Source organism: Nicotiana sylvestris, chromosome 2 (assembly GCF_000393655.2).
Source record: "Nicotiana sylvestris chromosome 2, ASM39365v2, whole genome shotgun sequence".
In the NCBI taxonomy this organism is placed as follows: Eukaryota; Viridiplantae; Streptophyta; class Magnoliopsida; order Solanales; family Solanaceae; genus Nicotiana; species Nicotiana sylvestris.
This window is the reverse complement of record NC_091058.1, coordinates 186771954-186844042: the sequence shown is the minus strand read 5'-3', so window position 1 is coordinate 186844042 and position 72089 is coordinate 186771954. Positions and strand designations below refer to the sequence as shown.

The window sequence follows — 72089 nt, the reverse complement described above, 5'->3', positions numbered from 1 at the left end:
CATGTTCTAACTGATCCCGGGGGAAAGCTTTGAAGCTAATGCTTTGCATCATCTTCGAGTGTGAAAGGGGATGACCTTATTTAAACTACATCTTGTGACACCCCATTATATTGAAAGGTGTTCATTATCTCCTTGAAGTCTATCAGATGATTGTTTGGATCTTCGTTCATCTTTCCTCTGAACACACAGCTATTCTAGAGGGTTTGGGGCAACCCTTGCTCCAGCTCAAAATTATTAGCTGAAACTGGAGGTGGTCTCACAATTTATAAGCCTTGGCTGTAGACCGGTCTAGCATAATTGCCAAGTGGTCTCCCGACATCGGGAGCTATGTTTCCGAACTGGTCTAGAACCAAAGGCAGATTTTGAGCAATTCTCCAAGCCTTCTCCTCTTCATATATAATCTGAGCATCTCTAATAGTTGCTTGCTCAGCATCCCTCGCAGCTTTCTCTCTGAGTTGGGCTGCCTCTCTCGCAGCCAAATCCACATTATCATCATCATCTCCAGCCATATTTTCTTTGGTTAAGGATTGCCCAACCTACTCTATATTCTCGGGGATATTTATTTCCTTCCTCAACTATTGCAGTTGTCTCTCAATTTCTGGCTCGTATGGTTGCACTTCTTTCCCAGAAGATCGAGTCTTACACTAATCTAACTTGTAGCCTGCGCACAGTCAAAGAACACCAAACATAAAAAAGGAAAATAATAAAAATAAAAAGAAAATTCCTGAATTAGCACTATAAACTATTTCAAACTCTATTGATTGCCAATGCCCGACAACGGTGCCAAAATTACCGAGCGCAAAACACACACTTAAATATGCTCGATAGTCCAATATAGTAAAATAAAATATCGTATCCACGTAGATTGGAGTTAAACAGTAATTTCGTAGTTTATAGCTTGATTGCTATCCAAGATGATCAACAATTGAGAATTATGTGATTAAAACTAAAATTAACTAAGAGACTAATTTATTGACTAATGACACTCAACGTAGGTAACGAGTAAGGAAAGATATCAATAGAGGAAAATAGGGTTGATAGCATAGGTGCAAGACAAATGTTTGAGATCTAACTATAGATAATTCACTTCTAATATTAAGTGAGTCTCTCGAATTCACTCAATTATTTATTCACACATTCAGCAGAAACCATTCTTTTATTAAGTTGCAACCTCACAATATGACATAAATTAAGTTAGGTGAAGATATGCAAGAATTCGTAATGGATTGGTCTTTAGGAAAATCTCTTTCGATTATTCTCCTAACTAGGTTAATCAACAATTCAACTAGTCTTTTTCAATAACTAAGAAGAATTAATGAATTTACCCAACAAAATATAACAGAAAAATATCACAAATGTTGATACCCAATTTTTTCCTATATATTTTCAATATGCAAAATAACTTCAAAACAGCATATATATGCATATGTAAGCATATCCAAGTCTTTTACTATTTTTCCATAATTTTTAAAGTTTTTAAAATCAATTTATTTCCCTCTTTTATCCACAAAAAACCAATAATTATTTCCAAAATTATTATTTTTGGTAATTAATTTATTGGACTTTTATATTTATGCTAAGATATAGATAATATAATTTTTTGCATATTTTTTCAAATTTATTTAGTATTTTTAAATTAAATTGCATATAATTGCAATACTAGCCCTTTTAAGATTCAATTATTTTTTATATTCATAAAATTAAGTCGTGGACTTTTAAATTGTTAATAATATGTTATAAATCATTTTAGTGCTTTCAATTTATTTTCAAAAATTAATTTACTATTTTATATAATTTTAAAAGGGAAATTGGTTATTTAAATAATAGCCCAATTACATTTCAATTTTAGCCTAAATCTGACCCCAAATTAACTCAATTTCCCCGGCCTAATTCACATTCAAACCCGACCCCTAACCCAATTAAACGACCCAACCCGGATTCCCCTACCTACCCTCTTTAATCCAAGTCGTTGATCATTCATATCAACGGTCAATATTCGCCCTTACCATTTTTAACCTTAAACAACCCCTTACCCTAACTAATGCTTCACCAAACGCCGCCCTTGAATCCCTCTTCTCTCTATTCTCTCTGAAACCTCACATGAACCCTAACCGCCGCCATCTAACTCCACCCTAATCTACCTCAACCCCTGCATAATCCATGGCCTCTCATATCCATTAGAGATGTGTATTGGCCTCCTATGGCTCCTGGGTGTTTGTTTCCGTAGTTTCATGGCCAAACCTCAAGGGAATCTGTCCAGTCCTTGCTCGACTTCTGTTCATGGCCTTTCTCCGGCCATCCATGACCTTTCTCCAGCCATTCATGGCCTTTCAAGGCAGATCCTTGACTTTCCTGGTTAGATCGGTAACTTTCAAGGTCTTTCTCACCTTTTCTGGATTTTCCGAAACCCTAATCTTTAAGATCTTTCATTTTTCTTCAGATCTACCTTAGATTTGTGCTTACTATGAACTTCTTAAGTGTTTTTTCTCAAAGATTCTCCGATATTCTTTCAAAGTGACTCTTCACTTTTCAATGATTAGGGTTTTCCTTTAAGTTTTTAAAAAATAGATCTCTTCTCTAATTTTAGTGTCGTTTTTTATTTTGTTATTTTTGAAACGATTTGCTCATGTTGTTCCTCTATCTATTTCAGCATGTTAAAAAAACCCTAGTTTCTCTTAGTTCTGAAATTGTTTCCCTAAATGTGTTCTTGTTCTTTGTTTCTAACTCTCTTTTCCTTGTCTGACTTGTTTGATTTTGGGTTCGTACCATCTCTTAAACTCGACTAATGTCAAAGGCCTAATTTCTTAAAAGGGGTTTTCTCACCTATTACTACGGTGAGACATTTACCATTTTCTGACCCTCTTTACCTGTTATTATGATCTTCTTCACTGTTGATTCTATGTGACTACTTGACCTACTTGACTATTGTATTTCGAATATTTTCCTTACTACTGAATCCTAACTTATTTCTACGTCTGTTGTATGTTTGTGTTATCTCTTTTGCCAATGTGTTTGGCCTCGTATGTCTGATGCTTCTGTTCACTATATTTTTATACTTAAGTGCAGAATCATGTTTCTTCCTTGATGGATCTTGATCTTGTGACTGATTGTAAAAAGCTTTTCTTTTAGGAACCCTAATTTCACTCGCTTGTTTAAATTAATTGATTTCTTTCCTTTACTCTGATGTTTTACCTTGCTGAATCATTTCCCAAAATAAGCCTATTTTGTACTACGACTTGATTGTTTATTTCATACTATTATTGCCCCCTTATATGGCAATAATCAATTTGTCCCCAAATTAATTTCTTTCCTTAATTAAACCTGCTACTACCCGTTGAACAATGATTCCTTAATTAAAGGGAATCACTTATGGTAATTGATTTTGACTTGTGATTGTTTCCATGTTTGTGTTTAAGACTTTAATTATTACCTTATTCTTCACTCATTTTCAAAAATCTATAAATACCCTGGACCCCCTCTTATTTCAAGGACACGAACAATTAAGTTCAAGAACACACACTTACACTCAAAACTTTCTCTCTTTTCTCTGCTACTACTTGTGCTACTGCTTTGTCTAGCCGGCTGAAAGCCAAAGCTAGACTGTGGAATCTCGCTTATTTCTTTCTTTCTGCACTTTGCTTCTCTACTGGTATGTCCTAGTTAATCTTCAAGCATCAATAGCAACATGTTTCTTTAGCTATTTAAGTTCCGTTCACTCTTGCTTGCTTCTACTTATGTTTATACAATCAAATTACATTACTAAGCATGTTGTAATCTGCTCCCTCCCCTTCCAAATTAATGTTTTCCCTTATGTATGTACTCTATCAGTCGCTTGTTATGTAATTTGCTGACTTATGAATCCCAAACCCCTATATTCCCTTATGTGTTTGTGTTCTCTGGCTGGTTTGTGGGCATGCCAACATCATCTATTGTTGTACATGACCAAACCTGACCCTTTCTGGGGTCATATGCTTCATGCAATGTAATCCCAAAACCCCTTACCCCTTTGTGTAACTGTTGATTCTATGTAGTTTGAGTTTTATTACTACTGTTTTCAAATCACCCTTACCACTTACTATTTTCAACTCAGTTTTAAATAAATCTCTGTATTGTGCACTTCCACTATATTCTTAGAACCTAGGTTCTGCCCCTCTTGTGTGGGCATTGTCTTGGGACCCTTGAGCTCCCTCTGAACTTGGACACATAAGGGTTGACCCTTCCACACTATACTCATCTCTATCTGGTTATGCAAACCTGGGTGTAAGTACTGCCCGGGGTTCCTTGAGACCCTTAGGGAACTTTGACACACTCAGGTCTGAGAAAGGCTTTGAAACAAGTGGCATTTGAGGTGGTTTATTCCATACCTCATAGATGAAGTCAGAACCAGGCTTCCTATGGTTGTAACTTCTTATTTTACACTTTTCTGATGTAATTCAATATTTAGTCTGTAATAATTTGTAATAAATATTGGGGGTTGGCCAGTGAAAAGGGATGGGGTAATTATGCATGTTTTAGCTATTTAAGGATAGAGAACATGCCTATAGGATCTGTTTTGTTTTAATTCAAGTTCTCCATGCTTTATATTCACATAGATAGAGATCATGCCTATAGGATAAAAAAATAATTTTAATAGAGATCATGCCTATAGGATCTAAAACCAGTATAGTTAAAATCAGTTTGACTTGTACTGTTCTGAATCATTTTAAACAACCTACTCCTTTTATTAATACGGTATAGAAAGCATACCTATAGGATCCAAATCGCCTGTTTAAATTAACCACTGCTCTACTGCATTCTTAATTAGTGATAGATATCATGCTTATAGGACATCACCAATACACACTTAGGCAAGTCTTAGGTAATTGCTTAATAAAACTGGATTCGCCTTTGTTTAATTAGCAACTGTTACAACCAGCAAGCAGGCCTGATTCGGACTTCTTATCTGAGTTATGTAATAAATATGGTCTGCTTCAACAATTAAAATACACTTCCTTAGAACTTTAAATTCTAACCCTAACTGTGTTTAAGTCATGCCACATATGTGCATTGTCTACGGAGGCATATATGAGCCTCTTATTTATTTATATGTTTCCCCTAATATGTGGTCCTACGTGTTTGTATGTCGCCTTAGCCTTTTTACCTTTAAAACCCAAGATCAGCCTAAAACCCTCCCTCTTATAGGAATAATAGTCCTAAATTCCTCAAGAGACTGATAGGAATGGGACGAATAATAGCATACAATAGAGGCCGAGAACAATCTGCGCTTTAATACATTAACGGGGTGTGAAGGGTAGATATGGATATGATGATTGGTGCGTTAATACCATGTGTATCCCCTCTTATAAGAAGTGTCATACTGGGTATTGCATTGATGTGATCCATATTGTAAATAAACCTAGGACCCCCTCCTCCCTTTTATATTCTCAAGTGTTTGTAGAGTTGTAACTCCTTTTCAAAATTCGCCTTTTAATAATTGGTTTCAAACTCTTATGTGTTCAAACTTAAATCCCCTATTATTTGAGTCTATATTTGTCTATCTGCTAATTGTACAAAATTCAAAAAAAAACTGTCTAGATGGGAACCACACTAGTGGATCCTGAGGGGTGTCTAACACCTCCTCCTTAGGATAATTTCAAGCCTTTACCCTGTCTCTGGTTAACAAACAAACTTAGAAATGAACCCTATAGGTGTCTTAATGCACCTGAAATCATTAGGTGGCAACTCTCCAAATGCAAACCCAGTTCCCAAAAGGAATGAGTTTTCCCACACCTAAAGAATGTCATAAACCCGATTTTCCTATGCGAAGAGGGAAAAAGTGGGTGCGACAGCGTGGCGACTCTACTGGGGATTTTAGGCTTTTACCATTTCAGATTATTTTGTGAATTTGTACCCCATTTATGTGTAATTACCTGTTTAAATTTCCTTAACCTTTAATTCCTTCTTCAGTTACGAAACTGACATGCCTTCTTTGTTTCTTTCCTTTATTGCCGCTTTAAATTATGGAACTGTTGTATTTATTGCTTTCTTAACGTGAAAATACATTCTAACATGCTTTTAATTATTGCATAATGCTCAAAATCATACTCCACTCGTGCCAAACAAATACTATAGTAATGCTTATAATGAGTGGTTGCGATCTTCCTATATTATTACCCCCTAAATTCGGAAAGGCATATTTACGGTAAAACCAGTCAATCAGTGGTGTAGTTGACGGTCCCGTGCCTTCCCCCCTTAAGTTGTCCGCTCAAGGGTACCCGTCTAAAACCCCATAGAAACCTTACTCTGTTCAAATTGTGCATGCATCATGGTCAAACCTAGCCAGGTCAGTTATGTTGTCCACATAATGATCCTTTAAGATAGCCTTGTCCAAAGTCCATTGGGTTTCCCTAAACCCAAACAGACATCATCACATTCTGTGCATTTATTTGGAGAACTAAATGTTTCATGCAAATTGTTGGTATTAAATAGTCGAGTCTGTTTGGGATAAGGGCCTAACCTTATTTGTCTTGCAGAAATATGAGGCACGAAGTCCCCAGATTCGGCATGGTCACCAACGTCCACCCAAGATTGCTATGCTGGTGGAGAGATCTACCCTCTAATGACCAAACTCTCGTCCAAAAATATCTAGGAAATCTACCATCCCTCCTGGAGATCCAACCCAATAACATGATCGTAGAAGCTGCCATACTGTTTTGAGATTGTGAAAAGGCCATGTTTCGCTTTGGGGACATTGAAATGACACCCTTACTAGAGGAGATAGAAGGATTGGCTGGTCTAGTGTGGGAAACTCCGGGTGTGTTAATGCCTGAGAACCACAAGGGTAGGGGCTTCCTCAAAATGATGGCTCTGAAGAAAAATCTAGAATTAACATGCCTGAAGGAATCCTACATCCTTTTGACTATTTATTTGAAAGGTACAGTCACAGCAAATCCTACCATACCTACCCTGACAAGTTTGCCATCACATCCTTGGGGCACATCTATCGAAGTGTTTTCGTCTTCATGTTTTATTTCCTAAGGCTGATCGTGTTTCCAATGAAGAAAGGGAGAATCCATACTAGGCTGGCTATGGTAACTAAGACCCTAATAGAGGGGATTGGTGGGCAGCCATTCAGCATCGTGCCCATGATCATTGAAGACATATATCGAGCCTTGGAGAAGTGTCAACAACGAGCTAAACACTTCGAAGGCTGCAATTTATTACACCAACTCTGGCTTATGGAACATATCCAAAAGGGCGAATACCGACAAGATATTCAGCGAATGGACTGGGATGATCACATCGCTTTCCATCATCCAAAGCGAATGAATTACATCCCCGATATGTTCGCTTAGCCTGAGGATACCAAAGGATGGTTGGAGCTATTTGATAATCTGACTGAAGAACAGGTTCAGTGGATGTTCAAGTGGTTTCCGACCAAGGAGTTCATCGCCCGATCCAGAGAGTCACCATTCCTGATATTAATTGGTCTGAGAGGAACATACCCTTACGTCCCTCTTCGAGTTATGAGGCAAACTGGTAGGAAGCTAGTTATACCCAGGGTCGACAAGATGAGTCACTTCCGGGCTGACTTCCAGAATGATGATAGTTCTTACAAGTGTCAAACTCAGCATATGTGGCACTGCAAGATCATAATGGGGAGGGATACCATCGAACCAAACATGTATCATGCTGGTTGTGCCCCTTTCTACTCCGGTTGGTTAGAAGACAATCATGATGGTCTGGGCCAGCCAGGGTTTGCTCGAGGTCACAGGATTATAGATGAAAGGGCCGAGGCACATGTCAAATACAATCAACTGCACAAAAGGGTCCGGGAGTACAAAAGCGAACACCGCGAGATACAAGAGTTCAACCAGAAGCTGATTGAGGAATGGAAGGACATGGTTGTCAGTGCCAACAAGCGATTAGGATACTCAGAGCGAGGCATAGTGGAATTGGAGAGAGAGTTTATCAAAAGTGGAACTGTTGCAAGGACTTCCCGAGTTGGGAAAGCTATTCGACGGAGCCAAGGATGCCGAATCCGGGGAAGGTCCTTCTGGGACCAAATATATAGGAGTTTATCTTTTCGCTTTATAAATGTAATAAGGCTCATGGCTATTAGTGACTTTTATTTCCTGTTTATTTAATATCGATGCGTGATTCGTCTACTTTTTATCAATAAAATGAGGCATTTAGTATCCTAAGTTCTCCAAATTAATTTATCGCTAGACCTATCTCGGGCATAAAGAGGTTCCCAAATTAGGACACGATTTACATTCCCGCACTATGCGTTTAAATGTTGCAATACTTCTTATGATCCTCACTAACTTGGTTACCTTTTGTTTTTGTTTTTATTATTCCCCTCCTCAAAGGTTAGTTCATGCACTTTGGCAACATCATCTTATTCTACGAGATCCAGGGGCCCTCCACCCACTCCTCCTCTTAGTCCAATAAAAAACAAGAACATAGGCAAGATGGAAGATTTGAACAACATCAGAAAGGAGAATCCAACTGAACGGGTAGAGGCCACTAATGGCCATGGTACTCAGGTCCCTAAGGAGAATGTATCCCAACTTGAACAGAAACTGCTGAAATTCCAAGAAGAGCTCGATCAGGTTCGGAATCTGGCAAGCGTGTCATTTTCCCTCAGCACCTCAGATATCAGTTTCCCCAATACTCAAAACCCTACACCTCCTCAAAATATCCCAAAGCAACAGAATCATCACGTTCCTCACCATCACACTATTCCACTAAAAACTCAATGCACCACCTACCATATCCCAAACAACACTCCACTACTCATCCCAGAACCTTAAAACCCCACAAATGACCATTTCCACACCCACACACCAGGCCACCATAACATACCTATCTACGTGGAGACCATGCCACACTACACCCAACTTCTCTCAAACATACTTGAGTCTGACGAAAAGGATTTGCTTATCAGAAACCTGGTTGATGAACTTAAGAAACTGACCAGCTGGATTCAAGGCGTTGAAAGAAGCAAGGGAATTGAAGGGCTGAACTATGAGGATCTTTGCATACAGCCCGATGTCGAACTGCCCGAGGGGTACAAACCTCCCAAGTTCGAAATGCTTGATGGTACAGGTAATCCAAGGGTCCTCTTGAGGACATACTGCAACAAGCTAGTTGGAGTAGGGAAAGACGAGAGAATCCGCATGAAGCTGTTCATGAGGAGTTTGAAAGGAGATGTGTTGTCTTGGTACATTAGCCACGATCCAAAGAAGTGGTTAAGCTGGGTAGGTATGGCGTCCGACTTTATGGACAGGTTCAGGTTTAACACAGAGAATGCACCGGATGTGTTCTATATTCAGAATCTAAAGAAGAAGCCTACAAAAACATTTCGTGAGTATGCTACTCGCTGGAGGTCCGAAGCTGCTAAAGTCAGACCTGCCTTAGAAGAGGAACAAATGAACAAGTTCTTTCTCCGGGCCTAAGACCAACAATACTAGGAGAGATTAATGATGATTGAAAGCCACAAATTTTCCGACATTATCAATCTGGGTGAAAGAATTGAAGATGGTATCAAAAGCAGTATGGTTACAAACTTTGAGGCCTTGCAAGCTACAAATAAGGCTTTACAGTCCGGTGGTGTGTCTAAGAAAAGGGACGTGGGAGCTGTAATGGTTGCACAGAGGATCAAATCTCCCATCAAATACCAAACTTATCCAACACCTCCAATCACATACCAGCCAACCCCAAATTACCTAGCACCCTCACCTTCATACCAAGCTCCACCACTAACTTATCAGTCACCTCTACCTCTTACATATCAACCTACTTCACCTACATACTCCTAACCCGCTCATGTCTACCAAACCTATAATGCTCAACCATCCCATTATCAATCACCCCCTGCACAACAAAACTTCCCTAGACCTCGACCAAAGTTTGATCGCAGACCTCCAAACCAATATATAGCCATCACCGAACCCATTGATCAGCTGTATAAGAGACTCAAAGCTACTGGTTATGTCACCCTCATCCCTGATATAACCCCTGAGAACCCTTATCAGTAGGTTAACCCAAATGAATCCTGTGCATACCACTCTGGCATGAAAGGGCATACCATCGATGATTGTCGTTCTTTGAAAGACAAGTTACAGTCTTTGATTAATAACAAGATAATTATGGCAAAAGAACCTGCTCCAAATGTCCGCAACAACCCCCTGCCAGACCATAAGGGTGGAGGTATCCACATGATTGAAATAGAGGATGATTGGGATCCTGAGGGATCAATCAGGTTGATCGCCGAAGGTGATGACCCAAAGAAGCCAATAGTTACTCTCAAACCAATCATAGTCTAGATACAACTGTCTGAGGATGCTGAGGTGAACTTGTCTGTACCACTTGAATTTGAAGCAACATCGTCCGCAAAGACACCAGCATCAATTGAGGTTGAATTCCTATCTCCGGCAAACGCACCCGCACCATTTGAGGTTGCACTTTTACCACCCAACACACATGCTCCATTCGGAGTAAGGTTAGCCACGCCAATCCCAGTGGCAATGTTGACCATGACACCATTCTATACAAAGGTTGTACCTTGGGATTATACAGCCGAGGCAAGGAGGAAAGGCAAGGTCAGGTTCGAAGAGACAGGTTGTGGCACAGGTATGACAAGAACGGGTAAAGTCTATACCCCCGAACATCTAGCTGAGTCTAGCAAGCAGGCCTCTAACTGGCCGACCATCATTGAGACAGGACCAGACGACCTTTGGAGGAAAATATAGGCCAAGGAATATTCGGTCATCGACCAGTTAAACAAGACGCCAGCACAAATATCCATTCTCTCTTTGCTGCAAAATTCTGAGACGCACAAGAATGCTCTGTTAAAGGTGCTAAGTGAAGCATACATATTAAGCAACATCACTGGCAGGGAAATGGCTAACATGGTAGGACAAGTGTTGGAGAACCATAAGATCACCTTTCATGAGGACGAGCTGCCACCTGAAGGGTTGGGGCACAACAAGGCGTTGCACATCACCGTGCAATGTGAAGACTATTTTATCACTAGGATCCTGATCGATGGAGGTTCTAGTCTCAACATTTGTCCACTGGTAACACTCAAAAGGTTGGGTAAGGGACTACACGAGATAAAATATGGAGCAATCAATGTGAAAGCTTTCGATGATTCTCAAAGGTCCACCATTGGTGAGATTAGTCTATGCTTGTAGATGGGGCCAACATGGTTCGATGTTGATTTCCAGGTGATAGACGTGCCAGCATATTACAACCTGCTGTTGGGATAGCCATGGATTCATGTTGCTGGGGTCGTAGCATCAACACTGCATCACGCAATAAAATTCAAATGGAATCACCAGGAAGTGATCATTCAACGCGATGGTAGCAACCCTATATACAGCCGCCAAACCATTCCGGCAATCAAAGGAAGACGTAAGCTAGGTGGAGAGACTTACCACCACATTGAACGGGTAAATGTTGTTGACAAAGACAAATGGTGGGATAACAAAATCGAGAGTATACTGAATTGGATTGGGTACGAACCTGGCAATGGGCTGTCGACGCCCCCTTTTCCCCTCCTAAAAGAAGGCGAAATCGGGTTTACGACATTATGGACAAAACACTCCTATTCCCTTTCGAGGAATCGGGTTATGGAATTTGAAGAGTCGCCACCTAATGATTATAGTGCATTAGGACACTTTTAAAGAAGATAAGATTTTTTTTGAAAGATAAACCAGAGTTCGGTTAAGGGCTTGAGATTATCTCGAGGGGAAGGTGTTAGGCACCCCTCAAGATCCACTAGTGTGGTTCCCGACCGTGCTTAGTTATGACATTAAGAATATGAATAAACAAGCAAATTTGCACATAGGAAGTGTAAACAAGTTGAAAAATTCTGTAAGAAGAAAGACACAAGTGATTTTGAAAAGAGAAAAGCTTAGTTGAAGAAAACATTAATTTAAGAAAACATTGATAACTACAGAAGGAGAAAAGGGGTCCTAGGTTTAAATATAATATGAATCAGTTTGGTGCAATACCCAGCAATCATTCTCGCACGAGATATTAGCGCACCGTCATCATCTCCATATTCTACCCTTCCCGTCCCGTAAAGGTTAATTAAACATGTGGATTGGTCGCGAGTGCTTATTGCGTGCTATTACCCGTCCCGTCCTATAAGTCCTAGAGGGTATTTAGGACCATTATTCCTATAAGGTAAGGACTAGGTTGAACCCTTAGGTTTAAAGGTCAAAATACTAGGCGACATACAAAACAAATAAGGCTTCATGTAAGGGATCACATAAAGGCATGTAAGAGGCTCAAATGTCCCTCCACGGATAGACATATAATTAGCACGTCTCAATCACATTTAAGGTCTAAAGAAATGAGAGTTAAAAGCAGGAATATTAAAGATAGGTTTTGGCAGAAATCAAAAAGTTTGATCGAAATTTTCAGAAGTATAACTAAAAATGGCAGTAGGTATATAATAGTTCAGGAATTAATAAAAGACATATTGAAATACTTTCAAAATATAGTAATGATGTAGTAAAATAGCACGATTCTGGACAAGCAAACAACCCAGTAGAAGACATGATAAAACATATGCATGATTCTGAGAGTATGTCAAAATGGGACTGGAGTTTTAACAGAAATCAGAGTAATCCTCAGCGAGGCAAACAAGGAATGGAGTTCAGTAGTTTAAGAAAGAGACGGAGTAGTCTGAAAACTGGCAAAACAAAATCAATCAATTTTATTAGGCCTAAAGCTTACCTAGGCGTCGTATGTATTGCCTACTTGAAAGGTGAGCATGCATATTAATCCAGTTTTAAGGAGAGGAGGCATAGTTCATCAGACTTATGTTGTTAAATTAGACAAATTAGTGAGGCGTTCAGCAATTGCAACTCAAACGAAGATCCTAAGTAACATGATGTCTAATGCACATAAAGCTCCTAAAACATGGTCCCTAAATGCAGTAGCAATTTGTATAATAGGTTGTTAATTAATCGTGATTACAAAGTGAGTATAATAACGAGCTGAAAGTAAAAGAGCCTAAAACAGGATTTCTAATCGTGTGAGATGCATGTCCTATGCAGGATATCTATTGCACAAATAAGTAAGTAAAACCCTATAGACATGTTCTCTACCCATTAACCAAGCATGCATAATCCTACCCAATTTCACTATAGCCCCAATTATTCATTACAAGTTATTACAGACGAAGTAATCAGATTACAGTAGCGAAAAGTAGAAAAATAAGAAGCTATTCTATAGGGAGCCTTCAACCAGGCCCAAGTCTCCAATACTCACTTCTTTCGAGTTTCACAACCTTTACCAAGGTTTGGGTGCGGCAAAGCTCCCTAAAGGCCCATTGGGACCCTTGGCCAATACCAGGAACCCAAAACAAAATAACAAGACAAGTGCAAGTGTGGAATTACCAGCCTTGTGCATCAAAGTTCAGTGGGTACTCAAGGTACCCAAAGCAATGCTTACACTAAGGTGGCTGACCCTAAACTTCTAAAAGTAGTGAGATAGTGATGGAGTTTCAAAAGATTGAATTGAAAAGCAGTTTGAAACAGAAGATAGAATGTCAGGTAAGCACAAGCAGGGGCAGAGGAGAAGGGGACAAGTAATTCACGAGTGAGAACACAGTTACACAAACATCAAAGAGAAGCACTTCAGCACTTAAACAATCAGGCAGGTTTCAACCAAAGAGGTCAGAACTTCATGCTGATAACTACACTGGGGTTAGGGGATAATCAAAGACATGCATGAGACATATAAGGGGAGTAAGGGGCATGCCAGATTAAGATAGTCATGTTAATCAACATAGAAGCATGCTAATTGCAGCAAGAACAACAAAAGCATAAGTAGAAACATATGAGAAACAAAAGGAAGTGCAATACCCATAGAAAACATATTGCTTTGAAGCTGTAAATCAAATAGGAGACATACCAGTTGAAGGCAAAGTAATGCAGGACAATAGTGAGTTATAATATGCAAAGTGGTGAAGTGAGCAGCAATATAGAGAGTGTGCAGCGATAGTAGTGAAGTGAGCAGTAATATAGATAGCAATGGAACAATGAAGCAGCTTGAAACTCAGCCTGAGTTTCAAGCTAGTTGAGCAGCCAGTAGTCACAAGGGGAAAGAGATTGTGTGAAACAAAGAGAGAGTACTGAATTACTTCTTTTGTGTAAGAGAGAGTTCAGAAAATGATTCCGTCCTCTGCTAAAGAGAGGGTAGAGTATATATAGTCTTCAAATAAGTGAAAAATAAGGTGACACATATAGACTGATTATAATTATAGAAAGAAAACCTATTAGAATCAATTAAAACTCAAATTGCCTTCAATTAGGGAGTCACAGCTCAAACGGTAAAGAAAAATGCATCAAATAAGGAAGGTACAACATAATTACAAGTAAGGAAAGTAAATAAGCATATAGTGTGCATATAAACAGACTGATTTTGAAAGCAATTAGTTAAGGAAAATCACGGGTGAGATGGAAAATCACAGGGAATCATCCTTAAGTAAGGAAAGCATCTCACAATCAAGGAAACAATTCAAATCAGTGGAGCATCTCCAAGGAAATCATATACGGATAATCAGGGATTCAAAGAGATGCACAGAATTATTTAGAATAACAATTAGACCTATAAACACAATAGGTGTGAAAATCAGAGAACACTAAGCGAGAAGATCACAGTTTCAACACAAGACAGGAGCCCTAATAGAAACTTAAAGCATGGAACTCAGATTAACCAGAAAACCACACAAACAATCTCATAACACAAACACAAACAAATAATACAGGCATAAGCACATAATACTCAAAAAGAAGCAGAAGGTATAGTGATTTTTGTAAGGGGTTCGGAAACCCTAGCTTTTGAGAAAAGAACAAAACGTTTAAAATTTGAGAATCAGGCAGAAGGTAGTGTAAAACACAAAAGGATAAGTTAAAAATGCTTTAAAAAGATAGAGATCGAGAGACTTAGGCGTAAATTAGGGTTTTTTGCAATAAATCGGTGAGGTAAGGAACCTGGCTGTGAAACTCGTTAATAATGGCGTTCATAGTGCCATCGGACTGAAAACCATTGGAGAAAAGTACGGAGATAAGCCAAGCAAGGCTTCTAGTGACCATCTTGCATGGTGGAAGTCTCTGGAGCCTCAAAACTTAGAGAAGATCAGCGAGACACAGCTCCATGGCGACTGATGGTCGAGAGAAGTGAGGACGGAGCATGGCCGGAGAGACGATGAAGCTCGTCGGAGAAGGAGGAGGGAACCAGAGGGTTCTAGAGAGAAGGAGGAGACCAAGAGACCAAGAGAGAGACCGGTCTCTATGAGAAATGAGGGGTCAAAGGGGGGGTCGTTTGATTTAATTTGGGAAATAGAATCTGGGCCGTTGATCTCATTTGATCAATGGCTCAGATCAGATCAAGGCTGGATTGGGTAAATTAATTGGGTATGGGTCGGGTAATCTAGGAATACGGGTTGGGGTTGAAATTGAGGGTGCAATTTGGGCTATAATTGAAATAAATAGGGACTGCAATTTAAATAGCCAATTTTCCCCGTTTTAATTTTATAAAAATAGTAATTATGTTTAAAAAATCAAATTAAAAATACAGAGTTAATAAGCAATGCATAAGTATTAATTTAAAAATATTAGAAATGATTTTGTGATTACGAATGCTATTAAATCGAGAAATAGACTAAAATTGCAATTTCATGCAATTTTAGTTTAAAAATACCAAATGGACTTGTAAAATTATGCAAAAATCATGTAAATTATATTTTGTGTAAATGCGAGAATAAAATAAATTATTCGCCAAAATGACAAGTTTTTGGGAATAATTATTGGTTTTTATAGTGCAAAATAGGCCATAAATTGGTTTTAAAAATCTTTAAAAATTTGGGAAAATACAAAGCCTTTGGGCATGCTTGTATATGCATACATATGCTATTTTGAAAGTATTTTGAGTATAAAAATATATAGGGATAAATTGGGTATCAACAGGGGCTCGGCAAGAACCTACAAGGAATCGCTAAGCCTATAAAACTCAAGAAGCATGACACTACCTTCGGTTTGGGATATGACTACACCTGGGAAGAATTCAACAACTGGTCGCCATCATGGCGTGGTCCTTACTATCCCCTGGAGCAGCCAATACCGTGTCTGGAGCAGACTTTCAACAGGCCGACAATGTTTATGGGTCAGACGAAGAAGAAGCACTTGCAGTGGTGAAGAATTTGTTCCTAGAAGACAATGACATGGACTGTTGTGCTGTTCTCGAAGAGTAGGGGGAGGAAGGCCCTTCCATACAGGCTGTAAGCAGAGGGGCACACCTCAATAACTAGACCATCAGGACAAACAGAGCCCGACGAGCCTCGGGGTAGCAAGGCTGAAACAAGCATCATGCACTGTTTTTATTTACTAAATGATTTTCTTTTCGCATTTTTCAATTCCCGCAATAAGATCTCCAATGTTTAAAATGGTTATGCAATTTATTAAAGCATTTTGACTTTTCTTATGAATCACCACTCATTATTATTTTTCTCTCATTACTTTACATATATAGCATTACTATTACTTATCTTGATGAACCAATAACTGTGACATGCAATGAGACAACGTAACAAACGGACATTGATTCAGAGGAAGATGAAATACCTGACGAGATTGTCAAAGAAGTTGAGAATTTTGAGAACAGACCTAAGTCCAACCTGGACGAGACCAAAATTGTTAACTTGGGAGATGCAGAAAACATCAAGGAAATATGAATCAGCGTTCACCTATCACCATCAGAAAAGAAATAATACACGAAATTTCTAAAGGAATATGAGGACATATTCGCCTGGTCAGATGATGACATGGCTGGTCTGAGTACATCCATTGTGGCGCATAAACTACCAACCGATCTGACATGTCCGCCGGTAAAGCAAAAGCTCAGAAAGTTCAAACCTGACATGAGTTTGAAAATCAAGGAAGAAGTCACTAAGCAGGTCAAAGCTAAGGTTCTTAGGGTAGTAGAATACCCGACATAGTTAGCCAACATCGTTCCAGTGCCAAAGAAGGATGGGAAGGTCAGAGTCTATGTCGACTACCTGGATCTCCACCGGTCCAGTCCGAAAGACGACTTCCCTTTGCCGAACATACACATCTTAATTGATAATTGCGCCAAGCATGAGATGCAGTCATTTGTAGATTGCTTCGCTGGTTATCATCAGATCTGGATGGACAAAGAAGATGTAGAGAAAATGGCTTTTATTATGCCATGGGGAATGTACTGTTACAAGATGATGTCGTAGCCTAAAGAATGCAGGGGCCATCTATATGAGGGCAATGACTACCACAAGGAGATAGAGGTATATGTAGATGATGTTATCATCAAGTCCAAGAAGGCCATTGACCACATGAAATATTTGAGGATGTTCTTCAATAGATTATGGATGTACAGCCTGAAACTGAACCCCGTGAAGTGCGCATTTGGGGTTCTTGCTGGGAAATTGCTTGGGTTTATTGTTAGCCGCCAAGGGATAGAACTGGATCCATCAAAAGTCAAAACCATTCAAGAACTTCCACCGCCAAAGAACAAGAAGGATGTGATGAGCTTCTTGGGGAGACTTAACTACATCAGCCAGTTCATAGCACAGTCTACAATTATCTGTGAGCCAATCTTTAAGATGTGGAATAAGCACGATGCTACCAAATGGACCGATGACTACCAAAAGGCCTTCGATAGAATCAAAGAGTACATGTCAACACCACCAGTTTTAGTCCCGCCCGAGCCAGGTAGACCCCTATTACTCTACCTTGCAGTATTGGATGGAGCTTTTGGTTTCATACTAATGTAGCATGATGGAACAGGGAGGAAAGAACAAGTCATTTATTACCTCAGTAAGAAGTTCACCCTGTACGAGGCCCGGTATTCTCTATTAGAACGCACCTGTTGTGCTTTGACCTAGGTAGCTCAGAAGCTGAGGCATTACTTCTGTTCCTATACTACATATCTCCTATCAAGGATGGACCCCTTTAAGTACATCTTTCAGAAGCCCACGCCCACTAGCAAGCTAGCCAAATGGAAAATCATGTTAAGTGAGTTCGATATTGTTTACGTAACTCAGAAAGCTGTCAAGGGACAAGCACTGGCAGACCACCTTGCTGAGAATCCCGTGGATGGAGAATATGAACCACTGAAAACGTATTTTCTTGACGAAGAGGTATCATTCATAGGAGAAGATATTGCAGAATCCTATGACGGTTGGAGTGTTCTTCGATGGAGCAGCAAATTTCAAAGGAGTTGGCATAGGAGCAGTCCTAGTATCAGAAACCGGTCAGCATTATCCAGTGTCCGCCAAACTCAGGTTCCCGTGCACCAACAATATGGCCGAGTACGAAGCCTACATCTTAGGGCTCAAGATGGCCATTGACATGAACATTCAAGAATTCCTAGTGATTGGAGATTCAGACCTACTCATACATCAGGTACATGAAGAATGGGCAACCAAGAACTCTAAGATACTCCCGTATCTACATCATGTACAGGAACTGAGGAAAAAGTTCACGAAGATGGAGTTCCAACATGTTCCCAGAGTCCAGAATGAGTTCGCCGATGCATTGGCTACCCTGTCATCTATGATACTACATCCAGACAAAAATTTCATTGACCCCATTCTAGTAAAGATCCATGATCAGCCACCTTACTATGCCCATGTTAAAGAAGAAGCAGACGGAAAGCCTTGGTTTCATGATATCAAGGAATATTTGGCAAAAGGAGAGTACCCAGAGCATGCAAATCCTGCTCAGAAATGCACACTTCGGAGATTGTCCAACAACTTCTTTCACAGCGGAGGAATCCTGTATAGGAGGACTCCTGATTTGGGACTATTAAGGTGTGTCGACGAACACTACTAAAAAACCAGGGTTTAGCGACGAACAAAATCTGTAGCTAAACAGAAAAATCCGTCGCTAATCTCATTTAGAGACGGATTAGCGACGGATTATCAAAAGATTCTTCTAGCAACGAGCATTTTAGCGACAGATTAGCGACGACGTTCGTAGCTAAATCCAGTTTTTTTTGTAGTGGAAAAGGAAGCATCCATGCTACTAGAGGAAATTCATGCTGGGACCTGAAGTCCACGTATGAATGGTTTTGTCTTAGCAAAGAAGATACTCCGAGCCGGTTACTTTTGGATGACTATGGAGACGGATAGCATCCAGTATGTCCGAAAATGCCATATGCTGCTAGATACATGCAGACATGATAAAGGTACCTCCAAATGAGCTCAATGCAATGAGCTCGCCATGGCCGTTCGCTGCCTTGGGAATGGATGTTATCGGACCAATCGAGCTGCCGCTTCAAACGGGCACAGGTTTATCCTATTAGCAATCGACTATTTCACTAAATGGATTGAAGCAGCATCTTACAGAGTAGTAACTACGAAAGTCGTGGTAGAATTTGTCCGCGACCGCATTGTTTGTCGATTTGGGATTCCATAGTCGATCATTACTGATAATGGCTCCAACCTTAATAGTGACTTGATGAAAGCTATGTGTGAAACCTTCAGGATCAAACACAAGAATTCAACAGCCTATAGGCCTCAGATGAATGGAGCTATAGAGGATGCCAACAAGAATATCAAGAAGATATTGAGGAAAATGATAGAGAAGCATAAACAGTGGCACGAGAAGTTATCATTTTCTCTATTAGGGTATCGCACCATAGTCTGCACATCAACCGGGGAAACCCCCTATATGCTAGTTTACGGTTCAGAGGTTGTCATTCCCACAGAAGTAGAAATTCCTTCTCTAAGGATCATAGAAGAAGCTGGGCATGATGACACAGAGTGGGTAAAAAGTTGTTATGAACAACTAGTCCTCATAGACGGAAAGAGTATGAATGCAGTTTGCCATGGTCAACTCTATTAGAACAGAATGTCCAGAGCCTTCAACAAAAGAGTCAAGCTAAGATAGTTCACACTGGGGCAGCTGGTGTTAAAGAAAATTTTTCCGCATCAAGATGAAGCCAAGGGGAAATTCTCTCCCAACTAGGAGGGTCCATACATGGTTCACCGGGTTCTGACAGGATGAGCCCTCATACTTGCAGAAATGGATGGTGAAGTCTGGCCAAGGCCAATTAACTCAGATGCAGTCAAGCGTTACTATGTGTAATCTTTATGCTTCCCTTATATGATGTAAATTGAACTATGCCTAACCTGATTCCCGTTTAAGAGGGGATACATAGGCAGCCCTGTGGGTTCGGTCACAATGCAACAAAAAAATTCATTTCCCCCACAATTGGAAACTAGGGCAGAATTTTGAGGAGGACCCTTAAAATTCCGAAGTAATTTCATCCAATCGCCATGAGCAGCAGTCAGAAACTTCAACTCATCAAACTGGGGCAGAATTTTCAGGGGGACCCCCAAAATTCCATAGCTAGAGAGCTTGCAATGTCCCGAGCCACGTCACAATCGTCGGTTCATCTAAAAGCAATTTCTTAATTATACATTTATGTCATATATTTACGAAACCATGCCTGTTTATTACTGAAATTGCTTTGTTTAGCAACACTACCCCAATGATACGTACAGTATCACCAGATCAAAGCCGAGCAGGACAAGTAAAGCCAGCGAGGATACGAGCTAACCTCCCCCTCTACAAAACTCACAATTTTTCTTTGGATACAGGCACCAGGATTGCAAAATCAGTAAACATACTATACACTCATGGACAAACATTATTCAGGAACATGACTCTCCAAACCGTTACACTCGCAAACATTTGATATCAACATACACCAGTGACGTTCCGTCTATCATAATGCTCTCAGTAATCAAGACATTGCAATCTACTATCAGCTAAGAAAACTCTACTATCATTCGTTATTTCACTTTTGCATAAGGCTACCATTCTGCCTTCCGAGACTAAATTTGTCTCCATCTGCACTCTTGCATAAGGCTACCATTCTGCCTTCCGAGGTTGAGCTCTACCTCCATCTACATTTGCATTGCATAAGGCTACTATTTTGCCTTCTAACTTGCATAAGGCTACTATTCTTCCTTCCGGGACTAAACATTATCTCCATCTGCACTCCTGCATAAGGCTACCATTCTGCCTTCTGAGGTTAAGCTCTACCTCCATCTGCATTGGCATTGCATAAGGCTTTTGTTCTGCCTTCCAACTTGCATAAGGCTACCATTCTGCCTTCTGAGGTTAAGCTCTACCTCTCTCCGCATTTGCATCTTTGCATAAGGCTAGCATTCTGCCTTCTGAGGCTAAGCTCTGCCTCCAATTTTCTTCGGAACTAAGCACTATTTCAAGCATCGTTTATTTCATTTCTATTACGGGCTAAGCTCTGCCCTTCAATGCGCAAGACTAAGCTCTGTCTTGTCCACATCATGGTACTCCATCTCAGGGGCTGAAAAGATAGCCTCATACTGCATCTCATGTGCTGAAAGATCGCCTCATACTACATCTCATGGGCTGAAAGATTGCCTCATACTGCATCTCATAGGCTGAAAGATCGCCAAATTATCCAAAGGCGTCATCGTTCGGAGGCACCATCTTCATAGCCCGAGAAAAACATGTCATGGCCTAAGGATCCTTTTCAATATTTTGCTTATAATTATTCAAAGGCACCATAGTTCGGAGGCACCATCCTCATAGCCCGAGAGCATCATTTCATGGCCTGCGAATCCTTTATCATACGCTTCATGGACCAGGACGTCATGGTCTAAGGACGCCATCCTAACCATCCAAAGATAACATTCATGGTCCGACGGGAATTTGCATCATGTTTAAATTTATCGCGATATAAGCTTGTTCAAATTTATTTAGTATTTTTAAGCTAAATTGCATATAATTGCACTACTAGCCCTTTTAAGATTTAATTGTGTTTTATATTCATAAAATTAAGTCCTGTATTTTTAAATTATTAATAATATGTTATAAATCATTTTAGGAATTTCAATTTATTTTCAAAAATTAATTTACTATTTTTTATAATTTTAAAAGGGGAAAATTGTTTATTTAAATAATAGCGCAATTACATTTCAATTTTAGCCTAAATCTGACCCCAAATTAACTCAATTTCCCACCCAATTCTCATTCAAACCCGACCCCTAACCCAATTAAACGACCCAACCTTGATTCCCCTACCTACCCTCTTTAATCCAGGTCGTTGATCATTCATATCAACGGCCAATATTCGCCCTTACCATTTTTAACCTTAAACAACCCCTTACCCTAACTAATTCTTCACCAAACGCCGCCCTTAAATCCCTCTTCTCTCTATTCTCTCTGAAACCTCACATGAACCCTAACCGCCGCCATCTAACTCCACCCTAATCTACCTCAACCCCTGCATAATCCATGGCCTCTCATATCCATTGGAGATGTGTATTGGCCTCCTATGGCTCCTGGGTGTTTGTTTCCGTAGTTTCATGGCCAAACCTCAAGGGAATCTGTCCAGTCCTTGCTCGACTTCTGTTCATGGCCTTTCTCCGGCCATCCATGACCTTTCTCCAGCCATTCATGGCCTTTCAAGGAAGATCCTTGACTTTCCTGATTAGATCGGTAACTTTCAAGGTCTTTCTCACCTTTTCTGCATTTTCTGAAACCCTAATCTTTAAGATCTTTCATTTTTCTTCAGATATACCTTAGATCTGTGCTTACTATGAACTTCTTAAGTGTTTTTTCTCAAAGATTCTCTGATTTTCTTTCAAAGCTACTCTTCACTTTTCAACGATTAGGGTTTTCCTTTAAGTTTTTTTTTAAAAAAGATCTCTTCTCTGATTTTAGCGTCGTTTGTGATTTTGCTATGTTTGAAATGATTTGCTCATGTTGTTCCTCTATCTATTTCAGCATGTTAAAAAACCAAGTTCCTCTTAGTTCTGAAATTGTTTGCCTAAATGTGTACTTGTTCTTTGTTTCTGACTCTCTTTTCCTTGTCTGACATGTTTGATTTTGGGTTCGTACCATCTCTTAAACTTGACTACTATCGAAGCCCTAATTTCTTAGAAGGGGTTTTCACACCTATTACTATTGTGAGACCTTTACCTTTTTCTGACCCTCTTTACCTGTTATTATGATCTTCTTCACTGTTAATTCTATGTGACTACTTGACCTACTTGACTACTGTGCTTCGAATATTTTCCTTACTACTGAATCCTATGTTATTTCTGCCACTGTTGTATGTTTGTGTAATCTCTTTTGTCATTGTGTTTGGCCTCGCATGTCTGATGCTTCTGTTCACTCTATTTATATACTGAAGTGCAGAATCATATTTCTTCCTTGATTGATCTTGATCTTGTTACTGATTGCAAAAAGCTTTTCTTTTAGGAACCCTAATTTTACTCGCCCGTTTAAATTAATTGATTCCTTTCCTTTGCTCTGATCTTTTACCTTGCTGAATTCTTTGCCAAAATAAGCTTATTTTGTACTTAGACTTGATTGTTTATTTCATACTTTTACTGCCCCCTTATATGGCAATAATCATTTTGTCCCCAAATTGATTTTTTCTTTAATTAAACCTGCTACTACCCTTTGAATAGTGATTCCTTAATTAAAGGGAATCATTTGTGGTAATTGATTCTGACTTGTGATTGTTTCCATGTTTGTGTTAAGACTTTACTTATTACCTTATTCTTCACTCATTTTCAAAAATTTATAAATACCCTGTACCCCCTATTCTTTTAAGGATACGAACAATTGAGTTCAAGAACACACACTTACACTCAAAACATTCTTTCTTTTCTCTACTACTACTTGTGTTACTGCTTTGTCTAGACGGCTGAAAGCCAAAGCTAGACCATGGAATCTTGCTTATTTCTTTCTTTCTGCACTTTCCTTCTCTACTGGTATGTCCTAGTTAATCTTCAAGCATCAACAACAACATGTTTCTTTAGTTGTTTCAGTTTCCTTCACTCTTGCCTGCTTCTGGTTATGTTTATGCAATCAAGTTACATTACTAAGCATGCTGTAATCTGCTCCCTCCCCTTCTAAATTAATGTTTTCCCTTATGTATGTACTCTGTTAGTCGCTTGTTATGTGATTTGCTGACTTATGAATCCCAAACCCCCATATTCCCCTATGTGTTTGTGTTCTCTGGATGGTTTGTAGGCATGCCAGTATCATCTATTGTTATACATGACCAAACCTGACCCTTTCTGGGGTCATATGCTTCATGCATTGTAATCCCAAAACCCCTGACCCCTTTGTGTAACTGTTGATTCTGTGTAGCTTGAGTTTTATTACTACTATTTTCAAATCGTCCTTACAACTTACTATTTTCAACCCAGTTTTAAATAAATCTCTGTATTTTGCACATCCACTATATTCTTAGAACCTAGGTTCTGCCTCTCTTGTATAGGCCTTGCATTGGGACCCTTGAGCTCCCTCTGAACTTGGACACATAAGGGTTGACTCTTCCACACTGCATTCATCTCTATCTAGTTATGCAAACCTGGGTGTAAGCGCTGCCTGGGGTCCCTTGGGACCCTTAGGGAACTTTGACACACTCAGGTCTGAGAAAGGCTTTGAAACAAGTGGCATTTGAGGTGGTTTATTCCATAACTCAGAGATGAAGTCAGAATAAAGCTTCCTATGGTTGTAACTTCCTATTTTACACTTTTCTGATGTAATTCAGTATTTGGTATGTAATAATTTGTAACAAATATTGGGGGCTGGCTAGTGAAAAGGGATGGGGTAATTATGTATGTTTTAGCTATTTAGAAGGGTAGAGAACATGACTATAGGATCTGTTCTGTTTTAATTCAAGTTCTGCATGCTTTATTTTCATACATATAGAGATCATGCCTATATGATCTAAAACCAGTATAGTTAAAATCAGTTTGACTCATACTGTTCTGAATCAGTTTAAACAACCTACTGCTTTTATTAATACGGTCAAGAAAACATGCCTATAGGATCTAAATCGCCTGTTTAAATTAACCACTGCTCTGCTACATTCTTAATCAGTGATAGATATCATGCTTTTAGGACATTACCAATACACACTTAGGCAAGTCTTAGGTAATTGCTTAATATAACTAGATTCGCCTTTGTTTAATTAGCAACTGCTACAACCAGCAAGCAGGTCTAATTCGGACTTCTTATCTGAGTTATGTAATAAATATGGTCTGCTTCAACAATTAAAACACGTTGCCTTAGTACTTTAAATTCTGACCCTAACTGTGTTTAAGTCATGCCATTTATGTGCATTGTCTGCGAAGGTATATATGATTCTCTTATTTGTTCATATGTTTTCCCTAATATGCAGTCCTATGTATTTGTATGTCTCCTTAGCCTTTTTACCTTTAAAACCCAAGAGTCAGCCTAAAACCCTCCCTCTTATAGGAATAGTAGTTCTAATTTCCTCCGAGACTGATAGGAATGGGACGGGTAATAGCATGCAATAGAGGCCGAGACCAATCCATGCTTTAATACCTTAACAGGGTGGAAAGGGTAGATATGGATATGATGACCGGTGCGCTAATAGGTGGCCTCCAATCGATTCTTCGTTTCTTTCTTTAAATGCACTATCATCCGTTGATCCCCGAACACGATCTCGGCTTGATCCCTTGGGCTTTTACTCAGACTTCAAAGCTCTAAAATGGCTCGAATTCATTCCATAACATCTACATAACTCCAAATTAATCCTACAAGGCATAAATACACAATTAGTGCAAAACACTAGCGATTAAAGCTCAAACTCAATTAAAGTACGGTAAATTAGAGTTCAATGAGCGAGTAAAACACAAGATTATAGCCTACCATCACCTGGCCTCCCCTTTAGGGAGACATCTACCCGCCTAATCCCCACCCCTGACTAGATGTGCAGGTGGAGCAGTAACTGGAGCGACAACTATGGCCTGCAAAGTCTGTGGACCTAGCAAAATCCATGGAGCCTGAGTAGACTGTGGAGGTACACCCCTCCTAAGTCTAGCACATCCCCTTACCATATGATAGGTAATACCACACTTAAAGCAAGATCTTGGTGGGTATGGCTACTGAAACTGACCCTGGCCTGGTCGGCTAGACTGATAGCTGAAAGCACTCCGTGTAGGAGGTGCACTAGAAAGTGGCAGAGCAAAGTGTGCAACTTGAGGCCTCGAGATAGTAAGAGCACTACTAGAAGCTGGAAGTGCTGAATGAACTGGACAACTCACATAGCATCTACCACGATGGGTTGTTGTTGCAGCATTGCCACCACTAAATCCTCTAGTACCTTGAGGCCTTTTGGCCTCACTGTCCTCTCTCTCACAGCCCCGCAAACTCTCCAACCTCTGTTCAATCTCTACCACCTATTGATATGGAGTATCTATCTCTAACTCTAGAGCTAATCTAAATCCAATACCATTGTTGAGCCCCTCGATGAATCGGGGGACTCGCTCTCTGACTGTAGAAACCAAGGTAGGTGCATGTCTGGACAACTCACTGAATTTGATGGCATACTCTGACACTATCAAAGTACCCGGGCGCAACTGCTCAAAATTTGTGTGCCATTCAGCTCGAAGGGTCTGGGAACAAACTCCCTCAAGAACATCTCTGAAAACTGAGTCCATATAAGTGAAGCTGCATCAGTTGGGATACGCTCCTTGTAAGCCCACCACTACTAATACACTGCTCCTAATAGCTGAAATATAGTAAAAACAACTCTGCTTGTCTGTAGAATACCGATGGTGTAGAGAATATGATGGCATTTCTCTAGAAAACCTTGTGCATCCTCAGAAGCTAAGCCACTATAAGTAGGAGGATGATACTTCTTGAACCTCTCTAGTCTAAGCTGCTCCTCCTCAGATGCCACTGCCATAACTTCGGGAAAAACTGGAATAATATGTTGCACTGGCATTACTTCTAGGACTTGATCAACATGGAATAGCTGCTCTAAAGTATAGGCCGCGGGAGTCCGAGCTCCTCCCCCATCTGAGATGTGGCTGGTGCAAGTGGAATCAACTATGCATGAGCTAAAGAATCGAACATGCTCAAAAACTGAGCGAGGGTCTCCTGAAGTGCAGAGTTGGCAACAAGCGCCTCGGGCGCCTGCCCTCAACTGAAGCTACTAGTGGTCCTTTGTCACATCTCGGGCAGGTGCTCTAGCTGCACCGTATGCCCCTTATCGGCCTCCACCCCGGCCCCGACCTCTCATGGCTCTAGCAAGGGTGTCTTATCATCGGATCCAGCAGTACGTGTTTTCATCATCTGCGAGATAATAGAAAGTCAAAGATTTAGATTTTGAAGTCAACCTATTCGCATGATAAGGAATCAAAGAAGTGGAAGTTTCCTAATAGTTCCCTAGCCTCTCAAAGATAAGTACAAATGTCTATGTACTGATCTGCATGACTCTACTAAACTTGCTTAAGACTCGTAGCACCTATGAACCTAGTGCTCTGACACCAACTTTTCACGACTCAAATTTCCCACCTTAGGATGTCGTGATGATACCTAGTCTCTAAGCCTAACATTTAATAATAACTTAGCAGAAATAATCAAACAGGAATACTAAAGTAAAACTGATAAACTCATATAACCTCTGAAAATAGGATCTCAACAACACTTCTCCCAAAACCGGTGGAACTGAGTCATAAACTCTATAGAATAATATAGAATGTCTACTACGATACTATCTGAATAAGAAAACAACAAATGAAAAGATATAGAACGTGACTCCAAGGCATGCAGACGCCAAGCAGGTAACCTTGAAGTCTCCAATAGACAGCTAGCAAGTCAATCACTAACCTCCAGCATGGGAAAACATACCTGAATCTGCACAAAAAGATGTGTAAAAGCATAGTATGAGTATACCACAATAGTACCCAGTAAGTATCAAGCCTAACCTTAGTAGAGTAGTGACGAGGCCAGGTCAAGACACCGACTAGGACATAATAAACACATCAAAAATATAAAAATGAGAAGTAATGGAAAGTGGAAAAATAAATGATAACGAAGCAGGTTAATAACGTAGACTAATGATAAAATTCTAAGAATAGAGATAACAAGAAGGAAGCAAATAAAAAGAACCACAATAGTCAAATACAGACTAAACTGATAAGACAAGGAAGAATGAAGGCAACAAAAACTATTCCACCAATAACTCTTTTCAACTTGAGATGCACAACAAGAATCACAACTGAGGTACCGCCTCATATACAACAAGAATTACAACTGAGGTACCACCTCGTATGCAACAAGAATCATAACCGAGGTACTGCCTCGTATACAACAAGAATCACAACCGAGGTACTACCTCGTATTCACATTTCTCAATTTAAATCACAATCTTTCCTTATACCGCCGCGTGAGCCTAACATTTAGATAGTTTTGAAAATACTTTTCCAGAAATAGCTACAGCACTTTTGCCCACCTTATGACACTGCGTGGCTTCTAGTAATTACCTTACTAGAAACACGCACATAAATCCCACCTTATGCCATTGCATGCATATTAAGCCTTATCCTTGTGTTGCCGCATGTGCATCAATATCACAACACAATAACAACTCGCATTACAGGGGCCCATGTACCACAACTTACCAAAATCAACAATATCAATATTTTCACAGCAAATAGCCAATGGCTCAACTATAATATGTACAAGAATATCAACAATAACAATGAATGTGAATTGCTTAACAAGGTAGATAACTCAACAATTGACAACTTTGCATCAATGTTAGAACGGCTTTCACAACTTCACACCAATAACTCAACAAGAAGATAATTCATGAAATAATGACTTCAAGTAAGAGTAATTCAACAATTAAGGATGTAACATGATAATAAAGAAAGCAATAACTTCAACTAAAGCATAAGAGCAAAGTATCAAGTAAGAAGTGGAATGAGTATTAACAAAGTCAATTAAGGCATGTAAGGATAGACTAACACAAGTAAGTGTAGATTGATAGTGAGAATTAAAACATGATATGAAAATTCAATTAAAGGCATGGAAAGAGTCTAAATAACCTAAACCGGTCAAATTCTACATATAACCCGTGTACCCACAAGTCACCCTGCGTACACGGCTTTCACATAACACATATAGTACAATTAATCCCAAATCCTAAGGGGTAGTTCCCCCCCCCCACAAAGTTAGGCAAGGTAGTTACCTCAACTAGGCCAACTCAACCCTCGAAAATAGCTTTTACCCTAAAATCTCCCTCCACACGGCTCAAATCTAACAAAACTTTACTTAATATTATCAAGCAATGCAAGGGAAAACAATTACAATAGATAAAGCTATGATTTTCACACTTTTCCCAAAAAGTCAACAAAAGTCAATCCCGGGCATGCCCATTCAAAACCCAGGTCCAAGGGTAGATTCCAACTATCATAAACCAACGAGTCCAAATATATGATTGCTTTCAAAATCTGAGTCCAAATCGGCTCTCAAAACTCAAATACTTATTTTTAAAAAACTTGAAAAAATTTCACAAATTTTTGCTTTGATTCACATGATTTTGATGTTATATCTAAGATATATTAATGAAATATAGTTGAAAGTTAATTAGAATTGCTTTCCCAATATTTGTAGATGAAAATCTCCTCCAAATCGCCTCCTACCGAGTCTCGCGCTCTAAAATGTGAGAAATAAGACTAAATCCCAACTTTTCTAACTTTTTATTCAGTTGAATTTGTCACAATTGCGGCATGGGTTCGCAATTGTGAACTCTCTCAATCGCGAAGAAATCCTCGCAAATGCGACCACTGGCAACCTAAGAGGAGGTGGCAAATGTGACATTGGCTTCACATTTGCGAAGCATGTTCTCATCGCAAAAGCGACTCTTTTGTTGCAAATTCGAACTACCCAACCTCTTGTCACTATTTGCAATTGCGACCCAAGTATCTCAATTGCGACACCTGAGGCCCCATACTAAGGTTGCAATTGCAACCCTGGTGTTCGCAAATGCGACATGAGAGGCATCAGAACACTAGATTCTATTTTTCAGTCCAAAACATTCTTAAACATGTTTGAAACTCATCCGAGCCCTTGGAGCTCCAAACCAAACATCCAAAAAAGTATAAGAACATCATACAAACTTTCTCTCATGATCAAAACACAAAAATAATGTATGGAACTATGAACCGGACACCAAAACGCATGAATTTCGAAGTAAAGTTCAAGAACTTCTAGAATTGCAACTAAGCATCTGAATCCAATAAAATCACCTCCAAATGACACCAAATTTTGTAGACAAGTTCTAAATATCATAAAGGATGTATTCCAAGTCTCAAAACTAAATTCAAAACCCGATAGCTAAAAGTAAATCTATGGTCAAACTTCTAAACTTCAAATTGCCAATTTTCAGCAAAACAACACAAATCAGCCTACGGACTTCCGAATTCAATTCGGGCATATGCCCATGTCCAAAATCATGATACAAAGATAATAGAACCCTCAAAATACCATTTTGGGGTGGTGTTCACAAAAGTCAACCATTGGTCAACATAAACAACTTAGGCTTCTAAGCCAAGAATCAAAGGGTCCAATTCAATCCGAAATATTCATAGAGCAAAACTAATCAATCCCATAAGTCATAAAAACATAAACACACATGTGTGAATAACCAAAAGTGTAAATGAAGCATAATTACACAAAATTACCAATCGGGTCATTACATTTATACTAGTCCAAGAGTAAGAAATTTGATGTTCATTGATCATGTACATGTATTCTTGCATGTCTACTTTTTGTGTGATATAGATTGTCCTGGTAGCCTGTGATCATGCTGGGTAGATTATGATATTTATATTGTGACTACGCTAGGTGGATTGTAATATTGAGACTATGACCAGTCGAGTGGTTGATATTATTAACATGTGAGTTGTTTATGCGATTGATATTATTAGCACGTGAGTTTTCTGTGTAGCATGTGAGTTGTCCATGATGGTCCAAGATATTGTTATTATTTACATGTGAGTTGTCCGTGCATTGTGTGCTTATGGATCCATCCCCCTAGGGTCACCATCTCATGTTCCTTCTTGATGGTATACACGCGGATTGTGAGAAACCAACGGGTTTCTGGTTGATGTGAGCCTTGGGAAGGTTAATCAGTGGTTTGCTTTGGTTATTAAGATTCTGATGTGGGCCTTAGAGCAGTATTGTGATTTTTATTTGGATCGGGTTGTGCATCGTAACAGATTGGTATTTGATTATTTTATTTCATCTTTACTTGCAATTTTCCTTGGTTGTCTACCTTATTTATTTGCATATCTTCTTTATATGCTAGATTGTTCACTGGGAAAAGTACGCTAAGTTATTGTTTACACTAAGGTAATTTTTTCTGTGATTCATGACTTGATCATATTATTCTTCTGTACTTGTATTAGCAAGTATAATTTATAATTCTTTCCACTATTACCTCACCGATATCAATTATGATACTTGCTCTGTACATGGGGTCAATTGTACTCATATTACACTTCTGAACCTTGTGTGTAGATCTTGGAGATGAGATATTGTGGATGACGGGAGCTAACACTAAAGATGCATCTGCTTCCCAAATATAGCTACCACTTGTCTTGGTAGTTTTAGATTTGTAATTTGTTTATGTATATTCCAAACAAATGATGTATTTATTCTCATACCATCTTTGTAAGTCTAAGTCTTAGTGGCTCATGACTTGTACTACCAATCCTTGGGTTACAACAACAACAAAATACCCAGTATTATCCCATACCGTGGGGTCTAGGGGGGGTAGTGTGTACGCAGATCTCACCCCTACCTTGTGAGGATAGAGAGGTTGTTTCCAATATACCCTCGGCTCAGGAAAGCATAAGCACCATATTAATAAAAATATAGACAAGAAGGGATAGTACCAAAAAGCCATATAAAAGCATAATAAAACAACTACCAATCCTTGGGGTATTGTATGGAAATTCAGTTATTTCTCTTATTGTTTCCTTATTATTTTGTTTATTAGAATTGTGTTGACAGTTATTTGGTTTACCTAGCGGGTTGGGTTAGGTGTCATCACGACTAGATGGATTTTGAGTCGTGACATGAATATTGAGCTTTATACTTATTTAGGTATTAACAAATAATGTAGGTACATTGATGAGGGGTTATGGAGCAAAAATAACAAAATTGGAGAAAAATGTTTATTGGGCCATTCAAAAGCGTTCATCTTGTCTTACTAATTGGAATATGAGTCGTCTTCTTTTAATGGGTTAAATAATGATCAATTAGGATGCAATGAGATGAGATGCATGAAGTGAAAATAAAGAAAGAGATACAAAGACATTACTTGAAAAGGAAAAGTTAGGCAAAAGCAACTTAGGAAAAGTAAATTTGCAGCAACAAGTTGTAGAAATGACATCAGGTAGCCACTCTAAGGGGATGCTATTTAGGAATTAGTTAGTGCGTTCTGAATTTAAGTTTTTCAGTTTAATTTTTTAGGACAAATGTTCTGAATTGTCCTGAAGTTAAGATATTTAACTTAAAATTTTAGGAAAAAATAAATACTTATTAATATCTAAATAGTATTCGTGAGAACGACTATCTGTGCACTTGCCCCTAACAAGTATTGATCTCACTTGAAGGATGTCTCATTTTGCTGCATTCATAGCAAATGAATTTCTTTTCGAGGTGTTATATATCACAAGAAAAGCAGCCGTGTTTCACGCTATGAGACAGCCCAATTTCGGCACCACATGTGTCGCGACGCACCGATGGTCTGGGTCCGAGGCTATCTTGTCTCCTTTTTGGTCTTTGACTTAGTTATTTTGCCTACGTGGACTTAGTTATTTCATCTACGCTTTTTCATACACCTACAAATTGTCATTAGACACAATTTTCACTTAATTTTTGAAGTAGGGAGAGCATAGAGCCGCCATGGAGGCCAGAACTCATCAGATTCCATCTTTCTTCTGCAAGCTTAGTAATTTTTATGTTTTCCTAGATGATTTGTTATTTTTCTATCATGTCTATTGTAGACATGTGATTTTTGACCCTCCCAAAGATTTTTCATATTTTAGCACGTAAATATTTAGTTTAGGTCTAATATAGCTATTTCAACTAGTTTTGACTCTTCTACTTTATTTTATCACAAAAAATAAAAATTACAAAAAAAAAAAAAGGTTTCACTAATGTTTTGTAGTCATTTTTAATCTTGAAAAAATACCAAAAAGAAAACAGTTTCATTTTAGGTTTATCTTTAATAGTTTATTTTAATTAATTAGGAGTAGTCTTACATTTTTATAAATGCTTTATACTTTTTAAATAAGGAAAACTTAGGCCCTTAGTTAATGAAACCCAGATTTTCTAAGAACCCCAATTGTTAGTTAATTCAAGATAATTTTAGCTCAATTTTGGGCAAGAAGATGGCCCAATTTCGGACTAGCCCTTGAGCCAAACCTCCCATTGCCCCAAAATTAACCCTTAGCCCAACACCCCTTTCCTTTAATTGAACCCTAGACATATACACATAAAGGGTATGAGCTGAAAATACATGCTAGATTCTAAACCCCTAGGGAAAAAGGCAGCCTAAACCTAAGACCTAGAGAGAGCTGCAATCCGCCGTTACAGGGACCCCCCTCCCCCGATCGTTCTTCATCTCCAAAAAGAATACAAGCTTCATCCCTAAGACATCAGCCGCTAGAACACTAAGGAAGCCCCTCCCCCTACCGGCGTTTCTCTTATTCTTCAATAAAAACAACACCACATCTCTAACCAAACAACCCTAGATCCCAATGATGTACCCCTCCCCCCACCCCACGCTCTTCTTCTTCAACCGGCGGAAATACAAGGAGGACCCCTGCCCTTCATCTTCTAACCTAGCCGCACCACCACAACGCCAACCACTCATCAGCCGTTTTCCAAAAGAAGGGCTTATTCTTCTTCGTTAACAAAAATCCAAGAGAAGCATCGACCCCTGCTCCCTTCAACCAACCAGCCCAAACATGAAGCTGTCGGTTCATCTTATACCAAGGTGCTAATATGACAGACAACGAGCACGCCGTATCATTGTCCATAATTTTCTTCCTTTAGATCTCTGCAAGGAATTAGAGTTTACACACAAGAGTTGTTGTACGGTAGGGTACAGGCCCAATGTGTTATCTACAACACTATCTCATCTTATTTCCACTAACTCTGTCCATTTCATCTTGACCATCATTCCCATTCGAGAGAGGCTAAGGGAGAAAGCAGGGGAGTATTTTGGATGCTAATATGAGTTGTTTGTTGAATTCACTGGTCTAATCAGCTGGTGTAGAGTAGCAAGCATTGGTTGGCACAGTGACTGTAGTACACCTTACCTTAAACAACGGGATTTCACGGTAGTGTGTTATTTTAATAGTTATGATACAGATTTCAAGGGTGGTATCTTTCACTTCAAGGATGGAGAGCCTGCAGACATTGTGCCTATGGCTGGGGCTGTTATCATGTACACGGCTGATGACCGAAATATTCGTTCTATTGATGAGCTTTCCGGTGCTAATTCGAGTTTCGTCCTCAGTTCATCACATTTTTTAGTTCAAAATAGTGAAACAATAAATTCTCCATCTATATTGAGGTCCAATTCTTTCATCTTCTACTTGTTTATTCGAGCATGATGTTAATTATTTGTTTGGTGATGCGATCCCGTTATTTATGTAATTATTCCCCGTGGTTTTGAATTTGCTTGCTCGGTTATCTGCTCGTGTTTGCTCGAATTGGTTATAGTTTAACATGATTTTGTCATAGTATAGAAATTGGGTTACTATTCATCAACTGAACTACGTCAAATTAGATTAAAGGGGCTCGGGTGTACATTTCATGTGATCTTGCCATAATTTTGATAATAATAATGAAATAAACATGTTATAAATTCGGGTGTACATTTCATGTGACCCGGCTCTCATTTCCAACAAGGTTAAATAGAATGTGTCGTGAACCATGGGTGCATTTCACATAGCGTGGCTTACGATTTGTTTTAAATAACCTTAAAATTTTTTTGAAATATTAAAAACGGCTAAAAGGTTAAAAAGTGCACGTATGTTTTATATGTGTAATTAAATCAGATAATTGAGCCAATAATAACAGTTGAGAGACCGTGCTAAAACCACGGAACCGAAAATGCCTAACACCTTCTCTTAGGTTAACAAAATTTCTTACCCGGATTTCTGTGTTTGCCGGCTATAAAACATAGTCAATCTTTCCTCGATTCAAGATTTGAACCGGTGACTTGGATCACCATAAACTAACCCAAGTGGCGACTCTAAATTTTAAAAAAAATAATCTCGTTTCGATTGTCACTTAAATTGGAAAAACTCTCTATACCCTTTTGGGGTGGTAAAAAGGAGGTGTGACAGCTCTGGCGACTCTACTAGTGAGAAGAACCCAGAACTTCTGGTTCAGGGTTCAGAATTTAAGCGTAGAATAACTGTTATAGTTGGCTTTTATTGATTATCTGATTTTTATATGTTTGAGCCTAATGTGCTAATTGCCGCTTTGATATGGTTTGAACTGTATATAAACTGTTACGAAACCCTCCTCTCTTTTAGTCTTCTAAATCATCTGGGAAGTGTGCACTTTGTGTGACTTCTCTTCTGTCATATCCCAATTTTAGAACAAGGTTCGGACAAGTTGCAAAGCCGCTGTTCTGTATTCCCGGTACGCTGCCCCCCCCCCCTCGAGTTGTCCGCTCGGGTAAGCCAAGTCTAAAGCAATACACCCAGATTTTAAACCTAGAATAACATAGCCTCATGTTGGATCCCTAGTAGGAATGTTTGTTTGCATCACGTGCATTTGACTTTGGGGACTCAGCACAGGGGTTGGGTCCGTCTAGGACAGGTGTACCCAAAAATAAAAGACCATCCTGATGCATCCTATGTGCTACATGTTGCATTTCTTCAAGGGTAAAAAGGTTATTTGGCGGACCAATGATGGCTGAGGGTAAATGAGAAAGAAAAGAGGGTGAATTGTGAAAATAAAGCAAGTAGGGCCCAGTTATAATTTTCTTTCAAGCTTTTTCAAGAAAAGACCAAAAATTGAAAATGAAAAAAAAATCCAAAAGAGTTTGCACTTTTCCATCATTTTTTTTCAAACAAAAAAAATCAACAAAAATGAAAAGAAAAATACAAAAAGAGTTTACATGTTTCATCATTTTTAAAAACAAAAGACAAAAAAATATATTTTTCTATAAATTAGTTGTTTTTTTTATTCTCGCCTGTATCCAATCTGCCCGAACTAAGGATACCTGATTCTCGTCTTACGAGGCATGATACGTAGGCAACCCACATAGGGTCTGGTCTTCCTAGTGAATCTTAGGTTCTTGGCTTTGAGGGTCGTAGCCAAATCTTGCATATTTAGCCACTTTTGGCAACATTGGCCATTTTGCAAAATAGGGTTATTTTCGAAAAGTGACTTGTTTAATTGTGTCTGGAGAGTCTTCAATCCATAATTAGGTGTCTCTTTACTCTAAGGTCCGTCCTTGTCGAATTTGCATGTCTAGCCACTTTTGGCCACAATCGGCCATTGTTGCAAAATGGGGTCATTTTCGCAAAAGTGGTTCAGTGACCCGTGTCTTAGAGTTTTGAGTCCACACCAAGATGTTCTCTTTGTTTAAGGTCCATTGTGTTGAATTTTCAGGTTTAGCCATTTTTTGGCCGCATAGGCCATTTCTACAAATAATTTTTCCATGTCTTAAAGGTCTTTTGTTGAGTTTGCACTTCTAGCCACCTTTTGGCCACATAAGTCATTTTTTGCAAAATAGTCTCAATCATGTCTTGCATGTGTCCAATAGGGAGTATTATTGTCTCACATAGTATTCTAAATCCTTAACTCTATTTGGTTTGAGTTTTCTTATACAAGTGTGGATCTACTTACCGGGGTTTGAGCATGACAGACACCCCAGGACCATCTGGTCAGGACCGCTACATCCAGGAGTTGCTTAAGGAGATTTTTTTTTTATGTTTTGAGTCTGTTTCTTTTTTATGTTGTATTGTATTTTATAGTCATGTCCAGTAATGATTCTTTAGTTGGTGCCGGAATTTGTCGTAGTATAGTTGAGTTGAGTCTCTCGTTATCATATTTCCTGTTTTATATTTGAAAATGAAAAAGAAATAAGTTTTGTAATAAATAATCCAAAAAGATTTTTTTAGTTCAATTTATCCATTACTTTTCCCGAACTATGCAAAAATCTGATTCATGTGGCGTCATGATACGTAGGCAACCTACATAGGATTTAATCGAATTTTTTTATTATTATTAAAATAAAAAGAAAAAAAAGAGAAAGAAAAAAAAGAGATGAAATTATGGGATGTGAGAAATGAGAGGAAAGAAAAGAGTGATAATTAGGAAAAAGAGGGAAGGAAAATGAGTAAGCCAAAAAGTGCTAGAAAAGAAAGAAAAGAGAAGATTGAAATGAACAAAATTGGGATGATGCCAAGTGACCTTGTGACCCTCGAAGTCATTCTAGAACCGTTAATTGTTGCAAGGTGCATTGCATGCAATGTGATATTTTTAGCTGTTAAATGCCGTAATGTTAACAGGATGACCACATTTTGTTCCTTTTGTTATCTTCATTGAGCAGAAGGGTGGTTGGTTTGTGGTTTTTAAGTAACTCATCCATACAATACAAGGTCAAAGAGCAAGGTAGCCATGGCTGGCAAAGACTTGGACACATGGGTTGTTGATCCGTCTAGGAGAATTGTTAAATCAGAATCTGAGTTGAAAGAAAAGGTCTTAAGGTTTAAAGGACAGATGGCCGAAATATACAAAGCCTGGATTAGTGGGCGTCCTCTACCATCATGTAAGGCCCTGTGAATTTCCTACTCAAAACCCTGAATCCCGTGGTGCCAAGTTAGGAGCATGTGTTAGAGATGCGTAAATAATTTCGCGGCGAGAGTGCTCGCCACGGTTCGAACCTTTTTGGACTGATCTATGCTATAAAAAGTCAAGAAATAATATTTTCCAGAATATGCGGTCGCATATCAGGTATGCGAACCGCATAATCGCCGCAAAGTGAGTCAGTGTGTTGGTAAAATTTGAGGTCAACTATGCGATCGTGTAAACGAAATGCGGACCGCATAGTCGTCACACATTTCCCTTGGGACTTTATGAGGGGCAGTTCTGCGGTGCATTATGCGACCGCAGAACGGGTATGCGGACTACATTTCTCCACATACCCAGGCAGTGTGTTCAGATTTTGGGAGCACTTTTGCGGTCCATTCTGCGGGCCGCATTTCCACGTTGCAATCACAAATGCGATCGCAAACCTGACTCGGGGCTCCAATTTTCTAAATTTTAAACCTGACCCCTCATTGATATATTTAGTATTATAGCTCATTTTGAACATATTTCCTAATGCTTTTAGAGAGAGAGAGAGAGAGGGTCTTAGAGAGTGAAGTGCTTCCCATCAAATTACTCCATGAAACCTTGCCAAATCTTTGAAGATAATCAAGTGAGAGCACCTAAATCTTCATCCCAAGAGGTAAGACTTCATTACCTCAGCTCTTATTCCTATGCTTAGCAATAAGGGAGCACAAGTGAAGTAATTCATAGGTATAAAAATGAATTTCTTGCATGCATATCACACCATAGAATATTGGGAGGTAGTGAACTAAAAAGGAAAGCAATTGGGGTATAAAATGATAGAAACTTCTCTCAAAAGGGCCTATGATCACAATGCACCTTTAGTGTTTGATAGTATGCTCAAAACAAGCTAGAATCTCAATCTCGTCTCTAATTCTCGATTTAATTTGTAGTTCTTACACAATAGATCGAAGTGCTAAAAGTTTTGAAATTTTGTAAGGAATAAGGAAATCTTTATTGAGGTATATATGGCTAAAACCCTGTCTTTTAGAAATTGAGCTTCATCGGTGATTGTATGAACATGGTAAGATTAAAGTTGAATTGTTGCATTACTTGTTATTTTACATGAATTGGTGTTGTAACCTTATGTGTGAAAAATGTGTCTCAACATGATCAACGTGCTATCTTGACAACTTGAAAAAGGGTAAAGGTATGAATTATGTATTAAAATGTTTAGACCCTAAATCGAGATTGTGGATGAATATATTGTGCGATCTACATGAAATCTTATCTATTTTTACAATTTAAATTGTTCTTGTGTGCACCCATTGTCCTACTGGCAAAGCTAATATTGAAAATTGGGAACGGTGTACAATGCGGCCTAGTGCCAAGAATGATTTGATAAGTCGTGGCCCCAAGTGCCTATGAAATGATATATGAGAAATGAATTGATTTATGAGAAGGGAACAATGCCTTGATGAGGTGACCTAGCCGACCGGGTCGAGATCGGACTCCACTCAAGATAGCGGTGGTATTGGAAAGGTATTGTGAATGAAATCCGGGAAATAAGGCAAATGAGATTGTGATTGAAGCATATGTCTCAAATGAGGCAACCTATCCGATCTGGTCGAGATCGTACTCCGCTCAAGATAGCGGTGGTATTGTGCACAAATAATGAATAGTGTGAAATGCCCCAAACTAAAAGCTATAGGAAAATGATGTGAAAGTTGTATGATTCTTTTATTTGATAATGTGGTGATCGTTTAAAGTTTTGAGTTATACTTGTGATTTATTATTCTTGTATGAAAGTTCTTTCTAATTTGATGGTGCTTAGTTATACATACTAGTGCTATTCGATGGCACTAACATCCCTTTTGCCCGGGGCGCTACATTTTTTTAAGTGAATGTAGGTAGCTCCATAGCGGCTAGTGCCGAACGTGTGTAGCGGAGCATCCTCTTCTCAAACTCTTGGTGAGCCCCTTCCTCCTTCAATGGGTTCTGTGACATGCCTTTTGTTATAGATGTCTATTTTGAGGTATATCCAGGGCCTTGCCACCGGCGTTGTTATCGCTGTCTTGGATTTCCTTAGAGGCTCTGTAGACATATGTGTGGGTTATGTACGGGCGTCGAATGGGTCTACAAACTATGATGTAATTCAAATTCTCGTTTTGCTAAGGTGTAATTGTATGTAATCTTGGGAACTTAATTACGGATATATGTTGTGATTTAAAATGAACTAACTTTGTAGAATGCACTATCTTTCCTCCTCTAAGCAAATGAATGAAAGCATGATTTCCTTATTCGTATCGAGTTAGGTAGGAAGTGTTTGATAAGGCTTGCTCAGTTGGGTTTACTCGATTGAGTGCATGTCGCGCCTCCTGAGGTTGGGGCGTAAAATGAGTCAAGGGAAAATCAGTATGAGTGTTGGAAATTAGGAGCCCACCTGGAGAACAAAGGGAAAGCAGCAATGTTCAATGGAAGACGGTTCAAGTTCAGCAATCAGGAGCCCACCTGGAAAACAAAGGGAAAACAATTCATGTTTCAGAGGAGAGGAAGACAATTCAAATGTTGGTAATCAGGCGCCCACATAGAGAACAAAGTGAAGCAGCTCAAGTTTCGAGGAAAAACAGTTCAAGTGTTGGAAATCAAGTGCCTACCTGGAGAACAAAGGGAAAACAATTCAAGTTTCAGAGGAAAGGAAGACAATTCAAATATTGGTAATAAGGTGCGTACCTGGAGAACAAAGGGAAGTAGTTCAAGTTTCGAGGAAAAATAGTTCAAGTGTTGGAAATCAGGTTCCCACCTGGAGAACAAAGGGAAAACAATTCAAGTTTCAGAGGGAAGGAATACAATTCAAATGTTGGTAATCAGGCGCCCACCTGGAGAACAAAGGAAAAGCAGCAATGTTCAAAGGAAGACGATTCAAGTTCAGCAATCAGACGCCCACCTAGAGAACAAGGGAAAACAGTTCAAGTTTCGAGGAAAAACAGTGCAAGTATTGGCATTCAAGCGCCCACCTGGAGAACAAGGAGAAGGCAGTCCAAGTCTCAAAACAAGATTGTTCGAATGTTGGCAATCAGGCTCCCGCCTGGAGAATAAAGGAATTCAATTCAGAATGCAATTCAAGTTAGCAACAAAAGAAGCTCGCAACAAGAATGCAAATCAACAGTCCGAGATGATCAACAGAAGTTAGTCACAATCCAGAATAATAAAAAAAAAAGAAAAAGAAAGAAGTGAATCCAAAATACAGAAGTAGAGAAAGATGTGGGCTGCTCAAGACATGACTGAAGTCACAAGCATGGTATGTCCGGTTTTTTATCTGAAAAGCTGAAGAAGAATGAACTAGCACCTACAACTAGCAAGCGTCAAGGTTCAAATCCAAAGTTTGCATGAAGAACCATTTAAGACTCAAGATCAAGCTTCATAAGACTTAGAGATAGGAATCTTGTAACTCATAGTTTACAGGCTTAGTTAGTCTTTTTCATTTTTTTGATTTTGATGTAATAACAAGACCACGGACCAGAACCTCGACGGAACGGTACCTTGATTGGCTCTCCACCTCGTTATACTCCAGCATCTCACTCACTTCTGAACTACACGTGGCATGATTCCTTTATAGCCAAGGATATGTAGGCAGCTCAGATACCAGGGCTCGGTCACATTCTCCTTTCTTTTAGCTTTTGGTCTCTTTAAATAAGGGTCGGGTCAAAAAACCTATCTAGTCGTTCTTTGTCTGAAAATACTTCGTATTTCCAGTCAAAGAGGGGCAGCTATAGACCTGTGATTTTTGACCCTCCCCAAGATTTTTCATATTTTAGCATGTAAATATTTAGTTTAGGTCTAATATAGCTATTTCAACTAGTTTTGACTCTTCTACTTTATTTTATCACAAAAAATGAAAATTACAAAAAAAAATAGTTTCACTAATGTTTTGTAGTCATTTTTAATCTTTAAAAAATACCAAAAAGAAAATAGTTTAATTTAGGTTTATCTTTAATAGTTTATTTTAATTAATTAGGAGTAGTCTTACATTTTTATAAATGCTTTATACTATTTTAAATAAGTAAAACTTAGGCCCTTAGTTAATGAAACCCATATTTTCAAAGAAGCCCAATTGTTAGTTAATTCAAGATAATTTTAGCTCAATTTTGGGCAAGAAGATGGCCCAATTTCGGAATAGCCCTTGAGCCCAAAACCCCCCATTGCCCCAAAATTAACCCTTAGCCCAACACCTCTTCCCTTTAGTTGAATCCTATACATATACACATAAATGGAATGAGCTGAAAATACATGCTAGACTTTAGACCCCTAGGGAAAAAGGCAGCCTAAACCTAAGACCTAGAGAGAGATATAATCCGCCGTTACAGGGACCCCCCTCCCCCGATCGTTCTTCATTTCGAAAAAGAAGACAAGCTTCTTTCCATGACACCCCAAATTCTTCATCTCTAAGACATCAGCCACTAGAACACTAAGGAAACCCCCCACCGCATTTCTCTTCATCTTCAATAAAAACAACACCCCATATCTAACCAAACACCCCTGGATCCCAATATTGTACCCCCCCTCTTCTTATTCAACCGGCGGAAATACAACGAGGACCCCTGCCCTTCATATTTTAACCTAGTCGCACCACCACACCGCCGACGACTCATCAGCCGTTTTCCAAAAGAAGGGATTATTCTTCTTCGTTAACAAAAATCCTAGAGAAGCATCGACCCCTGCTCCCTTCAACCAACCAGCCCAAACATGAAGCTGCCAATTTATCTTATATCAAGGCGCTAACATCGAGCTACAGTTCAAAAAATGACAGACAGCGAGCACCACCATCTCATTCTCTATAATTTTCTTCCTTTAGATCTCTACAAGGAGTTAGAGTTTATACACAAGAGTTGTTGTGCGGTAGGGTACAAGCCCAATGTGTTGTCTACAATACTATCTCACCCTATTACCACTAACTCTGCCCGTTTCATCTTGCCCATCATTCCTATTCAAGAGAGACTAAGGGAGAAAGCATAGGAGTATTTTGGATGCCAGTATGAGTTGTTCGTTGAATTCATAGGTCTAATCAGCTGGTGTAGAGGAGCAAGCATTGGTTGGCACAGTGACGATAGTAGACCTTACCTTAAACAACGGGATTTCGCGGCAGTGTGTTATTTTAATAGTTATGATACGAATTTCAAGGGTGGTATCTTTCACTTCAAGGAAGGAGAGCCTGCAGACATTGTGCCTATGGTTGGGGATGTTATCATGTACACAGCTGATGACCAAAATATACGTTCTGTTGATGAGCTTTCTAGTGCTAATTCTAGTTCTGTCCGCAGTTTGTCACATTTTTAGTTCAAAATAGTGAAACAATAAATTCTCTGGCTATATTGAGGTCCAATTCTTTCATGCTCTACTTGTTTATTCGAGCTTAATGTTAATTATTTGTTTGGTGATGCGATCTCGTTGTTTCTGTAATTATTCCTCGTGGTTTTGAATTTGCTTACTTGGTTATCTGCTCGTGTTTGCTCGAATTGTTTATAGCTGAACATGATTTTGTAACAGTAAAGAAATTGCGTTACTATTCATCAATTGAACTACGTCAAATTAGATTAAAGGGGCTCGGGTGTACATTTCATGTGACCCTACCATAATTTTGATAATAATAAAGAAATAAACATGTTATAAATCCGGGTGTACATTTCATGTGACCCGATTCTCATTTCCAACAAGGTTAAATAGAACGTGTCGTGAAACACGGGTGCATTTCATATAGCGTGGCTTACAATGTGTTTTAAATAACCTTGAAATTTCTTGAAATTTTAAAAGAGGCTAAAAGGTTAAAAAAGGCACGTAGGTTTTAAATGTGTAATTAAATCAGATAATTGAGCCACAAATAACAGTTGAGCGACCGTGCTAAAACCACGAAACCCGAAAATGCCTAAAACCTTCTCTCGGGTTAACAAAATTCCTTACCCGGATTTCTATGTTTGCGGACGGTAAAACAGAGTCAATCTTTCCTCGATTCGGGATTTGAATAGGTGACTTGGGACACCATAAACTAACCCAAGAGATGACTCTAAATTTTAAATAAAATAATCCTGTTTCGATTGTCACTTAAATTGGAAAATCTCCCTTATACCCTTCCGGGGTGATAAAAAGGAGGTGTGACATCTATGTTGAGCTACACTTTAGTTTCTAGGATGGCGGTCGACATGAATATTGACGTTAATTAATTATTGATGGTAGGCTATAATCTCGCGCTTTAGTTGCTTATTGCACTCTAATATATTGAACTTTAATTGAGTTTGAGCTTTAATCTATAGTGTTTTGCACTAATTGTATGTTTTATGCCTTGTAGGAGTGATTCCAAGTGATGTAGATGTTATGGAGCTAATTAGAGTGATTTTGAGCTTTGAAGTTTAAATAAAAGCCCAAGGTATTAAGTCGGGATCGCGTTCGGGGCTCGAGAACCACATCTACAACAACAACAATAATAACCTAGTGGAATCCCACAACTGGGATCTGAGGAGGGTAATGTGTACGTAGACCATACCCTACTCCGAAGGAGTAGGGTGGTTGTTTCCGATAGACCCTCGGCTAAAGAAGATGAAAAGAGAAAGTGGTGCAGTAATATCAGAGTAAGCAAGAAAGAAAGAGAGATAACCTCAGCAATGTAATAACCAAAAAATATAGAGAAAGCAATAACAATAAGCAGTAACAATGGTACAATACTATAGACACAATAGAGTAATATGGATACAACAAGAGCCACTAGCACCCTAAGACACTACACTATCGGACTAGTCTCCTACGGTCTAACCTGCAGTCCTAATGAAGTAATATAGACACAATCGAATCCACTAGCAGTCTAAGACAAACATACGCTAGCCTCATACTTTCCAACCCACAACCTTAATGCTCACCCTCCACAACTTCCTATCAAGGGCTATGCCATCGTAAATCTGAAGTCGCACCAGGCCCTACTTGATCACCTCTCCCCAATATTTCTTTGGCCGCCCTCTACCTTTTCTCACACCCGTCAAGGCTAGCCGTTCAAACCTCCTAATTGGGGAATCCATGCTTCTCCTCCGCACGTGCCCAAACCATCTAAGACTAGCTTCCTGCATCTTGTCTTCTATGGGATCCACGCCCACCTTCCCCCAGATATCTTCATTCCTAATCTTATCCATCCTATTGTGCCCACACATCTATCTCAACATCCTCATTTCTACAACTTTCATCTTCTGGATATGAGAATTCTTGACTAGCCAACACTCAGCACCATACATCATGGTCGGTCTAACAACCACTCTATAGAACTTACCTTTCAGTTTCAGGGGCACCTTCCTGTCATACAAGACACTATATGCTAGCCTCCATTTCATCCAACCCACCCCTATACGGTTCGTAACATCCTCATCAATATCCCCATCCTCTTGGATAACCGACCGCAGGTACTTGAAGCTCTCTTTCTTGGGAATGACTTGAGATTCAAGCCTCACATCCATGTCCGCTTCTCTCGAAATGTCGTTGAACCTGCACTCCATGCATTCTATCTTAGTCCTACACAACTTGAAACCTTTAGACTCAAGATTCTGTCTCCAAATCTCTAACCTCTCGTTAACACCGTCTTGTGTCTCATCGATTAGAACATTATCATCAGCGAATAAGATGCACCATGGAACCTCACCTTATATATGGTGTGTCAGTGCATCCATCGCCAAGAAAAATAAGAACAGGCTGAGTGCCGAGCCTTTGTGTAAACCTATAACAACCAAAAAATGCACAAAGTCGCCCCCACTGTCCTAACCCGAGTTTTAGCTCTATCATACATGCCCTTAGTTACCCTAATATAAGCAACCGAAACACCTTTCACCTCCAGGCATCTCCAAAGAACTTCCCTAGGGACCTTGTCATATGCTTTTTCTAGGTCAATAAATACTATGTGAAAATCCTTCTTCTTATCCCTGTATAGTTCAACCAACCTCCTTATAAGATGAATAGCTTCTGTAGTAGAACGTCCAAGCATAAACCCAAACTAGTTATCGAATATCGACACCGACCTCCTCACCCACACTTCAACTACCCTCTCCCAAACCTTCATGGTATGACTTAGTACTTGATACCCCTATAGTTGTTACAATTCTTGATATCGACTTTGTTCTTGTATAACGGTATCATCGTACTCCACCTCCATTCTTCTGGCATCATTTTTGTCCTGAAAATAATATTAAACAGTCTAGTTAGCCACTCCAATCCCACCCTACCCACCGACTTTTAGAATTTTACCGGAATCTCGTCGGGCCCGGTTGCTCTTCTGCTGCACATCTTACGCATAGCCCTCACGACCTCCTCGACCTTAATGCATATACAGTAGCGAAAATCTTGATGACTCTCAGAGTGTTACGATTCCCCTAGCACAATATCTCTATCCTCTTCGTCATTCAGCAATTTATAAAAGTAAGTATGTCATTTTTGCTTGATTGGAGCATCTTCTACCAACTCTCTGCCCTCCTCGTCCTTGATGCACCTCACTTGATCTAGATCACGAGTTGTTCTCTCTCTCGCCTTGGTCAGCCGGAATAACTTCTTGTCTCCGCTTTTTTCCCCCAGTTCTTCGTACAGGTGACCAAACGTTGTAGTCTTGCCCTCCATAACCACTAACTTCACCACTTTCCTAGTTGTCTTATATCTTTCTCTGCTCATTTTCCTTTCCTCTTTGTCTGTACTCTCCACTAACCTCCGATATGCCACTTTCTTTTCTTCCACCTTTCCCTGGACCTTGGCGTTCCACCACCAGTTTCCCCTATGACTGCTTGAGTAACCCTTCAAGACCCTTAATATCTCTCTCGTAACCACCTCCCTCATATAGTTCGCCGTCATTTTCCACATACTGCTCGCGTCGCCGCTACTCCTCTAGTCCCCCATATCTAATAATCTCCCCTCTAACTCCTGTTATTTATCCTTCGTCAAGGCACCCCACTCGGATGACCCCGAACCACGTTCTTCTTCCTCCTTATCATGATTCCAATGTCCATCACCAATAGTCTATGCTGAGTCGAGAGTGTCTCACTTGGGATAACCTTGAAATCCTTGCACAACCCTCGATCGTCCCTCCTTAGGAGTAGATAGTAAATCTAGGTCTTGCCATCGAATTTTGAAAAGTAACTAAGTGCTCCCCCCTCTTTGGAAAACTAGAGTTCGCAATCACTAACTTAAAAGCCATAGCGAAATCCAATAGAGAGGTTCCACCTCTATTCTTATCTCCAAAACCAAAGTCGCCATGAACCTCGCCATAGCCACCAGTAGACATCCCGATATGCCCTGCTGAAATCTCCTCTTACAAATAACTTCTCCGTGGGCGAAATACCACGCACAACTTCATCCAAACCCTTCCAGAAATGCCTCTTTACCTCCTCATACAAAGCCCGCTTGAGAAGCATGAGCGCTAATAACATTCAAAGTGAGCCCACCAACCACAAACTGAATAGCCATTAGTCTAATGCTCACCCACCTAGCCTCTACCACCATCTCTCTAAGTTCCCTATCTACCAAGATACCCACTCCGTTCCTATCCTTTGAGCCTCCAAAATACCATAATTTAATCCGTATTTTTCGCCTTCGATCCTGCCCACCTAGTTTCCAGAACACATGCTATATTGACGTTTCTCTTCTAGAGAATCTTTGCCAACTCGATAGACTTACCTGTTAGCGTCCCTATGTTCCACGAACCAATCCTCAACTTATAGGCTCCATTTCTGCCTTATCTCTCTTGCCTCCTGCCCCACCCCATGTCCCCTACCCCGATTCACACACCACCCGAGAACATGACCTTATTCTACCATCATAGACCACAGCCACAGAACCTACGGTAAACTAATAAAATTGCTAAGAAAACAAGTTGTAGCTACTAGCATGCTAATACTATGACTAGACTAGGCTAAAATCAACTAATATGGCAAAAATAGGGTAGCACAAGAGGGAGGGGCTCCAGAAAACGGGAGGTACCAACTCCCGAGAATAGAACCTGGAAATTCGACTAGGTGTACACCCAAGATTGCGAGGCTTGACGCTCACCTTCCAAACTCCCACTGTCTTTTGCTAATTCCAATCGGAGGCGAACACACTGCTTGCCTGTACGCTAGAGGTGAACCCGCTGCTTGCCCGTACGCCGAGGTTGATAACCTGAAAATCACAAAAACTATGAAACCAATGAGGAGGGGGGTTGTTACCACTGTACCTATTGACCCTCTAATTGGTAGCTATGGCTTCCTACTCACATGATGCTTGAGGAGGCAGACGTTACTAGTGAAGGTAGCCGAAGATCGAACCCAAAGAATTAGCAAGAAGAGAGGGAGAAAAAAAGGAAAAAGAGGGGGGGGGGGGAAGAACAGAGCGGAAGCAAGAAAACAGAGGAAAGAAAATGGGGGTTGGCAGGGGGAGGCAAAGAAGAAGGTAGGGGTTGCCTGACAGAGCTGTCGCCGGTAAGAGAGCCTAGGGTTTTCAGAAATGAGGAAGAATGAGAAGGGGGAAGAGAGAACAGAGGTGAGAGAGAAATAGGGAAAGAAGAGAGATAGAGGAGAGAGAGAGAAGGGACCTACCTGCCTGGATTGCTGGATAGCTAATGCCGACACCGGCTGCTCGCCGGAGGTGGCTGTTTGTCGACAATGGAGAGAGAGATACAAGAGATGACTGTTGGGAGGAGTTACAGTAAAGATCATTGTGGAGAGAGGAATACACAGTCGAGAACCACGTCTAGATATCAAAAAGTCAAGAAAATCTGTACTCTGAGGAATCTTCACATCCGCAGTGCGTGGGCCATCGCGATTGTCCTTTTTTGCTGCCTTGACAAATTGCTAGTTCTTTACCAAACTCCACTGCTTCCCCACGTGGTGCGTCGCCCCATGCACCGCACTAATGCAATTTTACAGAGTCACAAGCTAATTTTGGCTAGGAGAAGGTAGTTTCGTATGGGCTCGACACTTCTATCACGACCCAAACCGAAGGGCCGCGACAGGCACCCGGTGCCTTACTCAACCGAGTACCAATGTAACATATCTTTCTTATCATGTTATCATGAGTAAATGAGCTAGAAAACTCGTCCTGAGATAACAAGAATAAAACATAAGGGAATAGTCAACATATGAAGACCCAACATGATATACAAACTAATATATGTGACATACGGGCCTATAAGGCCGACATGACCATTAGTAAACTCGAAACATAGGCCGACAAGGCCATACAATTATCCATACACCTGACATATGTCTACAAGCCTCTAAGAGTACATAAAATCATAAAGGTCGGGACAGGGCCCCGCCATATCAATCAATACATATCCAAAGCATACTGACCAAATAGGCAACTCCGGAGCAAGTGGAGTGCACCAACACCTTCGCTGAGCTGATAGCCTACTAGGAGGACTGTCAACCTATCAATCGGGACCTGCAGGCATGAAATGCAGCGTCCCCAGGCAAAAGGGACGTCAGTACGAATAAAGTACCGAGTATGTTAGGCAGGAAAGCATAAACAAGAACAGTAATGTAAAGAGAGAGATAGAGGAGATACAACCTGTAACATCAGAGTGCCTCTGGGGGTTACTGATATGAAATGCATAATACATATATATACATAAACTTTTTAAAACATTCGCCTCTGTGGGCATCATCATCATCATATCGTACCCGGCCTCAAAGAGGACTCGGTAAAAGCGTACCCGACCATCATAAGGTTCGGTAGAATCGTACCCGGCCACGTGGAGCTCGGTAAACCCAACTGATCAGTGGTTGCACAATAGGTGCCGTACCCGGCCGACTATAGCGCGGCTCGGTAGAGTAAAATAGATACTATATATAATGCATGCTAGACTCATGGAATCATCTTCTAAACCTTTTGGAGTGACTTAAGAACATTATGGACATCCCTACCATCAATATGAACCTTAGTAGGATTTAAGGATCATACACACTTGTTTAGAATAATTTTATAAGGAAAGAACAACATGGACAACCTTAGTTGCTAGGAGTAGAGTCATTATGAAATAGCGTATCGTTTATGTTCATTTCATTTTAGACCATGCCAAAAGAAAGAAGAAAGTGCCTTAACATACCTTAAACCCGTTGAGTCCTTAATCCCTTCCAAGCAACTCTTCAAACAAGTCAACTCAATCTATCATAGTATAAGGAGATTCAAAATCAGTGCTGAGCAAAGGCTAAGTCTATAACTTAAGCTAGTAGCTCGTTTACGTAAATTTGGGCAGCATCTCCATTGTAACAAGGGCCTCCTCCAATACCATATACCAACAACAATGACCAGAGCAATCCATCAATACATAATTATCAATATCAAGACACCATATAACCACAACAAGTCACAACTACATTACGACGAGCGGCAAACTCCGATTGGAATCCGTATACCCCTTATCAATCCTTATAGACTTCTTACTTCAACATAAAAGTATCATTAACTTGATAATGAAGTCATTAATCAATGATTCCAGCCTTATACCATATATTTATAACAACGAAAATAATCCACAACTTCAACTATCTCCAACTAGCAACTTTATTCACTAGTTCAGGTCTAGCCCATCCATTTAACTTAATCAATATCAAGATAACCTTAGGCACAAGCAAGAACACAATATACATACCTCCTACAGTAACTTCAAGTCAAAATCCAAGTTATATTCATTTTACAACAACCCTTAATAGCAATACAACACCATAGAAGTGACTTAAGCTAGTCCAAGTATTATCTTATAGTTTATCATCCTAACAACTTAACCAACATACAAGCAAGCTTAAGCACAATTAGTAGGTTGTTATACTCACCTTAGACAGCAGCAACAACTTGGAATTTCATCCAAATACAGCCCACAACAATCCTCAATGACAACACAACCTCAAAGAGGTGTTGTTCTTCACTAGAACTAAGTTTTGATGTTGAAATATGGTGTAATCACTTTGGAATCACTTCAAACCCTTGTGATATATGTTTAGGAGGGTTAGGAGAAGTTTGGAGACGAACTTTAGTTGAAAAATGAGCAAAAATAGGCGTCCAAATCGTTTATAAATTGAAGTAGGTCAACCACCGCCTAAGTGGGTCCCATTGGGAGCTGCTTGCGCGGTCTCGCGAAAATGCGAATATCTCTCTACTCCTATGTCGTATTGACAAACGGTTTAATGATTTAGAAACTAGACTCATAGACCTTCAAGTTGGTAGGTAGAAAACCCCATTATTCCTAGTATAGTTGGAGAAATTCTCAGATATATTTGACCTAAATTTCAGCAAATTTATGAATGTAACTTGTGATGACCTTTGCCAACTCTTGTTCCACAACTTGCTTGCCTTCAAAATGTAGAAAATGAATATCATACGACTAAAATAACTCATAGAATAACCTCCTTATCATGTTAATAACCCTAGTCTCACCCCAAAGTACATGTTATAACATTCGAAACTTGTCAACTTTCGACGAAACTTATTTTCTTCAATTGGTTTAGCTTCTAAGATTTCCAACCCTCTTGGTAATCGTTATTCATGATCTTAAATATTTGTAACCTCCAAGGTAACATTATTAACTTACTTTATTTGCTTCCAAATAGAATCTCATTTCCGAGCTTACATCAATGACTTACGATGTACTCTCACGTATGAAAACTTGGGGTGTAACATCATTCCCCCCTTTGGAACATTCGTCCTCGAATGTTGACTGATGCACTTATCAATTTCATAAACTATGGCTCTTACGAATACTTTAATGTTCATCTTGCCATCTAAGCAACAGTTTTGTGAATAAATCCAAACGCTTGGGCATTCCCCCCTTTTAGGCCTCTTTGTCACGCCATGACATGTGGTCGGAATTTTTCCAACATCGTAACATTTGCTACCTTATATCATGCAGTATGTACGACTGTGTCCTTATATGAGTGCCTAGCGACTCGTCTTCCCTTTTTCCTCCATCTTTTAGCCAATCTATAAGCCTCACCGTATGAACATATACAGAATTATGAAAAGCTGTCCCTCTAGGCATCTATAGGTGTATTGATGTCTTTCGCTTGGTACTTTATCGAACTTAAGACTATTGCTTATCTCTTGTTTCATAGCCTTGCATATCTATCCTTATGGATTTACTACATCTAGGCAGGTTATACTATACCATAAAACTTACTTCGTTTTATAATTACCGAGACTTGCTACCCAACTCCAGGTTACTCTCTCGCTGCTTATCCTATATGTATAAATCTAAGTCCTTTAGTGCTTCCTCATTTTTATTCATCTTAAGAATAACAAACAAATCTCATCTCATACTTTGGAACTTGTACCCATCTATTGTTTATTCACCTTAATGTTGATCTATAATCTATCACTGATAACTTGCAACCTCTTACGTAATACACTATCACTAGGGCTCACATCTTATTGGGGAACATCTGAAGTGATTTTCCTGATCCACCTAGGGATAATACTATACTTCAATAACCATATTTCATTGCATCCAAACGCGATTCATCTTATGGGGGTATTCTAATCCCGTGCAATTAATGAAATCCCTTTCTCGTTAAATCATTACTCAATCAAAGGCCTAAGAATCATCCTCTTATCTATCACAATTACACCCTTATTCTACCGCCAGGGCAACATTCCATCTCTTCTAAATGCACCTAGTCTTAGACTCCTCTGGGTTCATTCAGGCTGTATAGAGTTTTTTATTCATATGGAAATCATCAGCTCCCTTGTTTTGATGGGTTTAATCCCGAGGACATACATATTCTCGTCACCTTCTCACTCATCTTTTCATATCCTTACTCCTATCTACCTAAAACCTTGTTGCTCTACAATACTTTACCTTAGGACCTACACCGATCTATTTATACTACTCCCAACCTTCCTTTAACTTGATAGCACCATAAATTTCCTTTTGTGCCTTCTCAGTTGTCCTTAAATGTAAGCAATTACTTTTGATGGTCGTTCTATCACTTGTTGCATGAATACTTGGCTTGTCCTTTTTGCCCACGAATACTATAATTTCTTGTACCTTATATGATCTCAAACATCACCTTTGATAGCTTCTTTTTTTACCATTCATTAGCCATGATAGGTGCCACTTTCTTATGGAGTGTATACAATATTGTAGTGAGACTGTTGTTACAGGATCATTTACTCTCTAGCTCACTATGCTTAGGTGGAAACCTTCTTCCTTATTTCCTCAACTAGTCTTTCATTGTAGTACTTAGGGAGACCTTCTGGCTCTTGTAAAGTTGCGAGCTTGATATATCGTACACCCGAAGGTAATTTTCGTTATTCTTACTTGCCTATAATAATCCTTAGTTACATAAATTTATGCCTTTGTGCTCGTAGGGTTACTTCTAAGCTCAAATTTTTATTGTCTCCTTAGTGACACTCTCTCTTATTTTCATAAACCTTTAAAAGTGGTACCTTTAATTGCCTCAACTCCTATCTGAATTTTTTTCAAATGATTGAGATCTTGTATCTGCGAGACTGAATTCATTATGCTGCAGTTCACTACATTTATCTTGTATGATCTATTGATTTATCCGTGACCTCTTGTCTAGCCATAACTGGGCTCTTCCTAAATCAACTACTAATTACTCGTTGGTCCATTCTCATATATATATATATATATATATATATTCTGCATAATCCCTCTTGGGATATATCCTTTGTCTTAACTTATCTCTCACCACTGGCTCCAAATGTATCAAATGTCCATTCATACTTATTTATCAATAACATCCTGGTCGGAAACATTTACTGCCTCTCCCCGGTGTCGTGCTTGTATAATGTTCTGGATTCACAACATATCTGCAGGAACTGAATAAATTCAACATCATCCCTTTCTCCTTTTTACCACATTCTTCCTTTACCATTCCATAGTTAACTGAACCGCTTAACTCCGACTTAATACCATATCACACCATATTCCCCCCTTCAGGGGAGTACTAAGATTTAGTACTACGACGATCTACCTATACTTGTTTTACCTTTTCATATTCGGCGTCTTTTCACATTATCAATGAACCTTAATCACCTTATGGTAACCTTCTGTACCAGGGATAACTAAATTTCTTACGCACGAAGGTGACACCTACGGTAACTGGCACATTTAGTCCCTTAAGATTAACTCTGCTCAGAGTGCTTGCTTTAGGTAAGCGACTTCCTAAATAACCTTTAAAGGTTATTCGTCTGTTGTCTATTCTATTATTGTTTGGAGCACGATCTTTGAAATTCTCACGATGTCGACCATTATCAAATCCTCCGGTCCCTAATTCATGTTCGGTTTTATCTTGTTCACCAGCCCATACTGATTTTTATTACTCTGGGGTCTAACCTTTCCTCCTGGTAATCACGTTGAAGTCACCAACTCATTTCTCGAAATAAAAATATGATTTTATGGCTTATACTCTTTTATTGCCTTAAGGCTTGTCACCTCTTGTATTTTCCTTCACTTTGACTATAGACTCTGTCATCGTGTCATATTTTGATTTACTGTTATCACCCCTATATCACATCTTACTCATGATGCTTCATTTATTTTCTTCTTATTCTCCGGATAATATTCTTTTTGTCTATCACTTTATTCTGAAAACTTCAACAAAAAGTTCTTTCCCTATAAGCTCCCCTAGCTTCATCTCATTAGAATGCCTAACATTCTTTTTTTTTACTCGGGGCTAGAGTCATACTAAGGTAAATATTTGTCCCTTCTAGGATCCCACTGCCTATATTCTGAAATTTTTGAATATTCCAGTATTCGTATCTGATTGTACTACTCTAGAGTTCACCATCTGGGTGTCTTAGAAGGATATCTTTTACCACATTTGTACCATCTTTCGGAAACATTGGTTAATGATAACAACCTATCCACAATTTTTGGGTTACTCTAACTCCAACTGGATCCTGATATCCCATCTTTCTCTTAAATAATATCTGTTAGCTCCCATAGAACATAACTGAGATGGGTGTGGCCAATTGTACTTACCTCTGTCATTGATGAAGGTACCAAAATGCTTATATTTCTCTGCCTGATTTGAAAATATTGATAATCTTCATTATCTGGGTGCCTTGTACCCCTCTTCACCTTACTTCTTTTACTTGTTGAAACTTGTATCTAGCTTCTGAATCCCTCATAGATTTTCACCATATTCGTGAATAGATATCCTTGCCTTAAGGCTCCTTATTAAGAAGCATACACATCTTAGTACACACACGATCTGTTGAAGACCTCATATTTACTCATCATAAGTATGATGTGAAATCGAGTTCCTCTGACTCAACTCTTTCACATCCACATGTAATCTCTTACCAACTATCTTTGTGGAAGTAGGTATCGTTGTATTATGACTAAAGTCGAATTTAGGAGTTTGAATTCTTACAACTGAGCTCTACTGCACGATCTAGAGTAAGAAGAAAGAGTGACAGACCTAAATGCCCTGTAGCCTCCTGCTTATAAGTGTGGTGCACAACACACCCATAAACAAGACTCTACTAGACACGGCTTGTAGACTCCCTAGGACAGAACTGCTCTGATACCACTTCTGTCACGACCCAAACCGAAGGGCCGCGACGGGCACCCGGTGCCTTACTCAACCGAGTACCAACGTAACATATCTTTCTTATCATGTTATCATGAGTAAATGAGCTAGAAAACTCGTCCTGAGATAACAAGAATAAAACATAAGGGAATAGTCAACATATGAAGACCCAACATGATATACAAACTAATATATGTGACATACGGGCCTATAAGGCCGACATGACCATTAGTAAACTCGAAACATAGGCCGACAAGGCCATACAATTATCCATACACCTGACATATGTCTACAAGCCTCTAAGAGTACATAAAATCATAAAGGTCGGGACAGGGCCCCGCCATATCAATCAATACATATCCAAAGCATACTGACCAAATAGGCAACTCCGGAGCAAGTGGAGTGCACCAACACCTTCGCTGAGCTGATAGCCTACTAGGAGGACTGTCAACCTATCAATCGGGACCTGCAGGCATGAAATGCAGCGTCCCCAGGCAAAAGGGACGTCAGTACGAATAAAGTACCGAGTATGTTAGGCAGGAAAGCATAAACAAGAACAGTAATGTAAAGAGAGAGATAGAGGAGATACAACCTGTAACATCAGAGTGCCTCTGGGGGTTACTGATATGAAATGCATAATACATATATATACATAAACTTTTTAAAACATTCGCCTCTGTGGGCATCATCATCATCATATCGTACCCGGCCTCAAAGAGGACTCGGTAAAAGCGTACCCAACCATCATAAGGTTTGGTAGAATCGTACCCGGCCACGTGGAGCTCGGTAAACCCAACTGATCAGTGGTTGCACAATAGGTGTCGTACCCGGCCGACTATAGCGCGGCTCGGTAGAGTAAAATAGATACTATATATAATGCATGCTAGACTCATGGAATCATCTTCTAAACCTTTTGGAGTGACTTAAGAACATTATGGACATCCCTACCATCAATATGAACCTTAGTAGGATTTAAGGATCATACACACTTGTTTAGAATAATTTTATAAGGAAAGAACAACATGGACAACCTTAGTTGCTAGGAGTAGAGTCATTATGAAATAGCGTATCGTTTATGTTCATTTCATTTTAGACCATGCCAAAAGAAAGAAGAAAGTGCCTTAACATACCTTAAACCCGTTGAGTCCTTAATCCCTTCCAAGCAACTCTTCAAACAAGTCAACTCAATCTATCATAGTATAAGGAGATTCAAAATCAGTGCTGAGCAAAGGCTAAGTCTATAACTTAAGCTAGTAGCTCGTTTACGTAAATTTGGGTAGCATCTCCATTGTAACAAGGGCCTCCTCCAATACCATATACCAACAACAATGACCAGAGCAATCCATCAATACATAATTATCAATATCAAGACACCATATAACCACAACAAGTCACAACTACATTACGACGAGCGGCAAACTCCGATTGGAATCCGTATACCCCTTATCAATCCTTATAGACTTCTTACTTCAACATAAAAGTATCATTAACTTGATAATGAAGTCATTAATCAATGATTCCAGCCTTATACCATATATTTATAACAACGAAAATAATCCACAACTTCAACTATCTCCAACTAGCAACTTTATTCACTAGTTCAGGTCTAGCCCATCCATTTAACTTAATCAATATCAAGATAACCTTAGGCACAAGCAAGAACACAATATACATACCTCCTACAGTAACTTCAAGTCAAAATCCAAGTTATATTCATTTTACAACAACCCTTAATAGCAATACAACACCATAGAAGTGACTTAAGCTAGTCCAAGTATTATCTTATAGTTTATCATCCTAACAACTTAACCAACATACAAGCAAGCTTAAGCACAATTAGTAGGTTGTTATACTCACCTTAGACAGCAGCAACAACTTGGAATTTCATCCAAATACAGCCCACAACAATCCTCAATGACAACACAACCTCAAAGAGGTGTTGTTCTTCACTAGAACTAAGTTTTGATGTTGAAATATGGTGTAATCACTTTGGAATCACTTCAAACCCTTGTGATATATGTTTAGGAGGGTTAGGAGAAGTTTGGAGACGAACTTTAGTTGAAAAATGAGCAAAAATAGGCGTCCAAATCGTTTATAAATTGAAGTAGGTCAACCACCGCCTAAGTGGGTCCCATTGGGAGCTGCTTGCGCGGTCTCGCGAAAATGCGAATATCTCTCTACTCCGATGTCGTATTGACAAACGGTTTAATGCGTTAGAAACTAGACTCGTAGACCTTCAATTTGGTAGGTAGAAAACCCCATGATTCCAAGTATATTTGGAGAAATTCTCAGATACATTTGACCTAAATTTCAGCAAATTTATGAATGTAACTTGTGATGACCTTTGCCAACTCTTGTTCCACAACTTGCTTGCCTTCAAAATGTAGAAAATGAATATCATACGACTAAAATAACTCATAGAATAACCTCCTTATCATGTTAATAACCCTAGTCTCACCCCAAAGTACATGTTATAACATTCGAAACTTGTCAACTTTCGACGAAACTTATTTTCTTCAATTGGTTTAGCTTCTAAGATTTCCAACCCTCTTGGTAATCGTTATTCATGATCTTAAATATTTGTAACCTCCAAGGTAACATTATTAACTTACTTTATTTGCTTCCAAATAGAATCTCATTTCCGAGCTTACATCAATGACTTACGATGTACTCTCACGTATGAAAACTTGGGGTGTAACATCATTCCCCCCTTTGGAACATTCGTCCTCGAATGTTGACACATCTTAGATCTAAGGAAGCTAAGGAGGAGGTGAAGAAGCAAAAGCACATGGATTTCATCATTCAATCTTCAGTCAAGACAAGAGTTTAGATCGTTTAATGTTTTCCTTTAACTTAAACATATTTGTGATGAATTACTACATATCTATGTTCTCTTTAGGGTTTGATGGATATGGTGTATTGATATTTGTTTGTGGATATTAACTCTAGTTTTATGTATTGAATCATCTTGGATGTTTTAATCATTGCATCTATATTCACTTGTTAATGTAATCAAGAGAGGCATAACTTGTGATATCTTTGCATTCTATTTTGTTGGTTGAAGTCATAAATTCTTCTTAGTAACCGAAAGAGGCTAATTGAATTGTTGATTAAACCTAGTTAGGAGAATAGTCGAGAGAGGTTGTCCTAAAGTTCAATCCACTACGAATTCTTGCATATCTTCACATTGCTTAAATTAGTTCATCTTGTGAGGTTGAGACTTAATCGAGAGAGGAGTTTCTACTAAATGGTTGAACTAATACTTGAGTGAATTTGAGAGACTCACTTGAACATTGGAAGTGAATTATCTAGAGTTAGATCCCAAACAATTATCTTGCACCTATCCCATCAAAACAATATCTTCTCTCAATTGATAACCTTTATTGCTTATTACATGCATCGATTGTCATTAGCCAATAGTTTAGAGACTTACTTTATTTTAGTTTTAATCACAAAACTATAAATTGTTGATCATCTTGGATAGCAATCTAGCTACAAACTATGATAATATTGTTTAACTCTAATCCTTGTGGATACGATATTATATTATACTATATTCGACTAGCAAGCATATTTAAGTGTGTGTTTTGCGTTTGTCAATTACATCTTTGTTAATTCGAATTATCATATCGTATTTTTTTTTAAATCTATTTTTATCTTGTGAATTATTGTAGCTATCAATTCACCCTAATATCAATGCCATGCTTGGAAAAGATATGTTTAAATTAGATTAGAATTAAAAAATGCTTGTTTTTGAACCCGTGGCTCGGGAAAAGATTTCATAGTTAGGATAGGAATACACCTAACGGTCTTGGTTAGTTGAATATCGTATTTTCTTTGTTCATGATAGATTTAATACCATAGGAATATAGGATTTATATATTATGGATAGACGGGTAGTATTGTGGAAACATATTATTTATAGAAATAATTAAGTCAACTAGAAACCATAGATAATTCAGATTAACAGATGTAATTACTACTCAATAGGATTGATAAACCGGCAACAATCCTGGAATCTTCACCTCCTCTCATTAAAGTCCAAACAACAAACTTTTGCATTCTTGTTACTATAGTTGATTACTTGTTTAATTTCCGCAATAATAGACTAATATAAAAACAACATTTCTTGGACAGTTAATTGATTTGAATAGCCTGGTTAACAATTGTTCTAAGTATATGTGGGTTCGACATCTGACTTTCGAGTCACTTTATTACTTGACGTCCACGTATGCTTGTGTGTACTTAGAGATGCTATACGTCTTACATCATTAAGCTGTCAAAGCTTGCATATAGAGAAGATATGCATAAAATATCAAATAATCCATCCACAGTCAAATATACAAAAGATATGCATGAAATATCAAATAATTCGTCTACAGTTACATATAGAGAAGATATGCATGATTAAACAAGTCAAGTAACACGGATCCATGTATAGAGAAGATATGTACCGTGATTCATTTGATCAAGTAAAGCAGCATATAGAAAAAATATGCATAAAAGTCATGTATACATTCCGGAGCTAGTATATAGAGAAGATATATAGTAAAATCATGTATACATCCAAGGAGTTTGCAAATAGAGCACAGATGCAAAGCCCAACCAAGGATTAATTTTCCCTAAACCATGTCAACCAGAAACCCATTGGTTTCTCACAACCTGCGTGTATACCATCAAGAGAGAAACATGAGAGGGTGACCCTAGGGGGATGGATCCTTATCCACACGCTACACGGACAACCACATGCCATAATTGCATGGACAACTCACGTTCCATAATGATTAAAACCGCATGGACAACTAACGTACCTTAATAAGTCAACCCACACGGAACACTCACGTGTTGCTAAACCAGTCCATCACACAGAAAACATATACAATAATAAATTACCATGGTCCAAAATCCCAACCACGGGGCTGTGATAGTGCCTAACATCCACTTTCTAGGCAATTTATAACTCAAGTTAACCTATTTTAACAAGTTAAAAACAAAATAATAATAATAACTAATGACAGATAAACTCTAAAATAAATATAATAAAGACATAAGTAATGTCGTCTATACTAATCCTAGAATTTGGAGTGACAAGTACATGAGCAACTAGAATACTACAAATATGATATGAATGAAATACATCTGTTTGAAACAAAATAAACAGTAAAAACGGGATAGAAGGGGACTTCAGGAACTGCGAATGCCGTACAGCTCTACCTCAAGTCTCCTGAGCAAGTCGGATCCGAGCAAACACATCTACGCGCGGTTATGACCAACACTAGGATTGTCATGACCCAAAATCCAAATAATAGTAAACATAATTCAAATGAGAATAAAATGAATCAATAAGTTAAATAACTTAATCTCTTTACAATAACCCAAGGACTAGTAGTACAAGTCCCGAGCCACTAAGACTTAGATTTACAAGCTAGTATAAAGTAATAAAATATTTGTTTGGAATATACATAAACAGAATTCAAATCTAAAGCCACCAAGGACAACTGGTAGCCATATCTGCAACACACGTATATCTTCAATGCCATATCCCGTCATCTACAGCATCTCAGCTCCAAGTTCTTCACACGAGGTGTAGAACTGTAGTATGAGTACAACCAACCCCATCTACTCAATAAGTATCATAACTAACATCGGCGAGCTAATAGAAGAAAGAATTATAAATTATAGACACCAGTCACCTGTACAACTTCATAAATTTCCAACAAGTATAGAACAAATATATGGTCAAATCAGGAAAACACAAATAAAACCACCTTGGTGCTCGCAATTCTTTTTAAAAGTGTTTTTCTCGGTCGACAATCCTACATATAAGGAAGATATGCAAGTAAATTAGGTAAGCAGTCAAGGAAATTGCAAATAAAGATGATATACAATAGCCAAATATCAATCCGTTGCGGCACGTAACCCAATCCCAATAGAAATCATATCACGGCTCTCCGTCCCACATCATAATCTTAGTAACTGAACCAAACCAAACCAATAACTAGCTCTCTGAGAGCTCATATCAACCATAAACCCGTTGATTTCTCATAATCCGTGTGTACACCATCAAGAAAGAAACATGAGAGGGTGACCCTAGGGGGATGGATCAATATCCACACGCAAGCATGGCCAATTCAACGTCCTATTAGCCCTTCTTGGTCATATGCTCAATATCATAATCTGTCTTGCATGGTCACATGTTCAATATGCTCACACAGATAGCTCATGTGCTGCACGGACACCTCACATGCCATAATATCAGTATCTTGATTTGTAAAGACAACTCACGTGCTGCATGGATAACTCACGTGCCAATAATCATAATCCACCCGGCGTGGACACAAGATCAACATTAGATCACCCGGCGTGGTCACAGGTACAACAACATAATCTGCCCGGCGTGAACACAAGCTACCAGTCCAACCCATATCGCACATAAAGAAAATATGCAAGAATACATGTATATGATCAAGAACATCAAATGTCATAATCCTATACTTGTATAAGTGACATGCTAAGGTGTATGCATGAGTAAAGTGTGCTATCGTAGCTCAAATCGGCAATTTCATCACGAAAATAGCAAACTTCAAGTTCTTTTAGGGAAGTTGCCTCTATGTAACCTCAAACATGGATCAAATAGTTCACAATAGGGCTACAAATATAAGAAACATCACAGCTTAAAGCTTAAGAGTCAATTCAAGGCATATCATAGCCTAAGCACTACCCCAAGCATGGATAAATACCCTAGTGCTTGCACATGGGCTCAATCCCCACACATATAAGCACCCATAACACTTAGCCATCACATATAACTCAGACAACTAGTGCCACAACCAACATTAGATAAGATTATTACCTCAAGCAAGCCAAATCAAATGTCGAGCAAGCCGAATAATACACTCGAAATGCCATCCCGCGGAAATCATCCTCCAAACGGCTCGAAACTAGCCTAAAGCAACTCAAAAACATCAAATAATGCCAATGGGAACAAACCTAAACGATAAAGGTCGAATCTTTAATCAAAAACTCAAAGTCAACCAAAAATTCAAACTCAGGCTTGTACCTCAAAATCCAACCAAACCCATAAATTCCGATAACCTATTAATTACGAGTCCAATCATACTAATTTCACTCAAATCAGATTCCGAGTCGATGTTCAAATCTCAAATATTCACTTTTAGAAATATCTAGACAAATATCCCCCAATTCCTCTTCTAAAATCATCAATTATTCTCTAAAGCTAGGAATCGGAGCCTGGCCATCCTTTATTTGGGTAGACGTACCGACTTTGTCCATCGACAGCTGAATGTTTCGATCTGGTTTGATTCATGATTGCATCTACAAACCTTATCCTGTGGGCTCTAGTGGATGTTTTTCATTCTTCACCCGGTCCTTAGTAGCCTTTTCAAAGTCAACCTAACCAGTTACCTTTTCTAAGGCACTAAATAGGCCAGTCATTTTGTAGTTGGATCTCCAAGTTTTTGGAATGCTCCAAATTTGACTTGAGCATCTAAATCTGGGTTAATACCAGCAAAAACATCTTTGAACAAGGTTCTAGCACCATGCCAAATGTGTTCGAAGAAGAAGAGCAAAGTTAAACATCAACTCAAGAAAGCGATAGGCAAATGGGGATAGGCTTGAAAAAGGCATTTCCCCTTAGACGACTAATATGACCACTAGCCTTCAAGTCCATTCCCTGAGACAGGACATCGACCGCTCTTAGTTCTTGGACCGAATGGAAATGATGCAAAGCTAAGAGAGAGGTGGAAGGCTTACACAACTGAAAGAACGGAAGGTTGCTCTATGACAACAACTAAAGAACAAGCACATTCAACCTTAGACGATTAGAAGGATAGTGTAATAGCTAAAGGAAAAGGCTATGGTGACAGACCCCAAAGAAGATACCCTTGCTCACACCTTAGCCGGAATCAAAATCAAAAGCCATTGCGCCTTTAGCTGACTAGAATAGGCCATGGCATTATTACCTTCTTTCCTTGCCTTTAATCGGCTCTCAAAGAGGGAGCCAACTAACACCCCGAAAGGGCTGCCGAGATTCATCATTGGAAACATGTAGCCCAAAAGAGGGATTACCTTGTAGCCTACACTTCTAGCATATTTTAACTCTTCATTATAATAAACACCGACAAATTCACATGTATGGAAGATTAGTGTTTTAGATTTAGGATCCTTATAGGGTAAGAAAGTTCATTTTATATGTGGAGGGCACTCTATATAAGCCTCAAAAAATCCAAACAATCAATCTAATTCAACGCTCCCAAATTGCCCCGCCAGATAGGCCTATTCCCTCTAACCAGTCGTACTCTGACCAGGCTTCGAAAAACTTCGAGATCACCGAGTTTCTCGGGAATCGAGGGTTCAAGAGCCTAATCAGGTCCCCTCGTCATACCTTGTTGATAAGAGGTTAAGTGTTTACTAGTGGTTGCGCAAAGACTAATACACAAGCCGTTCTCCATAGTCTAATCGATTGAGGAGCACAACAAATGACCGAGCTTGAGGTGGGAATAAAGAGAATCTTCTACAAAGAATCTTCCTTTTATCTGTGCAGAAGGCATGACTTATGCTTATTATCAATCCTTGTGGGAGCTTACCCCTATCGCTTTAGAACGCCCTCCCTCTTCTAAGGATAAATACCCATACTATTGAACTATAGCTCCCTCTACGATATAAACTCAACAGAGAAGAGGGAAGGTTGCCGGTGTGACAGTCTGAGTAGATAGTGCTCTCTTTCCTGTTGTTTTTAGGGTTCATAACCGGTGCCATTGAATCTGCAGTTAAGGGAATATCACCATTTCTTGGAATAAGAGATCTGAGATTTCATGGCTTTAAGGGAGGTTTAGCCTAGCCCTAAGCCTTTTCGGAATAGAATGCTTCTTTGACAAAGCTTCAAGCAAGAAGGAGGAAGGCCCTCTTTTCGCCAATGGATCACTTTAATTCCAAAATCAAAGACGTGATCATGAAATATAATAAAATCCGAGTAGAAATTGCTTACCCCAATCTATGTGGTGAAAATCCTCTCCATAATCGCTCAAATCCGAGCTCCCAACTCAAAATGTTATAAAATAACTCAAAGATCCGAAATAGAGTACTTATATGCACTGCCTAGTGGTACCTTACAAGATCGCAGTCACCAACTTCATGATCTCAATTCCAAAATTTTCCAACACTGTTATTACCCTTTGTGATTGAGGCCATTTCCCTGCAATCACGAAGAACAAATTCAATTACCCTTCCTAAACTCATCCCAGACAGCCTGTAGTATATAAGCTATAACCTTTTGTACATAACTCTAAATGACAAGTGGTTTCATTTTCAGACAAATAGAAACAAATGGCTACAACTTTCATTTTTTGATTGCATCAAAATTCTATATAGATTGCCAGATATAAGCTCCCAAAATCATCTCAGTGACAACAAAAAAAATTTCTTCGTGAATGAAAAGCATCCTCTGCAAATGCGATTCACATGTCTAATTTTCCATTTTACTCTTCGCGATCGTGGCCCAGAGCTCCGCGATCGTGATGTACATCCTTGTCGGCAAAAACCAATAGTTAAAAAGGGCCTAAAATGGTCCGAAACTCATTCGAGCCCCTCGGGACCCTATCTGAACATACCAACAAGTCCCAAAACATAACACAAACCTACTCGATGCCTCGAATCACACATAACAATATCAAAATCACGAATCGCACATCAAATCAAACTATACGAACTTTTGAACTTTCAACTTCCAAACTCCCGCCAAATCATATCAAATCAACCCAAAATGACCTCAAATTTTGCACACAAGTTCCAAATGACATATAAAACCTATTTGAACTCGAAAAACAATAATCTAAACCCGATATCATCAAAGTCAACTGCCGGTCAAACTTATAAACCTTCCAAACCTTCATATTGCCAACTTTCATGCCAAAACCTTCTAGAAACATCCAAATGCAAATCTAGGCAGACGTCTAAGTCTAAAATTACCATCCGGACCTAACGGAACAATCAAAGCTCCTATTCGTGGTCAAATAAACAAAAGTCAAACTTGATCAACCCTTCTAACTTTAAGCATCTAAAATGTTTCCAAATCAATTTTGAATCACTCGAAAACCAAAACCGACGATACACGTAAGTCATAATACATTATATGAAGCTACTGATGCCCACAAACCATCGAATAGAATGCAAATGCTCAAAACGACCAGTCGGATCGTTACATTCTCCCCCACTTAAACATATGTTCGTCCTCGAACATGCCAAGAGTCGCTCTAAAGCCATCAAATCATTGTGTAAACTCACCATGCACATACCCAGGGTTGATCCCACGTCACCCCAATCCATATAAGCCCATCAACTCAACATAACTGATGATTCTTCCTTCAACCTTGTCACGACCTTGGTTCGCCCTTCGTGAACCATCGTGACGACACCTAGTCTCTACGACTAGGTAAGCCTAAATTTGTGAAAGATAAACCAATTTACGGAAGAAAATAATTTAAAACAGAAATAGTGAAATAAAATAGCATTTAAAAATGCCGCTCGGCATACACAATATTAACTCTCAAAAACTAATACATTTCTCCCAAAACCCGAAAACTCATGAATCACAAGCTACGAATATAATAAAAATGCACTAACTCCGAAATGCCTACATCAACAGAAAAGATAGAAGGGCTATCACTATAAGATAGAGTGGAAAGGGACTCCTCGGTCTGCAGACGCGACAGATATACCTCGAAGTCTCTGGAGCGGTCGCCTCGCCTCAAGGGTGATAGGACTGAGTCAAAGTACCTGGATCTACACAGGAAAAACATGCGCAGAAAGGGCATTAGTACACCACAGTAAGTGCCAAGCCTAACCTCGGTCGGGTAGTGACGAGGAAGGTCAGGGCCCTACTGAGATAACTAAAAATGTAAGGTATGATAGAATAAGGTAAGAAGCACAGTTGAAAGCTAACAATAAGAATTAAATACAGGAATATAAGGGACTCAATAACTGAAATAAAGGCAAAAACAATCACAAGGAGATACCATTCTTCACAAGGATAATAACCGGGAATCTCTTAGTACCCTCACTATATGCCATGGATCTCTTGGTATCCTCAATGTATGCCAGGATCTCTTGGTATCCTCAATGTATGATAGGGATCTTTTGGTATCCCGAGTATCTCTCGGTATCCTCAATATATGCTAGGGATCTCTTGGTATCCGGAGGATCTCTTGGTATCCTCAATGTATGATAGGAATCTCTTGGTATCTAGAGGATCTCTCGGTATCCTCAATATATGCTAGGGATCTCTTGGTATCCTGAGGATCTCTTGGTATCCTCAATATACGTGCTGGGGATCTCTCGGTATCCCGCACTTCAGCTCAAATCGTAAATGCATACAGGGGATCTCCCGGGACGTCGTCCCATAGTCCCAAAGTAAAACACACAACAATGGCACAAGGAATACTCAAATAAACTCAACTTCATAACAAGGTAACACAGACAATTCTAACCTAGCATGCTTCCCATAATACAAATAAGGCAGTTAAAGCAAATAAAGCAATTAAGTCAATTAGACATGCTTCTCTAAATTAACTGCGGGTTTAAAAGTGCAAGTAGAATAAATAGAAAGGGAAAACACAATTAAATTTACTTAATGAAAATCAGATTTTCATCAATTAGCACAAGTACGCACTCGTCACCTCACGTACAAGGCATTTCAATCATCACAATACCAAATCTTAAGGGGAAAGTCCCCCACACAAGGTTAGGCAAGCCACTTACCTCGAACCAGCTCAAATCAATTCGAAACCACGCTCTTGCCATGAGTACTCGACTCCAAATGGCCCAAATCTACTCAATTCAATTTCATAATGTAAATAACACTTCCAGTAATTGATTCTACAAAGAAATTCTACGCTAATACGCAAAATTAGGTAAAATAACCAAAATGCCTCTAGGGCCCATGTCTCGTAATCAAGTAAAATTTACATTTCCAGAATCCTCACACTCTCATGAGTTCAGTCATACCAAAAGTACCAAAATCAAACCTCAAATGGTCCCTCAAATCATCACTCAAAGGTCTCTAATTAGTAAGCCCTAACCCCCAAATTACCATTGATTTTCCTTAAATTTCATGTTTATAATGATAAAAATCACCCCAATAACGAGTTTATGGACCAAAGATCTTACTCCAATGAATTCCTCTGAAAATCTCTCTTGAAAATGCTCCCCATGGCTTCTTCCCGTTTGAAAAGAGGTGAAAAAAGCTCTAATTCGTGAAGGCGAGAATTTATATGTTCTATCCAGCAGTCCCCCATTTGCAGTCCACCCATCGCATCTACGATACCGCTTCTTTAGTTGGGGAATCGCTTCTATGGTTCTCATTTAAAACCTCTATGCCTCACCTGTGACCCAAAATCTGCATTTGTGGTCTCGCAGGTGCGGTACATATGCCACTTCTGTGGTTCCTACTGTTCCTCCCAATTTCCGCTTCTGTGATGGCAAATGCCGCTTCTGCGGCTACGCACCTGCGGGACCCAACCGCATGTGCGGTTATGACAGAAAACCAGCAGCTAAAGCTGCTCAAACAAATTCCAAATTCTTCCGACAACCTCCCGAAACTCTCCCGAGGCCTCCGAGACCTCAATCAAAGGCACCAACAAGTCTAATACCAGTGTCCAAACTTATACCAATCCTTAAATCACCTAAAACAACATCGAAACGACGAATCAACCACGGATTCAAGCCTAAGAATTCCAAAACTGTAAAAATATGCTTTCGATCAAAAAGTCTATCAATCCTCATCCGAATGACTTGAAATTTTGTACACACGTCACATTCAATACTACAGAGCTACTCCAACTTCCAGAATTCCATTCTGACCCTCAGATCAAATTCTCACTATCGAACCGAAAACTTCAAAATTCGACCTTTCGGCATTTCAAACCTAAATTAGCTACGGACCTCCAAAATACAATCCAGTCACACCCCTAAGCCCGAAATCACCCAACGGAGCTAACGGAACCATCAGAATTCCATTCCAATGTCGTTTTCTTGCTCTTCCAACTACGGTCAAATTTCCAACACTTAAGCTCTCATTTAGAGACTAAATGTCCCAAAACTCTCCGAAACTCAAAACCGAACATCCCGATAATTCAAAATAGCAGAAATAAACACGAAAAAAGCAGTTAATAGGGGATCGGGGCATAAATTCTTAAGACGACCGGCCGGGTCGCCACATCCTCCTACACTTAAATATTCGTTCGTCCTCGAACGAGCATAAAGACATACGTGAATTAGTGAAAAGATGAAGGTAACGGCTGCACATATCCTACTCAGTCTCCCAGGTCGCCTCCTCGACCGGTTGACCCCGCCACTGAACCTTCACTGATGCAATGTTCTTTGACCTCAGCTTTCTAACCTGGCTATCCAATATTGCCATTGGCTCCTCAACATAGGATAGATCCTTGTCCAACTGGACTGAACTGAAATCCAACATGTGCGACGGATCACCATGATACCTCTGGACCATCGAAACATGAAATACCGGATGAACTCCTGCCAAGCTGGGAGGTAAGGCAAGCTCATAAGCAACCTCCCCAACACGCCTCAATATTTTAAATGGGCCAATAAACCTCGGACTCAACTTCCCCTTCTTTCCAAATCTCATGACACCCTTCATAGGCGAAACCCAAAGCAGAACCCGCTCTCCAACCATATAGGAAACATCACGAACCTTCCGGTTCGGGTAACTCTTCTATCTGAACTAAGCTGCACAGAGTCTATCCTGTTTCACCTTAACCTTCTCCAAAGCATCCTGAACCAAGTCTGTGCCCAATAATATGGCCCCACCCGGCTCATAACAACCCACCGGGGATCGACACCGCCTACTATATAAAGCCTCGTACGGTGCCATCTGAATGCTGGATTGATAGTTGTTATTGTAAGCAAACTCCGCCAATGGCAAGAACTGATCCCAAGACCCTCCAAACTCAATCACACGCGCGCGAAGCATATCCTCAAGAATCTAAATAGTGTGCTCGGACTGTCCGTCCATTGGGACATCAAATGGTGTACGCAACTCCACCCGAGTACCCAACTCATGTTGAACGGCCCTCTAGAATCGTGATGTGAATTGAGTACCTCTATCTAAAATGATAGAAACTGGAATATCATGCAGACGAACAATTTCCCGAATATAAATCTCCGCTAGACGCTCCGAAGAATAGGTAGTACACGCAGGAATGAAATGTGTGGACTTGGTCAGTCGATCCACAATAACCCAAATAGCATTGAACTTTCTCAAAGTCTGTGGGAGCCCAACTACAAAGTCCATGGTGATCCAATCCCACTTCCCCTCCAGAATCTCTATCTGCTGAAGCAACCCACCCGGCATCTGGTGCTCATACTTCACCTGTTGATAGTTGAGGCATCGAGCTACATATCCAACTATATCCTTCTTCATCCATCTCCACCAATAGTGCTATCTCAAATCCTGATACATCTTTGCGGCACCCGGATAAATGAAATACCGTGAACTATAGGCCTCTTCCAGAATCAACTCCTGAAACCCATCAATATTGGGTACACAAATCCGACCCTGCATCCTCAATACCTCGTCATCACCAATAGTCACATTTCTGCATCGCCGTGCTGAACCTTATCCTTGAGGACAAGCAAATGAGGGTCACCATACTGATGCTCCCTGATACGATCAAATAAGGAAGACCGAGAAACCACGCAAACTAGAACACGATCGAGCTTCGAAAGATCTAATCTCACAAATTGGCTGGCTAAGGCCTGAACATCCATCACCATAAGCCTCTTCGATGCTGATAAATAAGCCAAACTCCCTAAACTTTCTGACCGGCGACTCAAGGCAACGACCACCACATTGGACTTGCCTGGATGATAAAAAATAGTGATATCATAGTCCTTCAGCAACTCTAACCACCTCTTCTAGCGCAAATTTAGATCCTTTTGCTTGAACAGGTGCTACAAGATCCGATGACCAGTATAAATCTCACAAGGAACCCCATACACATAATGGCGCTAGATCTTCAAGGCGTGAACAATGGCAGCTAACTCAAGGTCGTGGACATGGTAATTTTTCTCACGTGCCTTCAACTATCTGAACGTGTAGGCAATCACCCTACCTTCCTATATCAACACCGCTCTGAGGCCAATCCTCGAGGCATTAAAATAGATTGCATAAGACCCCGAACCGGTAGGTAGTTTCAAAATTGGGGTTATAGTCAAAGCTGTCTTGAGCTTCTGAAAGCTCGCCTCACACTCTTCCATCCACTGGAACAGAGCACCCTTCTAGGTCAGTTTGGTCATAGGGGATGCAATCGATGAAAACCCCTCAACAAAACGATAGTAATAACTCGCCAAGTAAAGGAAACTGCGGATCTCGGTAGCTGAGGATGGTCTGGCCAACTCTGCACGGCCTCTACTTTCTTCGGATCCACCTGAATACCCTCACTCGATACCACGTGGCCTAAGAATGCCACAGAATCCAACCAAAACTCACATTTCGAGAATTTAGCATATAACTTCTTCTCTCTTAAAGTCTGAAGCATAGTCCTCAGGTGTTGCTCATGATCTTCTCAACTCGGGGACTATACCAGAATATCATCAATAAAGATAATAATGAACGAGTCAATATACGGCCGGAACACACTGTGCATCAATTGCATAAAGGATGTTGGGGCATCGCTCAGCCCAAATGACATGACAAGGAACTCGTAATGACCATACTGAGTCCTGAAAGTAGTCTTCGGGATATTTGGCTCCCAAATCTTCAATTGATGGTAACCGGAGCACAAGTAAATCTTAGAAAACACTCGTGCACCCTGAAGCTGGTCAAACAAATCATTATTACGAGGCAAAGGATAATGGTTCTTCACTGTAACCTTGTTCAACTAGCGATAATCAATACACATACGCATAGAACCATCCTTTTTCTTCACAAACAAGACAGGTGCACCCCAAGGTGATACACTAGGCCGAATGAAACCCTTATCAAGCAATTCCTATAACTGATCCTTCAACTCCTTCAACTCAGGAGGAGACATACGATACGGAGGAATAGAAATGGGTTGAGTGCCTGGAAACAGATCAATGCCGAAATCAATATCTCTATCGGGCGGAATGCCCGGAAGATCAGCTGGAAATACATTAGGAAAATCTCGTACTACTGGGATTGAATCAACGGAAGGGGTATCAATATTGACATCTCTCACATAAGCTAGATACGCGTCATACCCCTTCTCAACATGCGGTGCACCTAGCATATCCAGCATCACGGTTTTGGCGTGACAACCAAGAATAGCATAATGGGGTGATAACCAGTCCATGCCCAAGATAATATCAAAATCTACCATGCTGAGCAACAATAAATCGGCTCTGGTCTCAAAACCACTAAGAGCAACAAAACACGACTGATAAATGTGGTCTATAACAAGAGAATCTCCCACAGGAGTAGAAACATAAACAGGAGAACTCAAAGAATCCTGAGGTACACCCAAATATGGAGCAAAATAAGAAGATACATAAGAGGAAGTGGAGCCTGGATCGAATAGAATCGATGCATCTCTATGACAAACCAGTATAATACCTATGATGACAGAATCAGAAGCAACAGCCTCGGTACGGGCAAAAAGGGCATAATATCTGGCTTGGTCTTCCCCTCTAGCTGGCTAAGCAGGTGGGGTAGCAACTGGTGTTGTGACCATAGCCTGAGAACTCTGTGGAGTGCACTGTGGCTGAGAAGTCTGTAGAGGTACACTCCTCCAAAGTCTAGGGCAATCCCTCACCACATGGCATGTGTCACCACACTCAAAACAAGCTCTGGGAAGACGTGGAA

General features: G+C 39.6%; 1 protein-coding gene across 1 annotated transcript; it reads right to left on the bottom strand.

Moving 5' to 3' along the window:
- Nucleotides 1-27098: 27098 nt before the first annotated feature.
- Nucleotides 27099-46550, bottom strand: LOC138886070 (uncharacterized). Its single transcript, XM_070167098.1, has 6 exons — nucleotides 46203-46550; nucleotides 45809-45885; nucleotides 44992-45203; nucleotides 40126-40193; nucleotides 27714-27719; nucleotides 27099-27155 (listed from the first exon to the last, which is right to left on the bottom strand). The coding sequence occupies exons 1-6, from the start codon at nucleotides 46548-46550 to the stop codon at nucleotides 27099-27101; spliced, it is 768 nt and encodes a 255-aa protein (XP_070023199.1).
- Nucleotides 46551-72089: the final 25539 nt, after the last annotated feature.

What these genes read in the sequence shown, in the direction of transcription:
- LOC138886070 (XM_070167098.1), bottom strand. Translation starts at nt 46,550, where the DNA reads ATGACGGCGAACTATATGAGGGAGGTGGTTACGAGAGAGATATTAAGG. An exon ending in CAACTCGTGATCTAGATCAA is followed by an intron (nt 45,886 to 46,202) that starts GTGAGGTGCATC and finishes TATTATTTTCAG; the next exon opens with GACAAAAATGATGCCAGAAG. An exon ending in GGTGCCCCTGAAACTGAAAG is followed by an intron (nt 40,194 to 44,991) that starts GTAAGTTCTATA and finishes TTTGTTTTCCAG; the next exon opens with GTGGGCTCCTGATTGCTGAA.